At 42.7% G+C, this 72,089-nt stretch overlaps 1 protein-coding gene across 1 annotated transcript; it reads right to left on the bottom strand.

Annotated features, from left to right (window-relative positions):
• Nucleotides 1-10,396: 10,396 nt before the first annotated feature.
• Nucleotides 10,397-38,795, bottom strand: POPDC3 (popeye domain cAMP effector 3). The gene is made up of 4 exons (XM_090031306.1): nucleotides 38,726-38,795; nucleotides 37,670-38,033; nucleotides 11,938-12,046; nucleotides 10,397-11,475 (listed from the first exon to the last, which is right to left on the bottom strand). Exons 1-4 carry the CDS (start codon nucleotides 38,793-38,795, stop codon nucleotides 11,134-11,136), a joined length of 885 nt encoding a protein of 294 aa, XP_089887432.1. The 3' UTR covers nucleotides 10,397-11,133.
• Nucleotides 38,796-72,089: the final 33,294 nt, after the last annotated feature.

Consider the following 72,089-nt stretch of genomic DNA (forward strand, 5'->3'; position numbering starts at 1 on the left):
AGCTTTTGATCTGGTATCTCATGATCACCTCTTCGCAAAACTGGCCAATTGTGTCCTTGGGTCCACCATGATTCGCTGGCTGGGGAATTGGCTCTGTGGTCGGACCCAGAGGGTAGTAATTGATGGCAGTCACTCATCATGGTGCCCTGTGACCAGTGGGGTCCCTCAAGGCTCTGTCCTTGGACCCATATTGTTCAACATCTTCATCAATGATGTGGACATTGGAGTCAGGAGCGGACTGGCCAAGTTTGCTAATGACACCAAACTTTGGGGCAAAGCATCCACACCAGAGGACAGGCGGGTGATCCAGGCTGACCTGGACAGGCTCATCAAATGGGCAGATGAGAACCTGATGGTGTTTAACACTGAAAAATGCAAGGTTCTCCACCTTGCGAGGAAAAACCTGCAGCACCCTTATAGGCTCGGCAGTGCTACGCTGGCTAGCACTACGGAAGAAAGAGACTTGGGGGTCATCATTGACCACAAGATGAACACGAGCCTGCAATGCGATGCTGTGGCTAGTAAAGCGACCAAAAAGTTGGCTTGCATCCATAGATGCTTCTCGAGCAAATCCCGGGACGTCATTCTCCCCTTGTACTCGGCCTTGGTGAGGCCGCAGCTGGAGTACTACGTCCAGTTTTGGGCTCCACAATTCAAAAAGGGTGTGGAGAAGCTTGAGAGAGTCCAGAGAAAAGAGCCACGCGCATGATCAGAGGTCAGGAAAACAGACCTTACGACGACAGGCTGAGAGCCATGGGACTCTTTAGCCTGGAAAAGCGCAGGCTCAGGGGTAATGTGATGGCCACCTATAGGTTTATCAGGGACGTTCCCCCAGATGCTGGTGGCCATTTGTTCACCAGAGCGCCCCAAGGGATGACGAGGTTGAACGGTCATAAACTACTGTGAGACCGTTTCAGGATGAACATAAGGAAGAATTTCTTTACTGTCTGAGCCCCCAAGGTCTGGAACAGCCTGCCATCAGAGGTGGTTCAAGCACCTACATTGAACACCTTCAAGAGCAAACTGGATGCTTATCTTGCTGGGATCCTATGACCCCAGCTGACTTCTTGCCGTTTGGGCAGGGGGCTGGACTCAATGATCTTTTGAGGTCACTTCCAGCCCTAATGTCTATGAAATCTATGAAACAGCACACCTGGGAGCAATAAACTCCAGAGTTTATTCAGGCATGCTAGTTGCTCATGTAGATGCACCCACTGAGTATATAATGTGCATGTTTACGTAAACTCCAGTACTTGTTGCACTGGAGTTTATTGCTGGTGGGCTCCGCATTTACACAGACACCCAGCATTGCAGTACATTGTGCTGGGTCAAAGCAGCCCTGGCTAGCAGGGAACCTGAAGCGTCAGCCTGCCAGCCTAGGACTGCTCCAACCTGGCTCAACATGCTGAGGGGACTGGCTGAGGCTGCTCCATTGTAGGAGCTAGCCAGCAGGCAGCCACTGCATTGAAGCACCCTCATGCCTAGCCAGCTGACAGTGGCTGGGCTATGATGTCAGCATCTGCATTTGTGCTGCTGTGGAATAAAATCATCCGTAGCCAGATAGGACTTGTATTTACAAGTATTAGCCTGCTGTGGAGTTAATTAGTTTTTTGCAGCCTAACAGGGCTGCACATGTAGATGGGAAACATTTACTGTGGAACTAATTAGTTTACTCCACAGCAAACATCTTATGTAGATTTGCCCACTGAGTCTGAATCTGCATTTCTTGTGGACTCAAAACACTCACTTTGTAAACACATAAAACAACAGACCTAATTTTGATGTCATGCTCTGTATGTTTTAATTAACTACAATAAAATGACTGCCAATGTATACTGCAGTTTATTTTAAACTCTACCAGAAAAACTAGGATGAAATATTCCTGAAGTAATCTGAATGCTCTTTTAAAGTACTTAGCACAAAATCCTTTAAAATCTTTTCCTCAAATTTCAGTGAACATAGAAAAAATGACCACTGAATAGGTATTAATGTTCCTTTTTCTGTAAAAAAACAAATGCATCGAAGTGCTTAGAAATACATGCTAAAGTACCTACATACATTTTAAGAAAGTCATTATCACTTCTTATACCCAATACTATATTAATCTAAGGCTATAAAGCCCTATTTGAAATACAGTTCTAACATAAATTGCCCATGGCAAAATGCAAAGTGCCATTAGTTAACAAAACCATATAACAGCACATTTTATATTCTAAATCTGACATTGGTAATGGCACCTATATATATCGTAATGTTCTACTTACACTCTATAATGAATCCCCAAACTGTTTCAAATGAGAGTTTATATGCCAAGTGCATGCTCACTGTACTGAAAACCTGTAATTGAGTTAGGACAAGACAATGGAGACTTGGCAAAAACAAGTAATGGCTATGATGTATTATTCACTGGCAGCTCTTCCTAAAACATGGCACAGGAGAGTCCTACATATCTAGAAACTAAAATAAGGCCTTAGTAAAGTAAGTGTCTTAGTACAATATAATGTAAAATATATCAAAATCAGATAAAAAAATTAGGAGTCTCAAATCTGACCCTAATGCACATGTAGATGCACCCACTGATTATATAAAATTGGGCATGTCTACATAAACTCTGGTATTTATTGCACTGGAGTTTATTGCTGACATAATAGGTCAGACTTGAGTGTGGGGCTGCTATCTTTCTAAGTGGCTGAGTGTAGGCTTGCCCTAGTGCCATAAAGAGGGAGTTCTAGCAGGCACCTGCTTCTGTAGCTTTGCAGTTAAGACAATCAAGGAGTCCTGGTTTCTAGTCCCTGCTCTTAGACAAAGTTTGTGTTTTATTCAGACTGTAAAATGCAGAAAGAATCCTGACAGTGAAACCTGAGACTCTCTCCCCTTAGGTGAATGACTTAACCGCTAGACTACAGAGTTATTTTCCCTCTTGCTCTTTCCTGGCCTCCATGAAATCTTGAATTCCTTTTATGTGTGGTGACTTCGCTGCAACAAGAGGGGCTGAGACTACCCAAAAAGAATCTATGTTATAAGAACTTTGAAGTTTCAAATCTAAGCAAAGATAGAAAATGCCAGTTACCTGTGCAATCTTAACTCAGCCACTTTGCATATATGTATTATGATAGTCTTAGATTATGTCCCATACTATATTTTTTCCCATGGGAGTTCTGCCCTATGCAGTTACTATTTATCTATTGAGTGTTTATTTATACCCCAAACAGTGAATGTGTGGCTGGAGCTTCATTTGGTGAATCATGTACTGAATACAAACTAATGAATTTCTTCATGAGCATCTATAACGTACAAATCTACCCTGCTTTCTGACCACAGTCACTGAATGTTCAAAAAACATACATATGTTTATCTTCATAGACCCACTGTGAAACTTGGGGGTGGTGGTATTATTTCAACTAAGCTCTGGCGAACTGAGGCAAAGAGGTCAAGATCTCCAAAAACAAATCAGGCCTCATAGACACGTCAACTGAAGCCTAAGAGTTTAATTCAAGAATTATCCACTGTCCCTGGAGAAAAGCAAAGGATGCATTCAAATAGGGACTGTGAATAACTTTATCATGATTGCCTACTTATACAACCTCATCATTGCAATATTTGAGTGAGTGCCTCATACTCCTCCTTGCATTTGTTTCAGTAAAGCCACTGTGAGGGAGGAAAGTACCACTATCCCCGTTTTACTGCTGGGTTGCTGGTGAAGTAGAAAATTGAATAGATGTCATGTCCCAACACAGTGCTCTAACCACCAGAATATCCTCCCTCTATTCCCTTAAAGTTCTTTGAAATATTTTATTTCCCCAGTACTTGATAATTATGTTTATGTGCTGCTTTGTAGGTGAATTCTAGTAGCATATTAATTTTGACCTGGAGCAAAATACCCTTACTTGTACAAAGAGTCCCACTGAGGTCACACTGGGTATTAAGCCTCTGAGAGCAGCTGGAATCTCACATGACTTGCTTGTGCTGCTTTTCTCCTACACATTTTTTATCTACAAAGCTCCACCTACACCCTTCGATTCATTTACACATTAAGCACAATTAACTCCTTTGATTCATGTCAGGATGAGGCTCAATGTAAAATAAAGAATAAGACTTTGGAAGTTAAAATAACAGAGAAGATTGTGTATAGGAGGTGGGCATCTTGAGCACCTTCACGGTAGATTATTAATATCACAAAATTCCATTGTCATGACAGACATTTGGATTTTCAATCTGATTATTTATGGCAATCGGTACTGTACATATAAGACACTCTACAGCTTTTGCCACATATAAAAGATATATGGATCAACTAGAAACTGCAGACATAAACAACGTTTTAGAAAAAGAAAAGTTAGTATGAATTATACAAGCGGAGTCAAAAAGTATACGTACTTCAGGACTTAGCAATATAGGTAGTATACTTAATTCACACGTATATTAATACAACCTAAATAAATACCTTTCAATAGTAGCCTACTGAGTCAAGTTTGACACGGTACTCATTCCCTCATACCAAAAATTATTTTTGCAATATGCTATTATTTAAAAAAAATAAATTCAATTATTGCATCAGTAGAAAAGAAGTTAAGTTTTTTTTTTTACCTGTTTTCATTCCTTGACTTCAGTGCACAGTTTATTTTTATTTCTTTTCATTTCTGTATGTAACTATGAGTGGGTCAACAACAGATGGCTTGCAGGATTAGTTTACCAAAGTGGTACAACACTAGTTTAATTTTTCATATGTACTGAAAATGTATAATAGTATGCATTACATGAGGTCACTTACAAAAATGTCCTCTCAAACTTTTTTTTTTTAGGAAGGTGATACCAAACACACGATTGCATGATTGTAAGGGAACATAATTTCAAAGGATACATGTTTATCCAAGAATCTGCAGTCATCTGGTACACCGTCCTCCGCTATTTCTTTTTTTCCTCCAAATAGGCCTGTCAGGCACATGACCTATCATACTGTACTCAGTTCTCAATATTTCTTTGAACAAATAGAACTAAAGTATAGGGCTTATTCGGAAGTAAATGATTATTTGGAACGCAGGTCTTGAAGGAGGTTGTCTGGGTCTAGTTCTATTGTAAACCTTTCCCTTTCCTAAACTGATTAGAAAAATTGAACAATGCAGAATACTACATAGGGTACATTCTCTTAGATGTTCATGCTTACATCTGCATCAGGGTCCTGTTGAACTGAAAGTTGGGATAGATTCTGCTACTTATTCATATATTATTTGATTTCATTTGGACTTAAAGTGGCAGAATAAAGCCCATGATTCTTTACATGCTTCATCAACCATGCATTTTTCTATCAGGGGCCTGTAGCACCAAAAACAGACTTCCACAACCAGTGTTTCCTCACAGCAACAAAGCTGAATTCCCTAAGAAAACGTTGCCAAAGCTCCAAATTAACATATGCCTCTCTGGTAGCATCCTTTCTCTCCATATTGCTTCCCTCCTAAAGCACAGCTAATTTTGCTTGTGTAGTCGCATGCAATTTGAACCTCTCTGCAGGTCAGAAGGGGAATTCCAGCCTGACTTGTTTAAAACATTCTTAACGCATTAATCAATTGGATGATGCACAAATAAACAAGTACATGGTCACATTGCACCAGATTCTTCCACTCTTACTCATGTATAACTGGGCTCAATTTCAGGAGCCATTCCACCAGGTAGCATGGAACTATTCAGAAACCAAGTTGCCACTTAAAGTACATCTATGAAGTAGCAGTTTAACTATACAATGCTTCTTAACTCCACTGATGAGGTCATGTTGGCTTAAAACTGGTATAAGCCATAGGCCTGTGCGAAGCAGCTAATATTAGCTTTGGATTTGGAGGACAGTGATTTAATTTGGTGATTTAAATCACTGTCCTGAGTTGATTTGGCCAAATCCGCTTCAGAGATTTGATTGCTGCCGAATCTCCGAATCACTCAGGCCCATCCCTTTAAGGCTTTGGCCCTTTAAGAGAAAAAAAAAAAAAAAGCAAAACCCCAAACCCCCAGACTCAGTGGTTCCTGCCTGGCGAGGGCCAATCCCCGCTGCCCCGTGCCACATGGGGGCACGTCCATGAGCTCCCTGAAGCCCTGAGGCTTTTTGGGTTTGTTTGTTTTTTTTCCTTAAAGGGCTGGACCTGGGGTAGGTGGGGCAGCCATGGGGGGTGGTACTGGGAGAGTGGGAGGGTCAGGGAGCTCATGTAGAGCCCCCCACACAGCATGGGACAATGCTGGGCAGTGAGGATTGTCCCCCTGCCTGGCAGCACCCAGTGAGTGGGCTTTTTTTATTTTTTTGTTTTAAACGCACCAGGAGCTGGGGGCAGGGCAGCAATGTGGGGCTGAGACCTGGCTGGAATACCCCCATAGTCCCCTCCCCCCTCCTCCAGCCCTGCCTCCTACTTACCAGCTCTGAGACCAGCTCCAGCTCCCTGTTGCAGCAGACAGGGACTGCCCAAATCAAAGCTCTCTGAATTGATTTGGAGAGCTGACTCAATTCAGACCTTTTTAGTGGTCCCCCGATTCAATTCAGATTTGGTGATTAGGCCACCAAATTGGGCCGAATCTCCTCACCACCTGAAGCTTCACACAGCCCTAGTAAGCATGTATAATTAAGTAGGTTAGCACTGTTTGATTTCTTATTAAGATACTGGTGTAAATCAGATTACAATTAGGTTTGAATTCTTCCTCTCTCTCATTACAACCATGCATACAGACAGTATGACAGGGTAAGAGGTTTTATTATTTCACCCTATCCATTTTGGCATAAGTAAATGATGTACATCTTCACGAAAAATACTTTGCAAGTCACATGCCATCACAGCAAGAATATGTGGGTTTGCCATCATATTTTACATCTCCCTGTGTGTAGAACTGAGTTTTATGGATAAGATCTTTTGGTATTCAAACTTCCAAAAAAGAGATGAGAAATGGGACATTTTTCAAAAAGTGATACGAAGGCTGCAAAACTTGTCTAATAACAAAAGATTAAAGAAGCTCAGCCTAGTTAGTCCAAGAGTAGTTTAATGAATTGATCATTCTACAAGTACCTATATGGGGAAGATATTTTTGATGGCAAATGACTCTAGCAGAGAGCGAGCAGAGAAGGAAGCAGAACAAGGCATGGTGGTTGGGGGCAAATTAAAATTCAGTCTCAAAATAAGTCACAAGGTGCCAGAAAGTGATGAACTATTAGAGCAATTTAAGGAATCGTGCTACATCATTTAAAGTTTTAAAATAAAGTCAGCAAGTTCCTGTTTTGATATTGCAGAAATTATGGGATTGATTCAGAAGTGTATGGGCAAGTTTCTTTGACCCCTCTTATAAAAGGAGAGCATACTCTTATGGAGTCTATGATGATGGTATTTGTTGACAGAAATAGGTTTGCCACTGATTTCAGCAGGGCCAAGATTTCACTCCTACTTTTAAAAGTATCAATAGGTAAAAGCAATCTCTTGTATCAATATCCAAGAGCAATAAACCTGTACAACATTACAAAGCCCTGAAGCCTAGGTTTCAATTGCTGTTTGTAGTCTGTGTTTATAAAATAGCGAGTGTAAAAACCTTGCATTAGTTCAAGACTGATTATAGCGAGGGAAATTAAATCCTTGGCTTTAGTCTATCCTAAATGTAAGGTTTAACTATTTTGGAAATAACTATTTTTTGTTTAAAGTTTCTGATTTCTTTTTTAAGTCTTTAGAAAAGTAGGATATTAGGTTCAGCTAACCTAGATGGGTGAATCAGCAGAATGCAAGTGAGAAAGTTAAAATATTTGAACTGCAGCACTGCATAGCAATGCATGCTCTTACTCCAATCCATTAACAGAACTCAGCACTATGCAGCGTCAAATCCTACAAGTGGTTCTGTGTCTGCAGTGCATACCACATGTTTGCAGAAATAAAAGCATTTATTCTACAGACAGGTTATATAGAAGAGGGAGTATATAATGCAGCAGTTTTAATTAATATGAATTTAGGATTAGGTCATTAGGATGTGCACCAACAGGCAAGTCTACATGTTCATTAACGCACCATAATTTTGGCGCATTAAGTAATGACAGATACTAATTTAATGTGCCATAATTGGTGCTACAGCAGGACAGATTAATGTTTTTTCTTTTTGTGATGCTACTGAAAGTTAGACTAAATCTGCTGTGCATTAGCGAGCACTTTGCCTGCCACACTAACACACAGTAGAATGTTTTCTGCGCATTGTCTCACAGACATGTCCACTATGTATTTGTCTTATTACACTATTAAAAAAGGACAAATCTAAACTTGAAACAACCTAGTTTTATACAATACTGTATTTTTGCCTTGACTGAGTGAAGGTCACGGCAATTTTTTCTTCTAATCAATTTTAGAAACTGTTCTTTTTTTAAATCCCATTATGTGCAATATTATATAGCTCAGTGGTCTCCAACCTTTATGGGTAGGAGATCACTTTTTGAATTAAAAAGCAAACCAAGATCTACCCTGTGCTACCACCCCCACCCCACAGGTCAATCTGTGTGTGGGAGGGGGGGGGGCAGATCAAGGCAGAGAGAGAAAAAATTATTTGGGTGCCCCCCTCCAGCAGGTAAGTCTGTGGGGGAAGGGGCAGAGCAAATTGAAGCCCTAGCAGTGAGGGAGAGAGCGGGGCACAGGCAGGAGCATGCCTCCCAGGCCTCGCACCCCTTGCTACTGCATGTGCCCCACTCCCTCCCTCACCCCCCAGGCCTCTGCTTGTCCCCCACCCTCCAGCTCCTGCCTGTGCCCTGCTCCCACCCTCACTGCTGGGGCCTTGATCTGCTTTTCCTCCACAGCACTGAGGGAGGGAGTGGGGCAGGGGCAGGCGCTGCAGAGCCAAGGCAGGAGTGGAACAGAGCTGTGAGTGGCTTATGCGGGAAGTGGGGGCTTGCAGCCTGGGAAGGCACATGGAACAGGGCAGGGCCAGCTATGGCCAAGGCAGTGCCAGGCTCTTCCCGGCATGGCTTTTTGACCATGCAGCAGCGCTGGCAGTGGGGCTACAGACACCCAAAAAATTCACTGTATGACCCCCACCACCACCTCCCAGCCTGGCCCGAGAGCCGTGCAGCCATACAGCCACGCTAGAAGGAGCCTGTCACCACTGTGCCCTGCATACAGATCTGAGGGCATGCGCCCCACTATGCCCTCCAGGGCTGCGTGCTCCTCTCCCTACACAAGCTGCTCATGGCTCTGTCCTGCACCTGCCCTGGCTGTGCAGGGCCTGCCCCTGCTTCAACCCCCGCCTCCCCTCCCCCAGCGCTGCAGTCACACTGCTACCCACCCCTGCTGCAGCCGCCTGAAGCCTGCAGCCAGGCTGCCTTGCAGCCCTACCACTACCCTGCATGTGAGGGGGGCTAAGCCCTAACAGCCCCCCACTTTTGCCACCTGTGCTCCCTACCACCAGGTGAGTGGGACCCCAGCAGGGCCGGAGGAGGGTCAGAGCCCGGAAAGCTAATCCAGGTATGTGGGGGAGGGCTCTTGCCACTGCACACACTCCAGCAGAAGCCCAGGGGGCACATGTTCCTCTGACCTGTTCACGTGGCTCGGGGTGCAAAAGCCCGACATGCAGCAGCAGCCACCTCTGCCCCGCACACAGATCCAGAGGGCACATGGCCCCTGGGCCTCCACCAGGCTGCATGCAGCACAGGAGCACCCCCGCATACCTGGGCTCTGACCCCCCCACCCCGGCCAAGCCAAGGCCTCACTCACCACTGCCCCATTCCTTCCCTTACCGCAGAGAGTGGAGGGGGTTTGCCCCACTCATGCGGCCCAGCTCCGGGGGCAGGGAGCACGGATCAGCCTAGCCACGTGTCTTGCTGCCGTCCCACCCTGGCCGCTTCGCATGTGCCTCTTGCCGCTCCCAATTGCAGAGCCTCTGACAGTCATTCTCAGTCTGGGGGGACAGAGCTTTTCCTCCCAAACCCTAGAGCAATTTTTAAGTTCTAAACATTGAAAAAGCAGTCTATCTTTATTAGCTATCAACCTGTAAACCTGCCTCATAAAAAAAAAGAAAAGAAAAGAAATTAGTCTTCCTTTTCGGATTACAGACACGCATCAAAAAGGTTAGGTAGGAAAGACATTCATACACCTCTCCCCAAAAGGCACAATGACCTCAAAATGTATTGGAAAAGGTATAAAACTAGCTTCTTTCAACCAAATCTTGCTTGTGGAGCTGTATTCATTCAGACAGCACAAAACTTAGGCAGAGTGTATATTTTACATTAAAAAACTTTGTGGGAACAGAAAAGTAACTTTGAAAACTAAACCAATGTGCTTCAGAAGCAAAAATACCATAGTTTACTGCTTTATGGTGGTAGCCCCAGACATTTACTTGTTAGCCTTGTTATAACCACCTGAATGAAAAAGGTTACTGTAAAACATGATGTTCAATGGTTCAGTGGTTAATCGATTTATAATATTTATTGTACATGTTACAATTGGCACTTACATCTTTGAAGACTAGGTACTGCAGCATTAAATTCTATAAGAAGCACTACACAGCCTTTTCCCTACCATATACTCAGCAGCAATTACAAGGATTGCTTCTTCTCTTTTGGGTTCAGTAATTACATATTTGTTTTCATGTAATGTCTCTTTAGTATAGCCTGAGAGAAATCAACCATTTACGGGATGGTCTTGCCGTGTATTTCACATTCTGTTTTAAAAAGGAAAAAAAAAAAAAGTCAATTGGAGTTAAATAAGACAAGGTTCACACAGTGTAATTATGAATATAATAAACAAGTCAAGATGTATTAAGACAACTTGCTTGTTACTTTCCACAAAAATAAAAAGTGATTCCATAATCTGTTATGGCAAGTATGTCTGAATAAATATGAAAAAGATCACTGTGAAAATGTCTTTAAAAATATACAGTAGACAGAACAATTACAATAAAGCTTCATCCCATCATGATTCATTTTTCCCTTATAAGTAATAAGACTAACAAAATCAACTAAAAGAAAGTAATTATAAACACCCAGTTAAGTCAAGATGTACAAGCCAACCAGCTGGCTCTACAGGGGAGAGGTGGCATCCAAGCTATTACAACTACAGTAAATGGCACTTCTTAATCAAGTTTGGCTTTGCTAGGTATTGTTCAGCTTGATTTTTTCCAGCTTATAAACTTGCACTTCCCTTTCTATTCTTGGGAATAATTAAGAAAAAGTCTCTTTTTTTGGCCATAAGAGTTTGTAACATTATTTAACTTCTGTCTTGAAGAGCTGCTCAGGATTTGCTCTGTAGACTGTACTCTGGATGTTTCTGCTACCGAGACATGGTATAAGTTTGGTAAACGGATGTCGTATCGAAATCCTTTTCCTATGTGCACTCTGTCATTCAAGGCATATAGTTTATCAGCAATGTCACTCCCAATTAAAACTGAAAAGAGACGCGAGATGAAACGATGTTTAGCAAAGAGCAAATACAGTTTCTTTCTCCTCCAGGCCACATATCGACAGTCAGTCTCTGCTGTAAGTGTTACCTGTAAAACAGAAGATTAAAAATAGCTAAATTCTGGGGCAATGATCTCAACTATAAAACTGCAGTAAAGGCTTGGTCCTGTTGCTCTTAATTAAGTGAAACACTTGGGAGTTTCCTTTGGATATTCACAAAAGTCCAGCACCAGTAGGCCTTTCTCTGTTGATCAGAACATTCCAATTAGAATGCTCCAGCATTAATCACGTCTGCTTTGACACACTCTAATTACAACGCACTGGAGCATGTGTAAGAGTACCCCAAGATTTTGCAATTATACTATAAAACTAAATAAAAAGAACATACCAACAGAACATGCAACCAGTTCATGAACAAGGACATTCCTCCCAACCATACTCAAATGCTAGATATAATACAAAGAGACAGCCTTAATGACTAACAATGCACCAGTTTTCAGAAGTACAGTCCCCACACTACCCTTCCCTCCCCACCCACCCTGAAGTTTTACCTGGAAAATACCTTCTTCTGTGGGTCTTAGTGAATCCCATTCAGGAGAATCCAAAAATTGAAGGGGGAAAATGTAATGCAGAAATTCTCCATCAACTGTCACTCTGATCCTACCAAAATATAGTGGACGTTAATAGTGTATCTACAGCAGTAAAGAGTGCAATAGTGGCTTAGTTGTAATATTAAACAGCAGTCAGATGCGAGTATCATCGATATAGAGGTTTGAGATACTCTGGTTTGTTTCATTACTCAACTATTTGGTTTGTTTCAGTAAGTTTGTCTTAACAGGATCACACAGGATGAATATGCACACAAAACCAAGCCAGAACAGTTCAAATCCTATAATCCTTATTCCACAGGAGCTGGCTTATGGAGATACTGAATAAATGCTCTAGTGTCCTGAAGTGACTAGTATGCTTAGAGGAAACATCATTTGCCCTCTTTTTAGAGCTGTAGAATCCCTTTCAGGGTTTAATGGGTCTACATTTTAGAGGGGGTGAGGCAGAGACATGGCAGGGGCAGGAATGGAAGCACTGTGGCAAACACTATTCATGTAAAATGTATAGCTCATGTCATGCTGTACAGGTATTCCTCACTTAATGTCATCCCGGTTAACACTGTTTCATTATTACATCACAGATCTATTGGAGAACACTCACTTAAAGTCACACAATGTTCGGTTATAACATTGTTTGGCCAGTGCCTGCTAGTAAGTAACTACTGTGATGTAATTGGATTCACTTAACATCATTTTGCTTAAAGTCACACTTTTCAAGAATATAACTATGACATTAAGTGAGGAGTAACCGTACCAGGAGCCCTACAAGGGCTGTAGTTTGAGAACAGGAAATAGCATGGAAACATATGGCTTCTACATAAGTTACCAAAAGTTTGTAAATGTCCTTCGACTATGAAAATTTCCCTTTTTGTTTCCTTACATGTACAGCTTTTTAGAGGGCTATATGGGAAGGAAGCATCTCATGAAGGGGCGTAACCTGAACTTCCCGTGTGAAAGGATAGGTACATTTCCTTGAGCATAGCTACCATGGCAAGGACTGATTTGCTCAGCTGACGTAAAAGGGAGATTGTTTCTTGTGTCCTTCCCACTCCAATGCATCCTTGAGGCAGCCAGATGGTCTACAGTATGGCGATACTACATTAAAAATGATTTTAGCATTGGCCAGAATGCATGGGATATCACTTAACCTAATACATAAAGCACAGTTTATACTAATAGAATAAGTAAGTAAGAAAAGGCCTCAAGCATTAACAGGACAAGAGGTGGGTAATATACATTATATTGCACACACATAGATGTATACAATTGCACACACTTATCTGAAAAAAAACTTTTAAAAGAAAAGATGGAAGAAGTATAATATGATGGTTTGAAAAAAAATTAACAATCTTGATCTTTAAGCTATTACAGTTTTTGGGCTCAGTGTTGTTATGCTGGAGAGTTCCTGGATAAACTGAAATATTAGGTGTCAGCATATTTAAGCTATTATAGCTGTATGTTGCTTGTTCATATTTAATAAACGCAGTCATTTTAAAATATTAGGAAGGACAAAAATATTCCCCAAGATGGAAATTGATACAAACCTTCCTGATACAAGCAAAGAGAGTTTATCAATAGGTGTTTTGCCTTGCATGGCATAACAATGCTCCTTCTCCAGTGTAACCACCTCTGAATTGCAACACAGGACAATCTTCCTATAAATTCTTAAGGAGATTCCCAGAGGCTGAAAAAGGGCACTGTAGAGTTCCTGGAATTCTTTTTCAAAGGAAACACTCCGAACTTGATAGGTAACATAAATAAACTGTATGAAGCAGATCACAAACAGTATAAAGTTCCAGGAGAATATATCAGCAGCACACACATCCAACCAAGCCCAGACAGAAGAGCAGAGAAAACCCAATCCAAGTAAACTGTAGACATATAGTAGCCCAAAGAATCCACTTCCGCCCATGAAGCCAACAACAAACAGAATACTAGCTAGGTGGTAGATCGATCCTTCTGCCTCTTGCTTCCAGTTCACACAAGTAGGATGTGCATAGATCAAGCTTTCCCAAAAACTTGTATTTTCTCCCATGGTTGAGTTAACCAATTGATTAGTCCAAGTTTTCTCCAGCTTCCAATTCTTTCTTTATATAAAAATGGGTAGGAGGGTCCATTGTTTTTCCATCCCTGTAGCCACTGTTAAACTGATCACCATAACACCAAGCTCTCCTTTACTAAGGTGGCAACATTAAGTCTTTCAGCATTTAGGAAGTTGGCACGCTCAGAAATCCACAATGTTTCTCATTGGCTCAGGTGTCTTCCTGATTTTGGTTGGATCCATAACTTGATCTAATCTGTCCCAGGGAAGAAAACAGAGGACTAGTGATACAATCATTTTCACTAGGAAGCCAAATAAGCTTTGATGGTCATTTCTGGCCCTTAAATATCTTTTATAATCATCTTGTCTAGCCTTCAGTAGAAAGCAGTTCAAATATGCCTCTGACCTGCTTTAGCACAGCAGTCAACCTCTGGCCTGTGGAGCTGCATCATTTGGGCTGCGGGACTCCCCATACATCTGGAACTTTGGTAGGGCAGGAACAGCAGCAGTGGTAGTTGCCGTTTCCCTGCTGTCAAATTTCTGGACCCACAGGAAGCCCCACGACCCAGATAATGTGGCCCAGCACAGGGCCAGATCAGGTTCACAAACCAACCTGTGTGTGGGGCCTGGGATCTGGCCAGCAAGGCTGAAAGACAGGGCACCACTGCTCTAACATCAAGTGCATACTTTTTGGTTGAGTTATAGCATACCTTTGAAAGTTCATCCAAAAATCTACATTTAAAAACCCTAGCTAGTACAGAAATGAAACAAATTTCTAGATAAAAGTTATAATGGTTAATTAAGCCTCACTTTAACTGGAAGATGCTTCTAACTGAACTTTTTCTTTAAAGCATATTTCTTAACAATATGCTGTCAGGCATTCAATAATAATCCTTTTGAGGTACTGAAGAACTGGCATGAAAGATGAGATCAGATCAATTTAATGAATTACTCAATGTAATGAGATTACAAAGAAATGTAAGGCCTACCTAATCATATGCTAGTACAAAACCAACTTTTTATATTCAAGTTTATTCGTTTTTTAAAAATAATGCAGTATGCATAAAAAGATTAATTAAAAAGGGACAAAATTCTATACTATAAGTTTCACACAAAAAGAAATTACTCAGACATGAGGAAATAGCAAACATTTTTTATTAACTTAAATATTCTATTACATGGGGGTGAAATCAGATTCTTGCTCCCAAGTGAGTTCTAGTCATCTAGGTACCTACATCTCCTCCAAGGGCTGTAGTACTGAAGATACACTGGAGCATTTACAAATAAAAGAATAGTAGGGGTGCACTGATGGAGATTTTTTGGGATCAATACCAAGGGCCAATTTTTAACAAGACATGTCATCTGATAGCGATCTGATTGCTGATATACAGCCTGCCAGCTTGGAGAGCAGGGTCTGGCTGCTAAGTCTGTTGGGTGGGGGAAGGTGGGGCAGACCAAAGCCCCTGTGGTGAGGGAGGGAGTGAGGCTGGCACTGGGTCAGGGGCAGGCACTGCCCAGCCAGGGCAGGGTAGGGCATGGGATGGAGATGTGGCTCCTCTGGAGCTGGGGGTGGGGAGGGAAGTGCAGGGAGGCAGCTCCCACTGCTGCATGCACCCCAGGAGGGGTGGCAGATCTGTGCCAGGTGGGGCATATCTGTGTGCTGGGCAACAGCAGGCTGCTGCTGGAGCTGGGGGAAGCACTGGGCTCTTCCTGGTTGGGGTGGGGGCTGGGCCAGTCTGTGCTCAGGGTGGGTGGCAGCAGTGCTGCAATGGGAAGCTATGGTGAATTTTTGGGTGGCTATAGCTCCCCCTCCCAGCATGACTGCCACCCACCCTGTGCACAGCCCCCAGCACACTCCCCCTACCCCCCCATGCCCTCCTGGGGTGCATGCAGCAGTGGGAGCCACTCCCCAGCCGTGCCCCCCCATATCCTCCAGGCAAGCTGCTCATGGCTCCATCGCACACCATGTCCCAGCTGGGCAGCTCCTGCCCCAGGCCCCCTCCCCAACAGATTTACCAGCCAGATGCTGCTCTCCATGCTGCCGGGCTGAGTTCTTGGACACCTGCGTGCTACACTGCGGCTGTGCATGGATGTGGCATTTATTTGCGACATTATTGGCAACATCAGCCAAAAAAAGCCAACTGCCGATAACATCAACTTTCCTTTTGGTGGTGCCCATACGATATGGACCTATGTCACCTCTAAAGAGCAGCACTCTCTTTCCCTCCTTCCTAATTTGTAGAAGGAATAGCTTGATTAACGTATATTGGGGGGTTGTTTAGTTTTGCATATGTGGATGTGGGGACATTGTATGTGCATGAGAGAGTATTGAGAAAGAGAATGTACTGAGTAAATAGCTGAAATGAAAAGATAAGGTGGCTCAGGATAGGCCCAGCTCCTGTGAAAAAGGTCTCCTTCTTTCATGAACTTTCCCCTTTGACAGTTGCATTGTTTTAATTGAACATAGGTACCCTCAGCAGTCACAGATCCAGAGGGAGAAGCAGGATCTTGGACAGACAAGGACAAACCACGATGGGCTCAGCAGATCAAAACAAAGACCCTGTGGAGCCTTCAGCACAAAGCATCCCAATTCATATTGTGTTATTGCATCTTGTGTAGATACACCCAGCAAGTATTACTAATATTATCCATTATGTATATATCCTTTCACCATGCAGTCTCCCCTAGTTTTTTACATATACATATGTAGTTTTCTGTACAGTTTTTGTCTTTAGAAATATTAGAGTGCTTTCTTTCCCCTGGGAGACGTCCAGTAGGGTATATTTCATAACTGTAACATAATAGAGAAATTTGATTCTTAAAGTCCAGTTGAGAATGGATACTGTAAGTTGCTTTAATCATACATAGTATCTGCTATCAATTAAAATGTGCTTGCGACTCCTATTACTAAATATCAGTCCATCAGAAAAAAAAAAAAGATACAGTTTGGCTTGTATTTAAACCTTGTCAAATCACAAAAGTACTTTCTTTCACTTAAAGTTTCTAAGTAGAGGACCTATGGATTAGCACGCCCTCCCCGTTAATGGTGTAGATTGAACTAGAGCTGATGGAAATGGTATTTGAAGCAATGTTGATGGGCAGAAAAATGACTGTGTGGCCTGCTTTTCATGGTAGAGTTAAATCCCAACATACTGCCAGAGGTAAACGCTGTCACTGTCAGAATTAACATTATGCAAGAAATGTACGTGCAGCCAGATGACCTCATCCTAAGCCCATTGAGGGCAATGGCTGAAGACTCTCACTGTCTTCAGTGGGCTACAGTGAAGGAAGCAAGAGCAGGGTAAGAGACGGTGGAGCCTCCAGCTATATCTAAGGTCTTTTGTTCTTCCTACGAGGTGGAAAACAGTTTCTTATATCTCACATCTGCTTGTACAATACAGAGGCTGGGCCAGATCCAAGCCATTTTTGTGAATGCCTCCACTTAGGTACTGTAACACCTAAGGAGTTTCTTTGCCTAAGGAGTGTGATCTGAATTGACAGTGCTTGGCACTTGGTGGCCTGAGGTACTGAGGGCTGAATTGGAAGTATCCATAGCAAACTAGTAAGAAGCATTAGGCATAGAAGGCATAGAACTAGTAAGAAGCATTAGGCACCTAACCTCACTTTTGACTCAGACCCATACAATGGACTCCTCTGCCACCTCAAGCATTCAGAGTGCCTACGGCGGCGGTGCACTGATAGTAGCACCAAGTTCTGTGCAAAGTGCAGCAATTTTTCCTTTGAAACATATACCCTGACAGTAGCACTGACACTACTGCCACTGGCCATGTTCAAGAATGGTTGAGCATTAACATAGTTTCTATTGCATTCAATGGTATCATTGTCTATAAGGCAGGCCCTGTGACCACATAAGACATATCAAGCACCTCCCAGCTCCCAAATGGAGATTAGAGGTGCTAAGGTTTATGATCTGGATTGCTTCCGAGTACATACAGACACCTAAATTTAGTTTTCTAACAAACTTTTCAGACAAAAAATGGAGGCAGCTGATGATTTCAGCATCCTAAGGACTTGTCTACTTCATACCACCAGGCCTAGAATATCAATTTCATTCTTGTATTACACATGTAAATGGCCTCTACATACTGGAAATTTTCCCTGTTGGAAAAGTATGATCTAGTCTTTTATTAATGAATATTTTATCAAGGATGGTAAGTAGTGCTTCACACAGTCTAACATTTTTGACACAAATTAAACTGGGCACAGAGATAGTAAGCAATGAAGACACTTCTCTTGACTTTAGGAGTTCAGGTTATGGTCCCAAATCAGTTAAAGACTCCTAAAACATAGTTCAGGATGTTCCTTTTTCAGTACATGCATATCTGCACCCCTCTCTTCAGAAGTGGCCTACAATAACTGCTTTTCAAATATTAGAAGATCATGTGAAGGTAGGTTTGTACAAAACAAGACCCAAGGAACTTTAAACACCAAGTTTCAAGAGCATCTTGGAAAAAAAATAAACAACTCTCAAAAGGAACTTAAAAACTCTCTCAAAACCCAACAAAAGCCTGGAGTAATACCCTACACCAGGGGTGGGCAAAATGCAGCCCATGGGCCAGATGCAGCCTACCAGACCATTCTATCCAGCCCATGGGGCCCCTAAAAAAAATTTAGAAAGTTAATATTTATCTGCCCCTGGCTGCCTGTCAAGTGGCCCTCGATGGCTTGCTCAAACTCAGTAAGCAGCCCTCTGCCCAAAATAATTGCCCACCCCTGCACTACACTCTACTCCAGGAAAAGTTAAATGCTTCACCTTGTTTAAACACATTCAGAATTCTTTTTGTACATCTCCGTATTCCTGGGAGAGGCTACTCAATATCTAAACTGCAAGACAGCACCTGAATTTAAGAAACTATATTGGCTTTTCTCTGCATGTCTCTCTCTCTCTCGGAATGCAGTTTTTCAAAATAAGATTAGAGGCAATGTGAAGTAGAAAACAAGAATTCATCAGCATATAATCAGAAATGGAAACCATGGTCCTTAGTAAAAACAGCTGGGGAATGGGCATCTGAGAGAAAGTGAAATTATTTGACACTGAAGTGAGTAAATTCCTTGGGGCACTACATGCTTTTTCCAAGAGCCACTGAAATCAATACTGAAAATAAATTCTACTGATGTCAGAAGTACTACAGCAAAATTTATGGCCAGATCCAAAAACAGGGGTTGAAGTTAGTGGTGCCAAACATCCCAACCCAGTTTCAGACGGTGGAATTCCAGAAGTGTAGCTGGGTAGTTTTGTGGCTGAGCAGTGGTAGTGCATGGGGGGCAGCAATAGTGGCTTGGCTTGCACCTGTTGCCACTGTTGCTATTTTTGCTCTTCTTCCCCCCTCTTTCCCCTCCCCCATTATGCTACTATGGAATTCACAAACATCAAATGTGGTGTTTACATGGGGAGACTCTGATGCCTAGGGCTAGAATTTACAATATTAAGCATGTTGGGATTGGGGAGGGGAAGAAGGGAGAATGACACTGGGGAGGGGAAGAAGGGGTGCAGACAGAAGAGCAGCTGTAACTCATAACATTTTGCAGGAAGCATTCTGAGTTAATGATTCCCTGGACTAAACAGAAGTTCACTGTTGGGTCCAAACAGGAGGAGGGGTGGGAGTCCAGCTGCTGGCTGTCATCCTGCAGCCTGTCTTCCCTAGCAACAGTCCCTCCTCCCTCCCAACACCAGCACTGTTTTCAGAATGGGAGGGTGTGGAAAGAATAGGAGAAAGTTTGTTCTAGGAGTTCCTCAACTGGTGCTGGGGAGTGGGGCAGGTGGACTGAAGTGCATTCCCCCCACCCCACTCCACCCTCAAGTGCTAGCTGAGAAAAACCCAGACTGAACTCCCTCTGTTTCCTTTTCCCACTCCCATTTTGAAAACAGCTGAGAAACTGGGAGGCAGCGCAGACACAAGTTACTGAAGACATTATGTTTTGAAACATCTTCATCTAAACCCTCATGCAATGAGGGCTCATATTTTTGTGCGATCAAACCTTTTTAAAGTGCTTTGCAGCCATGCTCTTCTCTTTGATCATGTCTGTAGAGAATTTCCAGGGGCCAGATCACCTGAAAATTGTCACTTCTGTCTGCCTCTTAAGTTAACTTTAACTTGGAGCCAGCAAACAGGGCAAGCAGTTTGCAGGCAGTTTGCTGGGAGCAATAGGAAGAAGGGGAAGGGACAGAGAAGCCAGGCACCAGATCCTGCCCAGGGAAGGTAAGTGATCCAAGGCTGATTGTGCCTTTGGCTTGCTGGGCCATGTGTGTGTTTGGGAGGTGTGCTCTGAGAAGCTGGGAGTGTTGCTAGCCGAGGGACTGCTGATTGCTAAGTGATCGCTGCCTGTGCCTGACAGAAGCCCTAATGAGGGGGCGGAGCCAGTGCAGGCCCAGCAGGGTATAAAAGGAGACTCCCATAGCAACCAAGGAGCCAGTGAACGGGGCAGCAAACAGGGCAAGCAGTTCGCTGGTCTGTTTGCTCACCCACCCTTCCCCACCCCTCCCTTTGAGGAGAAAGCCTTCCAGCTTGGTGTGAGAAAGCAAGGAAAAAAGGAACCTTTTGGGGCCAAGAGCAGTAAACAGACCAGCTTCCAGGTGAGTTCGCTAGGGAAGGTGTGCTTTGAAGAAGGGCAGTAAGAGACCCAGAGAAATGGCCGAAGGACGTGACAATGCCAGAGCCAATGCCACTGCCTCTGTTTGCACCCATGAGGTTTCTGTGCAGGCAGGACCGCTCACCAAGGACGCTTCCACCCAGATCCAGGTTTGGTACTGTGGCTTGCAGGTTCTTTCCAGTGATGGCCAGGTGGGGCAGTGCCTGCACTGTGAGCAGTGCCTGCTGGTGGTGTGTGTCTCGGGGAACAGGCAAGACAGAAGGTGGTGAGGCCAGTGCTGGAGGAGACCTCTAGGACTGGAGGAAACACTGCCAGAGGTAGCACTACAGAAGGGAGAGGACATGGACTCCAGGAAGGTGGAAGCTGGAAGCCTGTGACCTCTGGCAGCAAGTAGAAGTCTCCATCTCTATGTGCAGCAGTTTGATAGAAAATATATATATGGAGCCCTGGCAACAAGGGGCAAGAAGCGTGTTCCTTTGGTGGAGGAGGATAGGCTAGGCCTCCCCATGGTGGGAAGGATCAAGATGAGCACCACCAAGAAGAAGGGACGATGGGTGGTGGTAGCTGGAGACTCTCTTCTATGGGTAGGCAGGGGGATCCATCTGCCGACCTGACCTGTGGTCTTGGGAAGCCTGCTGCTTGCCCAGAGCCCAGATCCAAGATATCATGGAGGTATTACAGAGACTCATTTGCTCCTCTGACTGCTACACCATGCTGCTCATCCATGTGGGCACTAATGACACTGCCAAGAGAGATCCCGAGCAGATCAAAAGTAATTCTGGTCAAGGGAAGGGGCCTAGGTAGGAGTCGGTGCATCCTACAGATAATGTCACCAGCAGGGCTTTGGCTGCTTTGACCACAGGATGATGTTCCAAGAAGAAGGACTACTAGAAAGAGATGGGATCCACCTGATGAAGAGAGGGAACAGTGTTTTTGCAGACAGACTTGCTAACCTAGTTAGAAGGGTTTTTAAAGTAGGTTTGCCAGGGGATGGAGACCAATGCCCTAAGGTAAATGGGGAAGTGGGAAACCTGGAGGAAGAGCAAGCAGGAGGGAGAAACAGGGGAGGTGTTCTTATTCTTCCTGAAAAATCAGGGCAATCAACTAGTTAGCTTAGGTGCCTCTACACAAATGTACAGAGCCTGGGAAACAAGCAGGAAGAATTGGAAGTCCTTGCACAATTGCTGAACTATGATGCAATTGGAATAATAGAGTTGATGGGAAAGCTCACATGACTGGAGCACTATCATGAATGGGTATAAACTGTTCAGGAAGGATAGGTAGGGGAGAAGAGGAGGAGGAGTTGCACTTTAAGTAAAAGAACCATATGATTGCTCAGAGCTCAGGTATGAAACTGGAAATAGGCCTGTCAAAAAACTCTAGGTTAGGATCAGAGGAGAGAACAAGAGTGATGTCATGGTTGGGGTCTATTATAGACCACCAGGCCAGAAGGAAGTGGTGGATGAGGTTTTCTTCAAACAGCTAATGGAAGTTTCCCAATCACAGGCCCTGGTTCTCATGGGGTGGGGGGCGGGGAAGATGAGGGGAGACTTTAAAATCACCCTAATATCTGCTGGAAGGGCAATACAGGAGTGAACAGACCATCCAGAAAGTTCTTGGAGAGTTTTGGGGACAACTTCCTTGTGCAAGTGCTGGAACATCCAAGTAGGGGCGGTGCTTTTTTTGACCTGCAGCTCACAAACAGGGAAGAACTGGTGGGAAATCTACTAATAGATAGCAATTTGGGCAGCAACCACGAGATGATAGAGTTCAAGATCCTGAGGAAAGGAAGCATGGAGAGCATCAGAGTAAGGACCCTAGACTTCAGAAAAGCAGACTCTGGCTTGTTCAGGGAACTCATGGGCAGGATCCCCAGGGAAGCCAGACTGAGGGGGAGAGGAGTCCAGGAGAGCTGGCTGTATTTTAAAGAAGCTTTACTGAAGGTGCAGGAACAAACCATGATACACAGGAAGACAAGAAAGAATGGCAGAAGACCAGCCTGGTTTACCAGAGAACTCTCCAGTAAATTAAAATCACAAAAAGGAAGCTTAAAAGAAGTGGAAACTTGGACAAACAACTAGGGAGGAATGTTAGCATACTGCTTGGGTATTCAGGGACAAAGTCAAGAAGGCCAAAATGCAATTGGAGTTACAGCTAGCAAGGGACATGAAAGGTAACAAGAAGGGTTTCTACAAGTCGGTCAGTAACAAGAGGCAGATCAGAGAAACTGTAGGTCCCTTACAGAATGGAGGAGGCAACCTTGTGACAGGGATGCAGAAAAGGCTTAAGTGCTTAATGCCTTTTTTTTTGCCTCAGTCTTTACAGGTCAGGCCAGCTCCCAGACTACTGCACCTGGCAGCACAGTTTGGGGAGGAGGTGAGCTGCCAACAGTGGTGAAAGAACAGATTAGAGATTATTTAGAAAAACTGGACATATACAAGTCCATGGGGCCAAATGGGTTGTACCTGCAGGTGTCAAGGGAGTTGGCTGAAATGACTGCAGAGCAACTGGCCGTCATCTTTGAAAACTCGTGGCTATCGGGAGAGGTCCCAGATGATTGAAAAAGGGCAAACAGTGCCCATATTTAAGAAAGAAAGAGGAGGATCCAGGGAGCTACAGACCAGTCAGCCTCACCTCAGTCCCTGGAAAAATCACGGAACAGGTCCTCAAGGAATCCATTTCTAAGCACTTTGATTTTATTAAAACTGTTGATAGTCTCCTACAACATCCTTGCAGGCAAGATAAAGTATAGGTTGGATGAGTGGCTTGTAAGGTGGATAGAAAACTGGCTGGATCATAGGGTTCAGAGGGTAGTAATCAGTGGCTTGATGTCTACTTGGTAGCTGGTATCAAGTGGAGTGCCCCTTGATGCTTATTTTAATAATTAAAAAAAAAAATTGTCATCAGTGACCTGAAAGATGGCATAAAGGGCATCCTCAGCAAGTCTGAAGATGACACCAATCTGGGGAGACTAGTAGATAGACTGAAGAGTAGGGCTAGAATTCAGAGTTACCTAGACAAACTTGAGGACTGGGCCAAAAGGAATCTCATAAGGTTCAACAAGGACAAGCGCAGAGTGCTGTATTTGAGACAGTAGAATCCCATGCACTGGTACAGGCTGGGGGCTGACTGGCTGGGCAGCAGCTCTACGGAAAAGGACCTGGGGGTTACAGTGGACAATAAGCTGAATATGAGCCAACAGTGTGCCCTTGTTGCCAAGAAGGCTAACAGGATACTGGGCTGCACTGGTAGGTGTGCTGCCAAACGGGCAAAGGAAGTGATTATTCTCCTCTATTCAGTTCTGGTAAGGCCACATCTGGAGTAGTGCTCAGTTTTGGGCACCCCGCTACGGAAAGGATGTAGACAAAACAGGAGAGAGTCCAGTGGAAGGCAACAAAAATGGTGATAGGGCTGGGGCACATGACCTTTGAGGAGAGGCAGAGGAAACTGGCTTATTGAGTCTGGAGAAGAGAAGACTGAGGGGATTTAATAGCAGCCTTCAAATTACCTGAAGAGTAGTTGCAAAGAGGATGGAGCTGAACTGTTCTCAGTGGTGGCAGATGATGAACAAGGAGCAATGGTCTCAAGTTGCAACACAGAAAGTTTAGGTTAGATATTAGGAAGACCTTTTCTCACTAGAAGGGTAAAACACTGGAACAGGTCACCTTGAGAGGTGGTAGAATCTCCATCCTTGGAGGTTAAGACCTGGTTAGACAGAACCTTGGCTGGGATGATCTAGTTGGGGATGGTCTTGCTTTGAGCAGGGGTTGGACTAGATGACCTCCTGAGGTCCCTTCCAACTTAATTTTCTATGATTTTATGATTAACTACCAGGAAATACCAAAAGAGAAGGTATGTTTGAAAATCTACTTTTCACAGATTTCGACTGTTTTTAGGTATCTATCAGCAGTACCATCAAGAAAAACACAGCATCCACTTCACGTTCCCTAGCTCTCAAAACAGACAGTACAAGAACATTAGCATGGCACACCACATTATCTGATAATCTCTGCTGAACTTCAGGGTTTAGTTCAAGCATCATTTGAGCGTGCTTTGGCTTACAGGTGCTACAGGCCACAAGCACAGAGAACTCTACCAGCAACTATTCGAAAGCTCCCTGTTCTTGACTTCCAGCCCTTCTGTGCCCAGTTCCTGTCTCTACTGCTGTAACTAGAGCCAAGCAAAGATAGAATGACAAATAGTAAGCAGAGAGATATCTCAAAAGGCTCTGTTCAAAGAAAAGAAAGCACCATGTGAACTGCTTTTACATGGACTGCTAAATTCTCTCTTACAGGAGCTCCAACTCAATCTTGTATGTTGCATGAAAGTACCTTAAATAACCAGCCAACAGCCATGGTGTCCCACACTTCTGTTTATATTATCTTGTTTTTTCATATGAAAGTACTTCAATATTAGATGTATGAAACTAAATTTCAGGGATCAAACTTATATGGTTGAGTATAGAAGAAAAGTAACTTTCAAGTTTGGATCATTATACTCATTTCCATTTCTTAAGAGTTTACCCAGGCCTCTGAAATTACACATTGTATTTAACTCTTCATGGAGTGTACTGCAAAAAATTCAAGCCTTACCATCTGATTGAACAAGATCTCCCTCTATGCCTTTATGGGGTCACCCTCTAAAGATAACAAAGGAATCTCAGGTATCTGGGGAAGAAAAGGATATAGCTACAATAAAATCCATCATTAAGGATGGTAGTCTTTCACCTTTTGCTTATTACATACGTGATACATTTCAATTATGTAATGAACAGGAGATATTCTACAAAAAAACCTTCTGCTTGGCTGAATAAGACATATGGGAATATGGGGAATAATTTATCACATACAAATTTGGCAAGGTATGTGTTCTATTCCAAGGACAAATTCTTTCTTTGTCCATAATACATACAGATATTTTAATAAATTATTATATCCAATAGATGTTAACATTAAAGTAAATGGGAAAAGGATTTACAGATATTGTTTACAGTTGAGAAATGGGATAACCGTCCTGAAATCACTTTGTGAAACTTCAGTTGAGGCTGTCTTAAATAGGTTTTACTGGACCCCAAAAAGGTTCTTTCAAACAGGCTTGGATGACTATTGCTGGAGATATGGAAACAAGGCTGGGTCTCTTAGTCATGTTTTATTCTTTTGTTTCAAAATTACTAGTTTTTGGCTTAGCATGTGTAGTGCTTTTTAAGATGCTTAAAATTAACATGGTACTATTGCCAAATTTATGCATATTGGGTATTGTTGCCTATGCCCATGAAAAAAAAGGCTAGTTATAATATTGACAGCCAGCAGCTGGATAAGCCAATACCCCCAGGTTCAACAGTATACTACTGCTGGGTCCAGGGGATCATTGCAACTAATGATGCTTCCTACAAAGCACCATGAGTTACAATGGGGAGTTACACTTCTGTCTCTGCCCAGAGAGTGGGATCTGCCATTTTTAACATGCTTTAAGTTAACCTTAGATGGATGTGTACTAACAAAGTGCTTTCTGTTAGAGCACTTTATCAAATGTCTGTACCAGATTCCACGGATGGTTAATTTAGAGCACGATTGCGGCCATCCCAGGTGGTGTTGCACAAGGCTGTGTTCTAGCTTTGGGCAGAGCTCCTGTGCTTTGCCAAAACAGTGGGCTGGCTCTACCGCACAGCAGTCACTAACCCAAGCCGGTGACAGCCTCCGATCCCAGCCCTGTGTACAGCCTTGTGGGAGGGGCAGGGGAACAATGGGGGTTTTTTTTGTCCTTGCAGCTGCCCTGGTAGGCTGGCAGGGGTGGGGACCCTGTGGTGGAAAGAGGATGGGCCTCTTCCAGCAGCTACCCTAGCTGGGCTGGGAACCCCCTCCCCACTCAGCTGGGGAGGGCAGCAGATTCCCCTTCCCACCCTCCCACCACCACAGCAGCAGTGTGCCACAGCCTGTTCAGGGCTGCTGAGTATAGGGAGAGACTCCAAAGCCCTTCCCTATAGCAGCCCTGGCTGGGCCGCTGCAGTTGTCAAGAGGCTGGGGGTCGGGGAAGGGAGCCCCACTACTTGGACCTGGCCTGCCCCACACACCAACCAGCAAACTGGGGGGCAGGGGGGACTCGCAGCAGGAGGCTCCATTTCCCTCCTTTTCCCCCCAGCTGCTGCTGACAGATGCTAACTGGCTGGGGGGGCAGGGCTGGAGAGGGGCTACTTTGGCAGCCTCCTCCTCAGAGGCATATGAGAGCACCCCTAGCACCAAACAGTTAACCTCTGTTCAGTTGGCTCCCACTAACTTATCATGCTTTGATAAGTTAGAGTGCTTCTGCCAGGGCATGTTATGAAAAGCTCTGGAGATCAGTCCTTCACTGAAAGTGTGTATGCTGTGGTGTGTGGGGGAAAGAGAAGGGGGAGGCAGCAGGGAGAGAAAGATCTCACAATAATCAGCTGCAGTTTAAATCTCAGTTTCCACCGAACTTACAGGAGAGGATGGTAGTCCACACTAGACCCCCAAATCCTGTGACTATAAACCAGTTTAAAAGGTTGGGCTTTCATCGCCTAAAAATAATTTGGTTCTTTAATACCACTAATAGGATCCTAAGATCAATGGACTACAGCAGCATTTCTCAACTCGTCATGACCCAGAGGTGGGTAAAAAGAATATATGAAAGGGTTGCAAACAAACTTTGAAAATGGATTCTCCTTTAAAAGGAGAAAAATGTGGGAATCCGTGACTTTTCCCTTGAAGGCTGGCAGAGCTCCAGCCTGCAAGGGGCTGCTTGGGGCCCCCCATTCCCCACACCCCCCCCCTCTGTCTCACACACAGAGGGGTAGGGGGCAGTAAGGCAGGAGCAACAGGCATTGGGTTGAGACTGGCCACTGATGTTCACAAATGGATCCTGGTACCAAAAAGGTTGAGAACCACTGGACTAGAAAAATAAACATATACATTTGTCCTTTAGCTTTGCTGTTTCACAAAGTGAGTTCAAAGTAAAGAGAAGAGAGTTCTCTGCTGCAAATGAAATACTTAAATTACTGAAATGATCTTACAAGCTCTAGGTACTAATGTTGTCAAAATATAGAATTGCTGAACTGGAACTCCCCTTCCCCCACCCCAAAACTGACAGAAGCACGTGGCTACTGCACTTTGTTCTGAGGTTTAGTGGTACTACAATGAGAATGCTAGTCGTCAGCTGCAGAACAGCTGCTTTTCTTAAAGAGTTACTGGAAACCTGGTCCCACTGCAGGATTGCATTACTACGCTTGATACTTCTCATTCATTGCCAACATGACATCTCATTATGTTATTTCTCTAGTACTGGGGCCTATCCTTACAATTAAATACAATGCTGACTTCTAGGATACAAACTGCTATACTTTGGGACTACAGTCAAAATATTATTTAAATACTTTCTACCATCAACATTTATTAAGTTATACATGTCAAGTAGACATAACGCAATTTATAACTGCAACATTTTGGAAGTATCCACAAACCAACACAAAACCTTAGTTCCCCATTCCTGCATTTCATTTTATGATAATACTGTTTGGCTTCTGCTCATGAAAAAAAGAAATTAAAGTCCTTCGGCAGAAGGATACGTTGTCAGGACACAAGACGACACATAGGATAGAGAGCTGCATAGAGCCACATCTAGATTCAGTGGCAGCTAACAAAACGAGTTCAGTTGCAGAGCCTGAATTTCCATTGATTTCAACAATCCTTCATTAATAAGAATTACCCAATCTTATGCCAAATTCAGTCTGCCCCAGTTTCTTTAGGATAAATGCTTTATGCTGTTTACTAAAATATGAGATGGAGAACTAGTATAAAAATCTGAACCAACCTTTCTTGCATACACCTTTCTTGCATGGACAATTTACCTGCAATGTACACAAGGGTTGAGGATTTAAGACAAAGTACTGAACTGCACCAAAAGCTCTCAAAAACATTCACCATCTTGTAGTAACACCCATTTGTTCAGGAAGTTTTTCATGCTTAGAGGCCAACATTCCCTGTGTTTATGCAGGAATAGGTTTGTGGGATGGGGCCCAAAGCAAACATATTATATACCAATCACATAGACTTCAATGGGAATTCTGAACAAAGAGGACTTGGAGGATCCAAGCCCTACACTACAGCTACCAGACTTCTATCTTTATCTTGAGAGGCACGTTCTAGTATACAATGGTTGTTGGCAATGTTACCATGAGGCTAAATTAAAAGTTAACCAAAAGTACTTAGTAGAGCATAGGGAACAGCAGGTGTGTGTGAAGAAATGGTAAAACCTTCAAGAGACAACTCACAAAATGGCTAACTCCTTTCAAGCACAGCTTTGACAGTTCAAGGCCTTCACAATAGACACTATACTTATGCTATTCACTTTGCCCCAGGCATAGAGAAATTCACAGTGCTACTGGCAAAGTGTCTGCCATTTAGCAACCCTCTAAAAATACTAGTATTACTTTATTTAGGTTTATAAATATATTAGAATGCAGTTTCACTGAGATACGTGCATTTTAAGAGTCAGATTGTTTATTGGTAGATGGAACAAAGGAGAAAGAACGTGCCAAATGCTTCTGGATTTGGCAGTATTGATTTAGCTGTTCTGTCTATATTGAGAAGGTATCCCTAAAAGATTGTTTATGAAAAAACATATTAGAAAACACCAACATGCTCAGATCTTTAAAGAATGGAGGGGGAAGACAGAGCTCCTCCTTCAGACTGTTTGCAATACAAAGTTCCTATAACAAAACTCCTACTTTTTCACCAGTCCAAGGAAGGGCCAGCATCATACCCAGCTTCATTTTGACACCTGCCTCTGGGTATAATTTATTATTAAAACAAAACTCACATAAAACAAAGCTATTCCCTTAAGTAGGGCAGATTGTACTAGCCAGCGACCTTTTTTTTTTTTTTTAATAAACTCTTGAGAGTCTGGCCAACAGAAGCTCTTCCCAATTCTGATGAAACAGTCCTCTATATCAGAGGTGAGCAATTATTTTGGGTGGAGGGCCGCTTACCCAGTTTTAGCAGGCTAACCCTGCCCCTTGACAGGTGCCCTGACCCTTGGTCACCATCTTGGGCCCAATGTCCCAGGGCCAGCACCAGTGGGGCCCAAAGCAGGGCACAGACTGGCAGGGGTCCGTGGAACTAGGCCGGGATGCACCAGCAGGGAGAGAGGGAAGCTGACCCGGCTCCACAGAGCCCCTACTGGCTGGGACCCTGTACTCCAGCCACCCTGCTCTGGGCCCCATGCTCCCACTGGCTGCCCACCCACTCACACCCAGTGCCCCCCAGCCCCATGGTACAGGTGGGGGGCAGCACACAGCCCTGACCCCCTGCTCACCGGCAGGGAAGCAGCTGGTGCCGAGCACAGGGAAAAGCAGTCCCTCGCCCGTCCCATGGCTGGCGCTCCCTGCTGCAAGTGCTGACAGCCCACACAGGGCTGTCTGAAGCAGGCACAGGCAGCCCCATGTGGGCTGCAAGTGGCTACAGCATGAGGCACTGGCCACAGGGCAAGCAAGGGGACGCTTTTCCCTGCACTCAGCACCAGCTTGTAATCTGGCCCTGCTGCCACCCTGGGCTACAAGCTGGCTCCGGGCTCGGCCGGCAGCAGCTGTGGCCCCCCCTTGCCATGCTGGGCAGTGTTGGCTGCTGCCGCCCACCCAGAGCTCGTGTGCTGGGCAACCCAGAGGCGGTGGCAGCAAACGCTGCCTGGCGTGGCAAGCGGGGGGACCGCAGCTGGTGTCGCCACACTCAGCCCCAACAGGTGAGCCCGAAGCCGGCACAGGGCCCAGGCTGGCAGCAGGGCCAGGTTACAAGGTGGTGCTGAGTGTGGGGGGTGGAGAAGAGGCACCTCCCCACCCCATGCCCAGCGCCCCACGCTGAAGCTGTTCACAGCCGGGCTAGGGCTGCCTATGCCTGCTCCGAACAGCCCCATGTGGACTGTGAGTGGCTGCAGCACGGGGCGCCAGCCATGGGGCAGGGAAGGGTCCGTTTTCCTCTGTGCCGGGAAGGAGTCCGGGGAAAAGCAGCCCCTCCCCTGCCCCGTGGCCAGCACCCCACACTGCAGCCGCTTGCAGCCCATGCGGGGCTGTCAGGAGCAAGCACAGGCAGCCCCAGGCCGGCTGTGAGTGGCTGTAATGTGGAGTGCCAGGCAAGGGGCCACCTTCCCCCTGCCTGCACTCAACTTTTTCCTGGGCAGGCTCCTCCCCTGCCCTCCCCCCCCCCTTCCCCCTTACCTGAGGTTCCAGCACCCGGCAGCCATGTGCTTCCAGCTGGGGGGTGGGGCCAGGCGGGCCCTGCTGTTGTGGGAGCCCACCAGGCTTCTCCTGGGTCCTACTGCCCTTGGTTCCTGGTTTTTTTTTTTTTTTTTTTTTACAGGAACCAAGGGCAAATGAATATTCATGTTCTAAATTTTTTAAGGGCCCTACAGGCTGGATAGAATAGCCTCGCTGGCTAGATCCGGTCCGCGGGCCACATTTTGCTCACCCCTGCTCTATATTATTACCTAATAAAGGTTTTGTTCATCAAATTAGCTATTCATGTCCTCCTCGGTTTCCCTTGCTATAGTTTTCATTAGGCCTATAGAAATCGAGCCTAGCACACCTTCCTTTAAAAGAGGAGTTTTATAGAACATTTGAAACTATCATACTCTCCTCAATAATTTTCCTTCATCAGTGATGCATCTAGGGCCAGATGCAAAGTAAAGACTTAAGGAATTCATAACCCCATGGTAAGTATCTAAAATCTCTGCACAATGCCTGGGTACAATAAAATGCCTCCAAATAGAATTCATGATGGCACACTAAAGTGGTCATGGGGGGGGGGGGGGGGGAGAAACAAAGAAAAACTCAAGCTAATCAATAGGAAATGCCAAAGAAAGGGCTATGCCAGAAACCAGGTTGCTGGGGGAAGCAAGCAGGAGGATGCATGATCTAGTAGGTGTGCTCATAAAATGCCTAATACACCCCAAAAATATTGACTTCAGCATAAAGCAGAGCAGTTACTTATATTTTAAAAGGACCATTTAAAGAACAGCTTACTGTTTCTAATTTTGACTTAGGTGTGGAATACTGAAACACAGAGAACAAACAGTACTCCCCGAAGTTGGATACATCAATAACCTCCTCAGTTGGAGGGGGTTCAAGTTTGAAACCTCTACTTTTTGGAAGACATTACAAACTGACAGGCTAGACTTAAGGTGGGTTTAGTGGGAAGCAGTCTCTATCCAGGAAAGCTGTCTTATTATGTAGAAAAGAACATGGGATTCATAGTGCCAGACAGAACAAGCAAGACGACATGTGACTAATCCAAAACATAAGGATTTTCTTGTTCCCAGTTCTGCCTCATGCATTTTGCATCACAATCACTGCATGAAATGCAGTGTAGTGAGTACAGACCAGATCATAAGACCTCCCTGTCTCCCAATTTCTGGAAGTTAATGCTGGACAAAACTGAGAACAGTGCAAGTAATGAAGCCATCCATCATAAAGCAGTCATGGGAACAGAATCCATAACTCAAGACTCCTTCTTCCCAGGGAAGTTCCCTAATGACTACAATACAAATTTCTTGTGCTCTCCCTGGTCCAGTGAAGTTTCTTTTCCTCCTCTGTAGAATAGTATAACTTAATCAGTAGGGACAGAGTGTGTATATCCACCAGACTAGTCTATAGATCAGTGGTTAAGACACTCCCTTAGGAAGTCAGAGATGTGGATCTGAAGCTCCTTTCTTAGCTAACAAAGAAATTGAACTGCTGAGGGAGTGCTCTGACCACTGAGCAGCAGATAAAGAGATGGGAATGGACACCACCAGCTTCTATGTTAAATGATACCAGCACATCTGTATTTTACAAGAAACCTATCTTACTGATGGTTGACTTGTATGCAGGGACCTTCCAGACTGGGCCCCTCAGGAAACTTAGACAAAAGAACGTCTAATTTATGGATTTCAACTGGGTTTAGGCTTGAGGCAGGTCCCAAACTCTTCATGTGTAGGGCAACTCTGGATCTAGGAATAGGTGCAACTCTTGGAACATATGGAACTCTGCAATCAACAAGCCATTATGGAGACTATGTATCTTCAGGGCAAAATGAATCAGTTTTCTGAATTGCAATTCTGGACTAGAATTCCTAAATCCTACCTGACTTTTATAAAGCTAGACTTAACCACAACTTACGTGCCTGTATTGGTTATATGTCCCTCAAATGGAATTCAGGCAACAAAGTTGAATAAAGGCAGTCCTCAACTTACAACATTTCAAGTTACAACGTTTCACACTTACATTGTTTTTAAATCGACACTGTTTCAACCCCACACCAGTGAACAAGTTCGCTGCGTTACTCATCCCCCTGGAGAACATCTGTCCAAACTTCCTTGGACATTTTATTTAAGAAAGCAGACAAGACTCCAGAAAAACCTGCAGCCAGGACTCCTGAGAAGACTCCAGCCGAGAACCCTTCAAGAAGTCCAACCAAGAGCCCTTCAAAATGTCCAGCAAAGTCAGCTCAGAGAAGTCCTTCCAAATCAATACGATTGCTATTTACAATATAAATACATTAATGTAGCTATATTACTCATCTATAACCGATCGAGTACAACATTCTGGGGTATTTTTGGTGAAAGTAGGGTATCACGTGTTGGTTCAGGAACCAATGCCCCATTTATAACATTGTTTCTTATGAGAAAACTGGTTCCGAGTTACAATATTTCAACTTAAGACATGGTTTTCAGGAACCAATCTTGTCATAAGGCTGAGGACTGCCTGTATTACAATTCTGAAAATCCCTGCTCAATTGCTCCCTAGCTTTTGGGGTGCCAAAATTCCATTTTACATTTAAGACAGTTGTTGTACAAAATATACAAGCAGTCATAGGAGCAGAGATCAGAACCTAGGCCCCTTACCCTGCGGAAGTGATTTCCTCGTTGAGCTAGAATGAGTCTCTCTTGCTTCCCGCCCCCCCCCCCCCCCCCGACACAGAATTACTTTATACAAGATGAAACAACTTTAACAAGAGGAGCAGAAGTGCATCCAACCCCATACCAGCCTATAACTAAGCAGGTAGGCCACTCATCCAGGAGGTAAGAGATGTGGGTTTTACATTCCCTCAGGGACAGTAAGGAATGAGACCTGGGTCTCCCAGCTCCTGGGTAATTGGCTGAAGAATTAGGGCTGCTGTGAAAAAAAACCAAACAAACAAAAACAGGACTTTACTTTCAGCTCAGCATGCCCATGTACTGAGCGCAGCACATGCCCAGAAGAAGCATTGCATTAGGTGGACCCAGCATTTGTACAGATTGCTTGCAGGGCTTTTTGGCCCTTTTATCCAATAGTTGATTGAACAGTTTCACTGAGATGCTTGTATTTTAAGAGTCCAATTGAATGACTGAATCAGGTATTAGATAAAAATGCCCAAAAGCCCCACTGAAGCATATGATCTATACAGACATTGGGGAATAGGGTCCAACCAACGTGCTTCCTCTTCTACTAAAGCACAGTTTTGGGGTTTCTTCCATATCTACCAGCGGCATAGGTGATTATATGATGGGGCACCAGCTAGAGGTGCAACAATGTATCGGTTGACTACTGGACTGCCACCAATAAGAGGAGAAATGACATTATCATCTATCAGCTTTTTTTGGTCGTTGTAGCTGACAATTACAGCTGCATGTCCGAAGCATCATGGTGAGCATAGTCTGGTCCCCAGGCTCTGCCACCGACCTGAGACTACAGATTCCAGTGATCAGCAAGACAGAGAGAAGGTGCCAGGGAGCAGTCATAGGATGCCACGCTAAGCAACAAAGGGACCGTTACTAGCTCTTCCTGCTGCTGCCGCTAGGGCAATGCTGTGCATGCAGCAGAGGCCTGCCTGACCTCCACAACTGCCATGGAGATGTTGGGCTCTGCACAGATGGGGTAAGGTGCCATGCATGGGACATTCCACTGGCAACCTTTGCAAACATGACTTCTTCCTGGCATCCGCAGGAGCTTGGCTGCATGGGGCCACCCACAGGCTCCGAGGCAGCAGCATGCTCTGGGGTTACAAATGCAGCCAGTGTCACTGCACAAGGGTCCGCCCTGCCATCCGGGATGGCGGCACAGGCTGCACAGGGATCAGGGCTGTGGGTAGGAGCCATGGGCAAGGGAAGGGAGGGGGGATGTTTGTGGAAATAAGGCAGTTACTGCCTTCCTCATCAAGTGCTGGAGCAGGCAGGAAGCATGTGCATGTGCATTAAATACAAAGCAAAACAAAAGGCTCATTTATGTCAGTAGTTTAAAATGCCCTGCACTATTACTAAATATCATTTATTGGATTGGCTTTGGCTGCTGTGGTTGGTTAGTCATTGGCCATTGGTATCAGGCAAGAAAATCTTTATCGGTACACCCCTAGCACCAGCATCTTTCATGTGTTTGGTTAAAACACAGCTGAAGCAGATTTCCCGTTTCTGAATAAAAAGGTAACAATTCAGATATATTATAGCTTGGCACTTTCATTTTGTTGGGTTTATTTGTATGCATCTTTGACCTTGTTGCATAATTAGCAGTAGCATCACTTCTGTTTGAATTCAATTAATTAATCTTTTACTAAGATAAAAAGGAAAAGGAGAGGGAGAGGGAAAAGAGTGAAGAATACTTAAGCTCCATTGAATGTTGTGTCCAATAAAAGCTACTAAAATTTCCTACTTTTATCTTTAATGTTTTAACAATTTATTGTAGTTTAAAAATTTAGATTATGCCATAATTGTATTTATCACTATAAGACGCACAAGACAATTCTTTGATGGTCTTCTCTCTAAGAGTATTTCCATCTCTAAATAATAAATATTCCTTAGGAAAACATTTTAAAGTTTCTAATTTCACTTTGGATGAGGACTACTGAAGCACAGAGAACAAACAGTACCTATGCAGTCCTCCGAGTTGTTGGCAAAAGTGGTCATCTGTCTTTAAGTCTTTTAGATGAAAGGGAACACTGCATGTTAAACGTACTGGTATGGACTAAGAAAATAATCATAACTTTATTTTTAAGAACGGTGGACAGCTAGTACTTTGGGGATGGTAGCAGAATCTATTGTATTCAAATGTGATTATTATTATTAAATAATCCAGGATATACTTGTTAACACGTTGCCCATTCATTTTCATTATATAATGAAGATAGTAACATGAAATAAGCTATATTCCTGTTCACAGTACAACTTTAACTATAATCAATAACACAGCATGCAGCCATAGTATATTTTTAAAAAGCTGCTTTACAGCTGTATTAGCAAACCATGCAGAGTACAGTGTGAAATTAATAAGTATGTAGACTGCATAACTGTATTAGCCTCCTTCGTAGTGTTACTCTCACATTGGCATCCTATTTCCAAACTAAAGATGAAAACCATGCACTATTGTTTTTTGCAACATAGTCCTTCTTTACATCTAGGTACAGTATATTCACAAATAAGAGGACTAATATAATTAGTTACCAAAACAAATGGGTAGTTGGGGATACTGATTTATTTACCCCATAATCCTATAAGTTTCACCTCCCTACCCCTGCTCCACTTGAAAGGGTAAGTAGTTTGTTTTGACTTGAGTACTGTTTTAAGAACAAACTAGAGTTGCGTTTTTTAATCAAGACACGGTTTTATGCAGCTTATAATGTTGTATGGACTAACAAATAAATGAACACACTCATACTGAAGTACACATATACACTTGCCCCTGTTTTTTTTCCTACCAGTACCAGAAGAAACTTATAATTTTGTATCCCAATATAGTTATGTACACTTCAGGCATACCCATGATGTGGTATTCAGGTTAGACTGCTTCCAGTACCTGTGCAATTTCCATGCTGAAACCACACTGGACACATATCCTATCATTATTTTGCATTGTTAGCTTCTGGAGACCCTGGAAACCATTATACTACACAGGAAAAGAGAGCCTGGTTCCCAAGTGCTTACAACCTAAATAAACAAACTCTTCCTCTCCCCTCCCAAAAGTTAATAGGAAAATTTATAATTCTTTTCTTGAGCTGCAGAAAAAGAAATACCCAATCTACTGGATCAGGTTTAACTTTGGAGACCTTTCCCTACAAGAAAATCTACCTTCTGCCAAATTAAAACTATCGCATTACATTCTTCTCTGTAACAAAGTCTATTCTCTTCATTTCAGACACTAAGTTTGACACTGCATCTCCAACTGCCACATTTGCTAAAGTACTTCCCTAAAGCGCATTTTCTAAGCCACTTCCAGATGTGACACCATACAGCATTGTGCCAGGCCCCGACAGCAACAGGTCCACCCGTATGAAAGCCCTTTGTTTTGCTTGCATCTCTGGAAACCTTCTCACTTGGAAATATGCCACCTAACTCCCATTACTCAATGGCAAGAAGCCAGAAGTCTGGAAGCGAGATTTATCAATGATACTTTTTATGAGACTTCCACGTGGTTCCAAGATTCAACATTGGGCAAGAACAGTTATTTGCCTACAAAGTGACTGGCAACCCAGATGGACACCGCGCTTTAAAAGAAGAGCTGATAGCCTAGAGAAAACTTGTAAAACACTTAGTTGGAGGCAGGGAGGGAAAGAGATGCTTGCTTTCACTTTGATTTTCCCCTTGTTTCAAGAAAGAAGGGAGGGGGGAAATCATGGAACAACAAGGCAACCGATTTGAGAATCCATTTACTCTTGTTGCTTATTTCTTGGGGGAGTTATTCTTTAGGGTGGAGAGAGAGAGAGGAGCAGAGCAGGCAGGTGAGGGTTATTGAAGCCAGGGGAGAAGGGCCTGGTCCATCAACGGGTTCTTGTGCAGAGGCCGCCGCTCTGCGGAGCCCCCGCGCCGAGCGCAGCCCGTGGAGCGGCCGCCCCGAAGCTCCAGGCGCGGAACGCTGCGCGCGCGCCCGCCCGCCCGCCCGCCGTGCCGTCACTGGGCCCCCAACGCCCGCGGGGCGGTCCCGGCCCCGGCCCCGGCGCCAGGCGGCGGCGGGCGCTGGCCGCCCTGGGGCCGCTGACCTTCCCGCGGGAGCGGGCTCGCCACGCCGCCGCCTACCTGCCGCCGGGCTGGGCGAGGGGCGCCTGCTGCTTCGCGACTCCGCTCCGACTGCAAGAGCGCTCACACGACGCCTCCCCCGCCTGGCAACCGAGAGGCAGCGCCGGGTCCCGCAGGCTCCGGGGCCGCCCCCGCCAAACTTTCCCGGCCGCCGGGCACCTGCTCCGCTGCGCCGCCGCCACTTCGGGAAAGCCTGGCCCGCCGCTCGCACGGAAATGGGCACGGAGCCGGCGGGCGGCTGCGGGCGGCGCCGCCCCGAGCGCGCAGGCGCTTCCTGCGGGGCCCGGCGCGGCCAGACGGCGGAGACACTGAGGGCGCGGGGAAAGAGACGGTTCGCGGGCGGCTGCCCAGCGCTGCTCGTCCCCTGTCCAAAGAGCTCACTTCAGACTCTTTGGATGTAGCAGCCGGGTCCAGCAGACTTGGATCCCTGAACCGCCCAAACTTCAAGTCAGCGTTAGCCTTGTTACAGAGGCAGCGCTGAGGGGCCTCACTTGAGTTGTGGCCCGCTGTCACCCCCCCCCCCTTCCTTCTAAGCTCATTCCCCAGGTGTTAACAACCTGGTGGCCCTTTTTTAATAGGCTTCATGTTCTGCTAGAGAAGCCAGGATTTCTGTTCCAGCTCCTGGGTGCTCCAGCTCCTGTTTCACAGCCCTGCAGACTGGTTTTAACTCGAGTTAAAAAACCTTACCTCAAAGGTGGAAATGTGACTTCTGGGGAAGAGAGACTCCAGAGTGGAAATAACTTCCAAGTGAACCGCTGGAGGCACCTGTGGGGATGCTCAGAAAGGCTAGATTGACTTCTGTGAATCTAAAAAAGCAGTTGTTCATTTCATTCTAATGACTACAGGACTAAAGAAGTGACAGATTTTACTTAATAATGTTGCTTTTTTTTAGTATGTGCCCTGATACAGCGAATAAAGGCACATTTCCAGTAAAGAGAGAGAGAAAGAGACAGACTGTTTCTGCTTCAGTCCCAAACTGGATAGCACAGCGCTAGGCCTCTAACATTATTAATTAAGATTTTAGTTTCTTTTTAACTGGAGAAAAATGTGCATTACGTTTTATGTGCTGATACACCACACCACCTGTATCTCCCCTTTCCCAAATCCTAGGTCTTCCCGTGAACATATCAACCCTCTTTTTCTACATGTGTCTCTCTAGGTAGAACAGTAGTTTCAAGCTTTTTAGACCTAAGGTACTCCTCTCTGGACTCCAGGCAGCCCTGAGAAAATGCCAGCTCTTAGCTTTCACTCATTTGTTGACTGCCAAGAAATAATAGAGCAATTTTTCTGTTGCCAAGACCTCAGAAAGACTGTAAGAGATCAGAAATAGTTTTAATGCTATGGATTCGTGTTTGAAATCTCTGCATTTATCGTGAGTGACATTTACACACCTAATAGTGCTAACGCTTCATGGCAACTCTGGCACCCTTGAAAGGATCTCAAGGCACTCTAGCATGCTGCAGCACTCTGGTTGAGAATCACAGGCTTAGCCAAAGAGCTCATTTCATAAACTCTTTTAATTTAGAAATGATATAAAATATCAATCCTCTTTTTCTGCATGTTTCTATCTAGGCACTAAAATATGTTCCTTAATAATGCAAGAGATACTAGGTGAGTATCTCTTGCCTTTTTAAAGCACAAAACCCTAACAAGAATTATATTTCCATTATGCTGCCACCTGAAGTTATATTCTCTGGAACTATTCATTTCTAAATAAACAAAAATCTAATTTCCTTTTTTTTCCCCCCAGATTAACCAGCATGTATATTCCCTTTGAAATGCACCGCAAACATTTTATCTTGCTGTATTACATGATTGTGGTGTCTCTATTTATACATATTCTTTAATGATCTCATTTCAGAACAAATGTCTCACATAAAATATAATTAAAAGTGTTATTCCTGAGTTGGACATATCTCTTTTAGTATGGTAACCATAAATTCATTCTTTCTTGCCTTTTTACGCTTTGGAGACATGTATTTTAGTAATTAAAGTAGACAGGCTTGTAATTCCAAGTTACTACCAAAGTAAGATAATAGAATACTAAATGCACAGGCACTGCAGATGCAAATGCGCAGTTAGCTATGACTATGAGTTATGCCATTGTAAATATCATGTCTGGGGAGTCTCAGTTCTTTCTACTGTGTAATATATATTGGCCAGCTGTGAGGATCAAGGCTTAATTTGGCAAGTTACAACATGGGGTCAGACTGCTATGCTTACATGAAGAAAGAAAGAGAAGGAACACATTCATCTATCATGAATATTAAATTGTAGAATCAGGTCTTATGTCAACAACATTTTGGTCCATTTTCCCTGGCTGCTTCATTTTATTAGATCTAAAATCCAAATTTGTCAGGGAAAAGGTCACGTGAACTTTTTAAGTAATTTTCCTAAAATCTGAAGAGCAAATTGCTGGAATGATGATTCAATGGCAGTCATACGTTACATAAATCCAAAACCAAGATGCTTGACTATAGTCCTTACTTTCTTGCCTGGAAAAAATGTGCATGTCTTGTAAGTCTACTGAGGCTTTTATAATTTCTTAATGACTTAGAAACATTCAGAGTGCCTTTTTAAATACCAACTTTTAGATTTCCTTTGTATTCGTCATTTTAGGAAGACCATTTATTTGGGAGATTTCTACATGATTAAGTAAGGTTGTGTGCAGGCTTATCTTGTTTGGTTCTTTTTATGTTTATGGAGCTGAAGGTCTCTAATCACTGGTTCAAATTCATCTCCATTTGCATTAAGGATTAATCATCCCATTATGTTTATTTTTCATTGGGCTGGTAGCAGATGGGATAGACAAAAGAAGAGAATTTCTGAAGTTTCTATTTTTGTCTAATTAAGGTCTCTATAAAAATTCAATCATTCATGTAATTAATATAACTGATATAGAGAACTGACCTTGGGAAAAGGAATAAATAAATAAATATATTGAAAGATGAAGTCTTATTTACTGCTGTGATTATTAATGGTTTTCTTGTTAATTAAGAATGATCATTATTGTTGATCACGCAAGGAAGTTTGGTGCATTTCATAAGATACTTTTTAAATTGCACTTTTAAAAGCAACTGCCAACGTGCTATAATTTATCCTACAAATATGGATCACCAAAGCCCCGGCAGACATTCACTTATATGTGCCATGGGATTTGATCCTCAGTCCTAACAACACTGTCTCCCACCATGCCACATGTGTATGGCAGGAAGTGAGATTTTGGGGTCAGGGATCAGATCACAATAGCACCCTACTTGCCAGTACAGGAAGAGTTTGGGATTATGATTCCAGGTTCCCCCTGCACTGGAAAGTTAACAGCCAGATACTCACAAGTCCAGAGCCTGTGCTTGTTCTACAATAGAGATCATGCCTAATTAACAAGAAAATCATTAATACATCCATAACTTAGCTGGTTGTCAGCCCCAATGGGGACCACACTAGGGCCAGTTCCAGACCCTAATGAGGTCTCCAGCCTGAGCTGAGAAGCAGCTGATAGTTGGCACAGCCACAGGTTCAATTTGAAGTGCTATCAAACCAGCCATAAAATTGTTCTACATTGTATGCAGAACAATTTTATGGCAGGTTTGCCATTTTATGGTGCCTTAAATTGGGTACACATATAACACCTTGTCATTTATGCCATGATTAACATGTTTATCATGGCATAAATGTAACTTGTAGCAGTAGCCCAAGGAACAGTTAGTTAAGAACAGTTACTATAACAATGCCTATTTTAATTCAGTCAGCTCCACAGGAAATATTCTGTAGCCATTCACCATTTTGGGATATTTTCAGACTACAAATACCCTTCTAAATTTAGCTCAGCTCAGTTGTAAATACACTCTCTGTGTTCTTAGCAGCTTACAATAGAGTACATGATGTGTATATTTAGTGTATTAGGGAAGAACACTTACAACTAACAAGTGGTTTCAAGTGATTTAAATAAGGCACAAAAATATGTAGAGAAGGGCACAGATTGCAGATCAGTAGTTTTCATAAATGGACTATGATTTTGTGTGCCTTAAGTTTGGGTTACCAAATTGAGGCACCTTAAAGGGGTTTGTTTTTCAGCGAGTACTAGGCATTTATCTGAAAATCTGTCCCTTTTGTGATATCGCAGGTTCAAAAAACTGAAAAATCACTTTTGAAAGTCTTGGCCTTTCAACTCCTTGGAAGACGATTTTTCTCAAGACTGATAAATATATATATGGCTATATATACAGCATATGTGAGAAAATAGTAGAATGGCAATATATTGCATAATAAGGCGAGGCTTACAGTGCCTAACATGCATTGAGTCAACTGGCTGAGTAAATAGACTCCTCTTGGATTAATTTCCTGTAAATCCTGTTTATTTTCTGTCCGCAGAAACACAGTTTTTAAAAAAGATCAAATGAAATAATAAATAAAAAACAAATTATGATCAGCATTATCTCATATATTAGTGATACAAAATATAAATGATACATTTAAGTTTAAAAATGTTGGACACTGAAAAGGGTGCAAAGGCAAGGCCTAATTGTTGGTTCCAAACTGCCTTAATTGCATTGTTCTGGCAGCACAAAGCAGCAATAATGCTGACTCAGGAGTCTACCCAGGAATTCAAGCAGGGTAGAGGGAATCCTCAAGTGGCATAGAGCCAGAGTTGTATTTTTATTATATTCTTTCCTTGCTAGCTGCTGGTATAGTGGTATTACTAGTTATGCTATTTCCATCTGCAAGAATAGCCCCTGGGAGAAAAAAGCCAATCAAGAGTATGTTAGATTTTGCTGGTACCAAAGGTAGATTTAACAGAATCCGCATGGACATATGAAATTGTCTCCTACAGTGAGGATAGCATCAATTCACAAGACAGTGTTCATTTACCACAATGATAGGCAAAGTGTAAGAGCAAAAACTTTAAAATGTCCATATCTACTACTCAGACTCCTTGCAGGGGTCAAGGAAATCTGATCATGCCATAAAATGTCAAAGCTATCTTCTTATGTATTTCTCAACAGCCTTTTCTGCAAATTAGAGAGCTGTAATTATTTTTAGTCTTTCAGTAGGGGGCTAAGAATTGCTCATTTAATAGATACCAATATCCTACTTTCTTCCCCTGTAGAAGTGTTAATGCTTTCCTTCAATTATAGGGACAAAAACTCAGTGATTGATTTCACTATTTAGAAGATAGTGTCATCTACTTCCTTATATCCACTAATTGGTTCTTTCCAATTCTGTTTTCCTTGGTTTAGCACAAACTAAATCACTCCTGTTTCTACTATCTCAGATACAAAATAATGGGCTTTCTTCCATCACTGCATACTGTAGGTGGCAGAAGTTATCAATACCTGTATTTATTTGGGAGAAGTTATTTTATATTTCCTTAGAATATCTTGAATGCTTAGTAAATCTCCACTGCATATTCCTTTTTCTTCTTTGCACAGTGCTCAGTCAATAAAATAGATTAAAAAAAAGCAGGGGAGAGTATTATAGTGACATTGATAAATTCTCTCTATATAAAGCTATCTATTTTTTCCTCTATGAATTCTATCCTTCAGTTTTTTAAGCAGTCTCAAGAGAGGGACATGAAAAGGCTATTAGAAAATTTGAATCCAAATTTTAAAAAGTCTCTACACATTCTTATATCAAAGGCTGACTTTTCCTACAGAAAAGAAAAAAAAATTATGTCATTGTGTATAACTCAAGAGAGAAGATTCAGGACTCTGCCCATGTAGTAAGCTATATTTTTTTGTTTGACTGATATCTATGAACAGGAAGAAAACATATAACAAGTCACATTACAATAATATGCAGCTAATATACCTAGGAGTCACTTTTACTCAAATTTCAGCAGCTTTGCCTCTTCTCTGCCAGGCTGTGACTATGTGCCAACAAACATGCATTTCAGTTTATATCAATGTGCACCTTCATTTTTAGTCAGCAGTACAATATGCAACTCTCCTGACTGCTACCAGAGAAAAATTCCTGATTAGGCTTCTCTAATGGACAGCTTGATTGTATATCCTCATAGAAAGTAAGCAGAGCTACTTAATTACTTTTTTATATAATTTTCTAAAGGCATCCCTTTGGGAGTTGAATCCAGTAATCTCACCAAGAAAAACTCTTGGAGTATTTTATGAAATCTCTCTACTAAGCTTAAGTGTGGAGAAAGATACTTTCTCTAAACCAGTGGTGGGCAAAATAGGGCCTGCGGGCCATATCCAGCCCACCAGCTAATTGGATCCAGCCCACAGGCAGGTACCCACCAATTAATTGTATCTGGCCGTGCAGGTGGCTGCCCATGCTGCATTCAGCATGGGGTGAAGTCCAGCCTAGGGCAGCACATACTATGTTCCCAGCCTCCCCCACTGGAGGGTGTCAGCCCCACCAGCAGATAGCTTCTGAGTAGGGTTGCTCCTGCCCAGGAAACTGCTGGGCTCCCCCAGCCTCTGGCAGCTCCTCTTCTTTTCCCTATTGCAGTGCTCTGGGCAGCAGATAGGGAAACGAAGCTGCAGCATTGAGGGGAGTGGCGTGGGCTCTGCCTGCAGCTCACTTTGGTCCGGTTTGTGCTGGGCAGGGGAGTGCATGGATGGAGGTGGGGGGCATGAAGGAGCTTGGGTGCTGCTCACAAAGCCCCATGGGGGAGGCACAGGACAGGCAGGAGGTGGGGGAGCAGCAGCAGAATCCAGTGCGCTTTTGGTGCAGCCCTGTCAGGCAGGCACATAACAGAAGCAGCAGCAATAGCAGCAGAAGCCAGCACTGGCCCAGCTGCAGCCCTGGGCAGGTGTGGGTCAGAAACCAAGAGAGCTGGTGATGTCAGGCTCAGCTTCCTGTCCCCCCACTCTCCTTTTGCAGGGGCTTCTGTTGCTGCCCACTGGTGGTAGCTGCTTCCCTGCCCTTTGCAGTGTGCTGTGAGCCAGACTGGCAGCTCCAATCCCCCTCTCCCCACCCTACCCCACCCCACATCCATGCCCACACACCTCCCCAACAGTGCCACGTACCCCACCCCTCAACCACACCCACATACACCCCACACCCACACATACATCCACACCCCCTTACACCCCCACACATTATCCCCACACACTATACCTACCCCATCACCCCCCCCACACACTTCTCTACACAATATACGAGCAACACCGCCCCCTGCCACCCTTCCCAAAAGGAGTACTTCCTGGGCCGGGGGAGAAACTTCCAGTGGCAAGTGTTAGGGGGCAGGACTCCTGGTCACAAGATGGCAACTAGGGGGGGCATATATCAAGGGACAGGGCTACCTTGCAGCCCTTGATGCCTCACCAAAACTCATTAAGTGGCCCTCCAGCCAAAATAATTGCCCACCCCTGCTTTAAACATTGCCAGATGGATGGAAGTGAAGACCAAACACCTCTGTAGTACAAATGTGCCTTACAGCTGCAGCACAGCATATCAGTAGAGCCTGGGAAACAATTAAAAAATCTCACCCCCTGCTTAGTGCTCTGGACTGGAGGGCCCTCTATAGCAGAACAGGTATACAGTAGTTAAATATTCACAAACTTTCATCTCCTGATCTACTTGCTTAGACTGTTGTCACAGATGCTAAAGTCAGTGTTTGTTTAATGCCTCAAATTCCTGGTCTGACTGTGGTTATTAGTATAACAGTCTCCCATAAATACAAAGTTCCCTGCAAATACAAATTTAACTGCATCCACCATTGGTGCTGTACCATTTACTGAAGACATGCCCAGATTTGTGACCAGGGCTGCAGACAGCAGGGGTATTGTTCTTGTTAATTCCAAGGTGCAAGAAGAGGAGTGTATCCATTTGAGTGTCTTCACTTTATTATGTTGCTAATGAATTATAAAAATGTATATAATCAAATAAATATTCTTAAAACTGCTTCCTAATGGATCACTTAGACAATGTGCCTATTCAGTTGTGTCAATGATTAATTATATTCTTTGCCTTTCTGGAATACAGATGCCTTTATAAAGCAATCTGAAGACAGTAAGACAACAGAATCATTTTTATGGTCATTCATTCAGTTGCGATTTGATAGAGTATCCCTTTCAGCATTTCTGGAGTATGTCTGAATACCAGCAAGTGGCTATGACACAAATGAATGTTGATGTCACCTTAACTAGAACTCGATGGAAGACATTCTATTCATCCAGTTTTAGACTTATCGTTGCATAGTCATTAAATACTAATATTATCTGGAGCTCTGTGATAAATGCACAATGTGCCATGACAGCTACAGGCAGCAGTGGATAGGAACCTTTTTATTACATTCTCATGCAGTGAGGTGAATTATTACAGAATAATAGACATTTCGTTAGTTGTCAGCTTCAAATAAGTGACTTTAAAAGTGGCCACTGTCACATAAAAAATAATTCCCAATTATTGATGGGTGTTTATGAAGTTCAGTAATTATCATTATTAAATGGCATCAGCTGCCATCTTTGTATAGGTGTCATTTTTTACAAGTCTAAAAGACAACCCTTTATTTGCATAATATGATTCAGACCATTCCTGAAAGGCTAAGGTTGCAGAAGGTAGGAAAAAGGCCTAGACAAGGCCTATGCAAAGACAAAGGTAATGTTCAGGAATTTAAAAAGTAAACAATGATTTTCGGTGCTTCCCAACTTGAGGCACATCATTAAAAGGGTCTCATCATTTTCAGAAAGGGATAAATACCAACACTTTCCTTGGCAGCAATAATCATATTATATGTGTGGGGGCTTAAATTAATACAACTAATTTATATAGGTAGATAATTCATTTACACAATTTTCTGTACATATGAGAGCTTCACATTATTTAAAATTCAGTCATTCAACCTATTTCTTTATACTAAATAAAAAGACTATTCCAGAGAAAGCTTCCATAGTGACCAGTAGGGCTGTGCAAAGCTTTGGTCCCTGATTCAATTCGGCAGAGATTCGGTCCAATTCAAGGGCCAAATATCTGAATCAAATCAGAGGACCCTTTAATCTCTCATGATCACCTCTTGGCCAAACTGCCCAGTTGTGGCCTTGGCTCCACCACGATCCGCTGGCTGGGAAATTGGCTTCGTGGTCGGACCCAGAGGGTTGTGATTGATGGCAGTCACTCATCATGGTGCCCTGTGACCAGTGGGGTCCCTCAAGGCTCTGTCCTGGGACCCATACTGTTCAACATCTTCATTAACGATGTGGACATTGGAGTCAGGAGTGGACTGGCCAAGTTCGCCGATGACACCAAACTTTGGGGCAAAGCATCCACGCCAGAAGATAGGTGGGTGATCCAGGCTGACCTGGACAAGCTCAGCAAATGGGCAGACGAGAAGCTCATGGTGTTTAACACCGATAAATGCAAGGTTCTCCACCTTGGGAGGAAAAACCTGCAGCACCCTTATAGGCTCGGCAGTGCTACGTTGGTTAGCATTACAGAAGAAAGAGACTTGGGGGTCATCATTGACCACAAGATGAACATGAGTCTGCAATGCGATGCTGCGGCTAGTAAAGCGACCAAAATGCTGGCGTGCATCCATAGATGCTTCTCGAGCAAATCCCGGGATGTCATTCTCCCCTTGTACTCGGCCTTGGTGAGGCCGCAGCTGGAGTACTGCATCCAGTTTTGGGCTCCACAATTCAAAAAGGATGTGGAGAAGCTTGAGAGAGTCCAGAGGAGAACCACGCACATGATCAGAGGTCAGGAAAACAGATCTTACGATGACAGGCTGAGAGTCATGGGACTCTTTAGCCTGGAAAAGCGCAGGCTCAGGGGTGATCTGATGGCCACCTATAAGTTTATCAGGGGTGACCACCAGGATCTGGGGGAACGTCTGTTCACCAGAGCGCCCCAAGGGATGACGGGGTCGAACGGTCACAAACTCCTGCAAGATCGTTTCAGGCTGGACATAAAGAAGAATTTCTTTACTGTCCGAGCCCCCAAGGTCTGGAACAGTCTGCCAGCGGAGGTGGTTCAAGCACCTACATTGAACACCTTCAAGAGTAAATTGGATGCTTATCTTGCTGGGATCCTATGACCCCAGCTGACTTCCTGCCCTTTGGGCAGGGGGCTGGACTCGATGATGTCCCGAGGTCCCTTCCAGCCCTAATGTCTATGAAGTCTATGAAATCTATGAATCCAAATTGAATACTGCCCGCTTCACACACCCCTAGTGACCAGATGGTTACAGTACTCCTTTTGAAGTTTTAGTAGTGGTCCCACAACTGGTGAGAAATACATGAATGATTAAACTAAATGTTTCATCTTGTACAAACATGTTAAAAGATTCCTTTACAGTAGACCCCTGATTTATGCAATTCTGACTTATGCGTGTCTCATGTTTATGCAATTTTTTATTAGGGTCTGGACTGGAAAATGCCCCTTGAGATGCACGCCATTCATGTACATATGTGAACACTCACAAGATTTGCGCATATATGTGAATGCCTCACAAGATTTGCAGGTGGAATCAAGCAGAGCTGGGCCGCCATTGTGCCACCATTGTGGTAGCAGCATCTTAAGATACATAATTGAGATGCTAGATGCGCCTCCTGAAGGCAAGTCCACTGAGAAAAGGGGAAAAAAAGCTATGACTATGGTATGTCTAGGGTATGCAACCCCTCACTATTCTACTATTTCCAATGGGGAAAGTCGTCCCAATTTAAGTTAATTTGAATTACACAAAATTACCTCAGAAGGCAATACTGGCATAAATCGGGGGACTACTGTATAGCAGCTGAAAACGATGAGACAATCTAGAAGCATTTAAGAATCTGCATTACCCAGTTCCTCAATTCCTTCAAATAGTGTAGAATTTAATGACAATGGATGTATATTACTTACAAGAAAAAGAAAACACAAAGTCTACAATAGGCCTATATTCTATCATGGTAGCCATGGAAAATATCTTTGATATGCTTCATTATAAATTATTACAATGAAAGCTTTAGAGTGACTTAAACAGAAATAGAGGTATCCCGTCTAAAGAATCCAAACATAACTAAGAATTTCATAGGCATAAGGGAGGACAGGGTAGCATCTAGACTACATGCAGATGTTATACTTAGATCAACCTAACTAACCTTTGGTGCTCATCTGTACACATATTTGGGGAGGTTAGATCTGGCAAAAAATGGCCATTCTGGTCTAACTTAGTTCATCTGAGGAGAGGAACTATGCTAATTCTGGAATGGAATAGCCTGATCTATCAAACATCTCTACATGTTTTGCATTCAACTGAAGTTTTGTATGACAAACAAATGTAAACAGAGCTGATCCACAGCTAACTGATGAGCATCTTTTCCTTCTTTACAATTAACTTCTGCTTTGGGAAAAAAATACATCTTAAAGAAACATTAATAATAAAACTATTTCCCTTGGAAAGTATTTTATGTTCTTCATTCTGGGTGTAAATGTGCCTTCATTTGCACAGGGGCCTCTCATAGGAGACTTATCTGAGTTGTTACTGTTATTCCTACTTGAAAATAATTTGACAGAAAATTTCCCTCATAACTTATTTCTTATTTTGCCACATTCTGCAGTGAATTTGTATAAAGCCATGTTTAGACAAGCAACCAGTCTTATGTTCATATTTATGTAGAAACTTTGACAAATTACTTGTATTTTCACTGAGTTGAGTGTGGAAAACAAAAGATATGCTGAATAGCTAGTCCCTGAGGCTGTGTAACAATGGCTGCCATTTTATTTCCTAAATACCTTTCTGTGATTTTCCAGACATCTCACATCTGAGAGTTTTTCTCCTACACTCTGGCCTCTTTACTCTGTCTTGCATCCTAACACATTCCATTCCAGAATGGCACTAGGCTTCATAAATGTAATGAATAAAACAGTCAGCAAATAAATGATTGAGTTAGTCATAGTTTCATTTGTATTTAGGGAATCATTTCCTTGTACTGTGGACACTGACATGAGGGTGTAAACAAAGAAAAATCAAATTTTAAAATTTGCAAGTATCACTATAATAGGGTTTTTAAAAAAAGATACTGAGTTGCCACTTTCCAGTCCATTGTTCTCATTGTGTTACTCAATATCACACATGCCTCTGATGAAGAATGTCACACATGCCTCTGATGAAGTATCTTAGAATAGTATTTACATAAGCATCTTTTCTCAGTACTAACAGAATAACTGGGGGTCCAGGGGTGGGGGGAAGGAATCAATTACATAAACTATAAAGAATTTTATAGTTTCATAGATGGTAGGGTCAGAAGGGACTCGAGCAGATCATCAAGTCCAACCCCCTGCCATGGGCAGGAAGAAATGCTGAGGTCAAACGACCCCGGCTACATGATTATCTAGCCTCCTTTTGAAAGACCTCCAGGGTAGGGGCGAGCACCACTTCCCTTGGAAGTTGGTTCCAGATCCTAACCACCCTGACTGTGAAGTATCGCCTCCTGATGTCTAGCCCGAACCTATCCTCAATCAACTTGTGGCCGTTATTCCTTGTTACTCCCAGTAGTGCTCGGGGGAACAGGGACTCTCTCGTTGCCTGCTGCTCCCCTTTGGCAAGTTTATAGATGGCCACCAGATCCCCTCTCAGCCTTCTCTTCTGGAGGCTGAACAGGTTCAGGTCCTGTAGCCCCTCCTCGTAGGGCCTGCCCTGCTGCCCCCTGATCATGCAAGTGGCCCTCCTCTGGATCCTCTCCATGTTGTCCACATCTCTCCTGAAGTGCGGCGCCCAGAACTGGACGCAGTACTCCAGGTGCAGCCTGACCAGTGTCACATAGAGGGGGAGTATCACCTTGTTGGACCTGCTTGAGATGCATCTGTGGATGCATGACAAGGTGCAGTTAGCCTTCCTGACCACGTCCTCACATTGGCAGCCCACGTTCATCTTAGAATCAATAGCGACTCCAAGATCCTTTTCTGCCTCTGTGCTGATGAGAAGGGAGTTCCCCAGCCTATATATATGCTGCTGGTTCTTCCTCCCCAAGTGCAATACCTGGCACTTATCAGTATTGAAACCCACCCTATTCTCATCTGCCCACTTCTGTAACCTGTCCAGATCTAGTTGTAGCCTGTCCCTCTCTTCTAGCGTGCCCACTTCTCCCCACATCTTAGTGTCATCTGCAAATTTGAACAGGGTGCTTTTCACCCCCTTGTCCAACTCGCTGATGAAGATGTTGAACAGTGCAGGCCCAAGGACTGAGCCCTGGGGAACCCCACTGCCCACATCCCTCCGAGTCAAAAATGAGTCATCCACTACCACTCTCTGGGTGTGGCCCTCCAGTCAATTTGTGACCCATCTGACTGTATAAGCATCGCCACCACAGTCTCCTAATTTTTTAATGAGACAGATACGCCCCTGTACTGAAGCATACTTGTGCCCCAGTCAGTCCTTCTGCAATACATGGAGCCCCAGAGCTGCTTTTACAGGGCTACAGAGTAGCCAGTGGAGGCATACTGAAGTTCCTCATGCCCCAGTCAGTCCTGTTACTGTGTACATCTGTGTGCTCTGGCCCACAAAACAATGCCACCACAGTACTTGTGTTTAGCTACACTACCCTGTGGTGCAATTTATTATATTTCGACCTGACAGGGCTGCATGTAGACTGTGATATTTTACAGTGGAGGTAATTAGTCAGCTCCACAGTAAATGTCTCATGTAGATGTGCCCATAGTGGTCAAAACAAGATCCTTCAGGGGAAATAGTAAGAAACTCAGTGTAGGAAGATATGGAAAAGTTGTCCCCTACATTTGGTCTCATCTTGAACTAAGGTTAAACCTTAGTTTATATCCTGAAGCATGATTGTTAATATTACTTGCTAAATTTGTGTTATCCAAATATATGAGAATTCCAGATGTTGTAGTGACGGGGCATTGGCAATGCCTTTGTTTTGTCTACTCAGCTTTCACCTATGACTTTCAGCAAAAGTTTCTGGTTGGAAAAAATAATAGTCCCTTTTCCTTGGGTAAAGAAATAGGTTACTTTTTCAGGGCAAAACTTTGTAGTCTTCACTTCTCATTTTAGCAGACAGGAGATAACCTGAAATGATCTTTTCTATCTTACCTTCTGAGCACTGGCTGCTCTTCTGAAGAAAACATGCAGAGGAAACTCTGTTAGAGGGGGTGCCTCATAAGCCTCACTTACAATTGGAGTATTTTCTGAAAAATATCCCTCCCATTGTTAAACTGGTGCAACTGTAGTGTCATTGATCCTTGGTAATATACAAATGGCCACATCCCTTTTTAAAATTCCACACTGATTACACCCTGTCAAATTTTTCCACCATCACTAATACCAATAAACTTGCTGAGACTACAGGAGCATATACCTTTGAAAATACATTCCACTTACGTATATCTAACACATCTTAACATAACATTAAACACAGTTTTGTCCTTAGGGCGAACACAAGTAGTCCTTGTTTTGAAGTGTGCCCAGCCTTAGGTTATGAGGAGCAAACTTAGGTCACCATGAATTGTCCCTGCCCATGCTAATTACTAAACTGTGTTTCACATTACGTAAGTTAACAAACATATTTTAACCATAAATTAACTAACATCTTTCAGCCTAATGCTTTTACTAGTGCAGCTATTTCTCTGTTCCTACCCAGTTTGCTGATGTTAACAATAATGAGAAATTTTTGATAGCTTCCCTAGAGTAGAGACAAACCTATCAAGTTTTCTGGGGCTTCCTGTCATTCTCTCATGTGTTTTTCTGTAGGAGCATACAATATGATTCTTTGTCTTTAACATCTCATTTGCATCTGTTCCTTATTCTCATTTACTCCTCTTATTCCACTTGCTTGAAACTATCATACCCCTCTCTTGACATAATGGGTTGCTGTGAAAGAGTGTGATGTCACAAACAGAGGATTATTAACTTCAGAATTATGACAAGTAAAGGCAGATGAACTCTTAAAGCAAAAAATCTTGTTTCCTTGAACTAGTACTGGTACTAAAATAAAATAAAAGCAAGGAATGAATTCTGAAAATATGGGGCATGTGGGGCTTATAAACAGGTAGAATTATTTATAAATAGGCTGTTTAATCATAAGGAAGCAATTATTCTTTATAATAATTGTTCAATATAGCTGCCATTACTTCTCCAAATAGAATCTGTCATAAAACTAAAGCAAAGAATTTCTTCTAGTTTCTTGTAGGTGTTTCTCTTGTACAAGAGTTTTCATACTAATTCATCCTAAGCACTTTGAATTAGCACTAGAATAATTATAAGGAGAGAAGTTCCCAAATGATTTGGGTATCACAATACTGATCCTTGTAGCATCTAACTTGTAGATACCTTGCCTCGTAATGGAATCCACAGCTCTGTTAGGCACAGCTCTGTTAGGCACTTAGGCTTTCTCTTCAATGTACGGGGAGAGACAGAGTCCAATTCACAAAAGCTGAATGGAAAGCTGCAAAAGCTTGCCAATGGAAAATACTGAGGAAACAAATGCATCTTTAGCTTTCTGCTAGTTGGTGCCGAATTGTCTTTTTGCAGAACAAGCCTTATGGAGGCAGGTGTTGGATGAGTGCAAGAGAGATTTACCCTAGATTTGTGATGAAAAACCTGTTCCTCTGGCAGGTATAGGAAATATTCAGGTATAGAAATATACAGGTATAGGATATATCAACATGGTGAAATAGATGGATTCAGATAACATTTGAGTTTAGGGATATAAACCGTTCAGCCATTTTGATAACTGCACTTAGACTCTAAGGGGAGGATTACTAAAGGACATTAATTGTGAATTTCTTAAAGTATTCACAAATGCAATCAATCTAAGAGTGAGTTTTAAAAAAGTATGCTCCAAAAGCAAAGGATAATGTCTCAACAGATCGTTTACTTACCAGAAATGCAAAGGAACTCCAAAGCCACTGCCAATTCCAGGCTTAGTTCCAATGAAAAGCAAAGAGGTTTGCATTACAAAGCTCCAGCTGCTACAGAACTTCTTTTTGAAGCAAATTAGCATCTAAGATTCCTTCATTGTTTTCCAACAAAAAACATTTGAGATGAATGAAACACCATATGATCAGGGCTGTATTTCTATTTTTAGTTACAGGACACTTTCTGATTGGGACCGAAAGGAAAGTTTGAGCCGATGTCTGAATTCTATCAATATCCACAGAAAGAGTGTAATGTTAAATTATATAAGTAGTGAGTAAGCTCTAGCTGAAAAACGCATGATATGCAGGAGACCCAGCACTGAGAATCATCTCTTTGACAGACTGGGAATTAAGAGAAATAACTGACCTTTTCCTTGAATGGTTTCTACTGGCTAACTCAAGATCCTTCCATATAAAAGTTTTTACAAAAAAATATCCCAAGCAATAGTAATTATATTTTGTAATCAGTTCCTAGTTACTTAAATATCACTGTATTGGAATTTACTAGCAATTACAGATTAGCTTACCTAACATAGGATAGGCCTTTTTCTGATTTATCTTTGGGTTTTCTGTTGCATGGATCCCTACAGTATACAAACATTTACCACATAAACTATTCCAGTAAAGTGAATTCCATAGTAGATGTTATGAAATCCGTTCTCTTTTCTCTAGTTACAGGAAACCACTTTTGGGACATGTACCCATCACCTCTCTCTCTTCCTCTTCCACCCTCCTGCCCTACCATTCTGATTATGATAGGAAGGTTTTCACAAAGAGAAACCTCTTACAACAAGGTCTACTATTCTGACTCTCTCTAAAATCTTGTTCTAGTTCTTCACAAAAAAATTTTGGAGCAGGTCCATAGGTAGAGTAAACTGTAGCTTCAGTGAAGCCTTTGGAGTTGGGCTTTCCAGAAGAGTTATAGGATGAAAATATATAATTCAACTTATGTACAAATTCAGAAATTATCAGTTAATGAATAACATAAGGACTCTGGTGAGAATTTTTATCATTACAGAATTTTTCAAAAGAAAATGAAATGTATCTTTTAGAATTTTAATCAACTCTGACTTGGCTTGAAAATCAGTGTGTCCCTTTGTTTCACTACACTCAACTACAGACTACGTGAAAGACAGACCCAGAGGAAATCATTTACAGTCTCTAAAAGTAAGTGCATTGAGTTTGGAGAGTGTTCTTTCATGGGATGGAGGTACCATAACCTTTTGAGACATCATTTTCTTTTGTAAGTAAAATTCAAGATAACTCCCATTACAGTATGTTGAAATTTTGACTAGAATTATAAAGGGTACTTTTTCTTTTACCTAGAGCATATTGCACAGGGAAGCTTAGTTTTGATTGGGAAAGGAATAGGTTGCAATAGCTAAAAATTCACCAGTTTTAAAATATTAAATAGTATTGGTCATATCTATAAAAAATCCATTAATAACAAAACTGACAATAACTATTAATCAAAATATTTTTGTTGGCAAAGTACCTGATAGAAAAGAAGGTACTTGGCTTATTTCTTTAGAGACATTCCCATGAGATTCATTATAATAGTGAGATAAGTGAGTAAGAATTAACTAAAAATAGGATGGTATAAACTGAATGATCTAAGTCAGGAGAAATCTGTTTTTCATTGCCATTATTTATTTCATTGTATTCTGCCGGAGCAGTTTGTTTTCAGGACTGATCTCCCACTGGAATAAGAGGCTGAAAATAGATGAGGGGAAAATCAGTAGAAGAATTCCCAGTTCCTTTAATGGGTCAAGAACTTAATCCCCAGAAATCAAACCAGGCAAGAAGGTGGGAGCAGAGGGGTGCGGAAGAGAAACACCAGCCACCTATGAGGTACGCAAGTCATTACACCAGGTTGTTGGAAGGTAATCCTAAACCATTTTTCACATAAGAGACAAGTCATAAAGGGGGAGAAAATGCCCTGCCAAATCTGAATTTAGACAGTTGAAAAAGTAATTCTGCCATCTTGGAAGATAAAGGGAGAATGGGTAAGGAATCCTTTCAGTCCTGTAGCACTGCTATCACACTCATACTGTTTGGTAAATGGTCACAGATGGAGTGTAGCTTTCAATTGCTACACAAAGGTATTGACAAGAGTCCTTCAGAGTGGACTGGATTAATGATGTGGAACAATAATAGCTGCATTGATCTTAAATACGTTTTTAGTAACACTGGATGCATCCACACACCTGCTTTTTAGCCTATTTTAATGCATAATAAATCATCACAAAAATATGAGCTTTCACGAATGCACTTTAAAATGGACTAATGCGCCTTTTTCTAGTACCTCACAACAGAGGTACTAAATTTAATGCACTTTATTAAAAGCACATTAATGAATGTGTAGATGTGCCCACTGTGATGGGAATAAACTGGAGGGTCAGAGGAAGAAGCATTCATTAAGGAAACATCATTGAAGCAAAGGAGGAGCCGGATCTGAAGTCCCATATTTGGGCCAACAAATAATAAGTTCAAGTAGAGCAAAAGTTTTGCTGAGGTTTAAAGATGCTGCCTGTAACAAAACTTGGCGTGGTAAGATTTCTGAACAAGACAGAATCCTTGACAGACCCATATATGCAAACAAGTAGTACATATAACAACAACAATAATAATACTTAGCATATGCACAGATTTCAAGATCTGAAGACACTTTACAGAAAATAATACATTTTATTTCTATTTTACAGTAAAGCATTTCATACATTTTGGAACAGATTGAAAGTATGAACCTGCATTCATTTCTAGTGGTGGATTTTTTGGGAGACTTCCACTACTAGAAATCTTTCTAGGAAATCTTTCTAGGAAAGGGAGCAATCCAGCCTGTTGCCACCCCCTTTGCCCTACTTCTGCACACTCCACAGACTGTGATGATGTTTGTCTGGGGAGGGTGTGGGAGCAGCAGCTAGCTGTTTCGCTCCTCCTGGGCTAGGGAAGTGCAGGGAGCATTGCCTTACTGCTCCCTTCCTCACCAGGAGGGGAGGGAGAAACAGGACAATGCCCTATGGCTGTTCCTCAGACCAGGGTGTCCAAACAGGAGATTCTAAATAAAGCTCCAGATTATACATTTTAAAATATTGCTTTTCTTAGAAGTATACAACTTCAGTTATTCTGCTATAGCTTAAAGCTGGTTCATATAATCCTCTCAGCCAATGGAACTTTAGCAGAAATAGGGACAAGTAACTTGAATAAGTGAAAACTATTCCTCATTTGTCACACTCTCTTCTTCCATTTGACTTTCTTCCCTCCCCTACCTTCATGAATACTTCTAGTCATGATTTTGGAGACCTGGAAATTCTCAAAGCTGAGTTTTATTTAAAAGGCAACTGCAAATGCAACTGATATTTTTTTTCTATTTGCGTCCAGGGAGGTTTTTTTTGTATTTTTGGTAAGTTTTACTGTTTTACTCCAGGCACAACCATGAGACTAATCTGAATTCTATCCTTTTTTTTCTTCAATATCACCAGAATAGTTTTCCAGGTTTCAGTAGTCAAATGGGTTGATGCCCATTGAAGCCTCATAATATCATCATAATTCACCCTGTAAACAGTGAGTTTATTTGATTAAGACAGTGATTCTCAACCAGGGGCTCAGAGGAGATAAACAGATGAGGGTAGCATCAATCTCCAGGTGTGAGGAGAAAAAGCAAGCAAGGGCAGGCTCAGCCTCTCCCTGCCTGGAGGCTCCTTAGCCTGCACATCCTGGCCCCTCTCCAGTGATGTAAGTACTGTAATAAAAACTCTAGTTTTTAAATAGGGTGTCTCTCAATTTGCAGGAGTTATGAAGGGGTGCCTTGCATCTGACAAAGGGTGCTCTGAGTCTAAATATTTGAGGTTGATAACCACTAGATTAAGGTCTTGCCAAGTACCCATTCTAAATACTACCTTGTGATAATAAGTTTCATAGCTTAGTTATGTGTTGTATGAAACCATTTTCTTCCACCTGTTCTAAATTTGATATCTTCCCACCTTTGCTGAGTGTTCCCTTCTTATATTATAAGCACTACCTGTTTTATTTTCTCTATACCAATTGTTCATGAATCCCCATCAATCTTCCCTATTCCTGAGGAAGGGTGTTTGTGCCCAAAAGCTTGCAAAGAACTTTTTTCCATCTCTTCAGTTAGTCTAATAAAAGATATCACATCTGCCAAAAAAAACCTTGCCTGCTTATGTCCTTAGACCAACACGGCAACAACCAACAACCCTGTCAATTCTCCCCCACTCTTTTTCTTCTCTGATCAAGACATTCCTAATCATATCAATCTCTCCTCATATGCACACACCATTCTTTATTGCCTGTCTTTGAAGCTTTCTGTTTGTACTATATTGTTTTAAAAATTTGAATTGAATTGAATGTTCAACATTTTGAAAAAACTGTTGCGTTTCAGGGGAGGATTTACCATAGACTTATACAATGGCATAATACTTTCAGTATTCCCACTTATTCCCTAAGTAGCCGAACACTGCTTTCTTTTTTCATTGTCATGTGCTGAGCAGATGCTTTCACTGAGTTGTCTACAATGATGCCCAGATTTTTTTTCCTGCACAGTTACAATTAGTTTAGAAACCAACATACTATGTGGTTCATTTTCTTCTTCCAGTGTGAATCCTTTCCTTTGCTAACACAGACTTTCAGTTGCAAAATTGCCTAGATTTGTTATGATAGGTAAGAAATTTAAGCTGACTGAGTTGTAATTCCACTATCAACTTACAGCTTGTTTAAGTTTTGTGGGGTTTTTTGTCTTGCTTGAGAGGCAACATTTTGAATTACTTTGCATTAAGTTATTTTTCTAGTAAGTACTGATTTAAAAGCTCATTGACTTCAACAGAAAGCCTTGAACTGATTTCAACAGACTGTGGACTCAGCATTAAAAGTTTTGTTGGCCTGTCATTCAACTTCCAACATCAAAACCTTTACTAAAACAATAGTACAAATTTCTAGGAATGTTTCAGTCAACTGGATTGTGTTCAACTTAAGCTGTATTTGCTCTTTATATTTGAAATGAAAAAAGGGAATTGGAAAGTCAGAAAAATGTATTATCCTTGCATTTGCAAAGGATGTAATGGTGATAGGGTGCATCTACATGTGTAATCAGCACATAGCAATAAAGTCTGGTGTGGTTTGTACCAGAGTTTATTGCTCCTGGGTGCAGCACTTACACATGCACCCAGGATTGCTGCACAGTGAGCCAGGGTGGAGCAGCCCCAGCTTGCAGAGGACTTGGGGGGTCAGCCTGCCAACCCAGAGCTGCTCTGCCTCAGTTCAGTGTGCTGTGGAGGGGCTGGCTGGGGCACAAGGGTGCTAGTGTGGGGCTAGCCAGCACGGATAGGACCCGTGCACACCAGCTAGCCCATCACTGTCTGCACATGCGTTTCAGCACACTAAATAACTCTGCCATAGGGTAGTACTTGTCCGGGACAGTTCTATCCTACAGTGGAGTTAATGATTTTACTGTGCCCTAATAGGGTGTGTAGACTGTGATGCTTTACTGTGCTAATTAGTCATCTCTACAGTAATGCATGCATGTAGATGCACAATACCAACACAATATTTATAGGAGGAAGATCAAAACAGATTCCTGGAACAATAGATTTGAAACAATTATAACAAAACAGAAGACTAAATACTCCTTAAACCATGACAGTAGCATGTATTGTGAAGCTACCATTTGCAGCTGTCCTAGAGAAGGTAAAACAATATAGCCGTAGTGTGTGCCTTGGGAAGGTGCAGTGAAAGGGCAAGGATTTCCTGGCAGATAGAAAAGATTTTGAGGACAATGTGTTGTTGTCCTTTTGCTGCAGCTGTGGGTTTCCTTAATGCCTTTTTATTTCCAGTCTGTTCCCCAGATTCTGTTGTAGGTATGCATACCTTGTTAACACATCCACCTGTCCTTCAGGGTACTTGTGTAAGGAATGGTGAGAAGTGCAACAGAGAAGTGACGAAGAAATGTCAGACAGCTAGTTTCTCTTATGGAGGCTAAATTGCCTCAAGTAACATTATAGATGCTAACCTGCTGTTAGTTCCACACATTTTATTAGCTATATATGCTTTAAGTGTGAAAAGAAAAGTTATGCAAAATAATTTTGCTGCCAGCTGCAAGGAATAAGATAATGAAGGAGTATACACATGAGATGACAGTAAAGTAGTCTGTAGGGACAGCCTGCCCTGATGAAATAATGAAAAATCAGTAATGGAAGCTAAATCACTGCTAGTTCCAATTAGAGGAGCTAATTAAATGGGCCAGGATGAAGTTCAAGCAAGCAAAATGTGGTGGGTGTCTGTCTGGTTATGCTGAATGCTAAGCATGAGCATGAACATCTGAAGAGTAGACCTGTCAGATCTGTGACAGTCCTTAGCTGGGAAAGTGTTTGCTTAAGGAGATGACTGATGGAATTTGTAGCCAAGAGATGAAAATATGATAAAAGTAGAGTTAAGAACAGATGGTGAAACAGGAGTTGTTACAGAAGGACCAAGCATACCAATGGACAAAATCCACCCTTCTGCAAGGGACCCTTCTATGCATCCCTTGAGTCTCAGAAATAGGACTCAAGTGGAACATAGTCCTTTTATGTAGCAATGACTGACATGCAGTGTGAGGTGCTACCCTTGCACAAATTGGCACTATTGATATCTGAATTATGAATTGCTGTGAAACAAAACAAGGGAAAAATTGAGCAAAGCTCTAAGGAGAGGATGGGTGTGCAACAGGTTCCTTTCACTTGTGTATATATAATAAACCCTGTATGCTAAAGCTCTAGATAATTTAAAGTGTTGGCAAGGTTAAAACAACAAGAAAACCAAGGAATAAAAAATGAGAAGTAACTTAATAGGAAAAATGAGGGCAATTTGTGGACTAAAATAACTTAAAAATGGAACGCAATTGCTTCTCTTAATATAGAGGGAAGAAAACTGGGGTGCAGAGTGAGCAATGGAATAAGGCTAATGAGAGAGAGTCTCAAAATGAGACTAGGAAAATCCATGTGACCTGCCAGCATAGATGAAAAAACAGGGCTGTAAGTAATGCTTTTGGGAAGGAAATTTGGTTGAAAAGACCTACATTAAGCGAGGATACACAGACCATATCCTCTCCGGTGTTTTGGACTAGACAGATCTATAATGCAGACTTACATCCTGCATTCTATGATCCCAGAAATTCAAAGTTTTGCTGCTCATTGCTGGGTGCATGAGAAGGAGAAATCTTTGGAAAAGCATCAGTCCTCCTTTGTCTTTTGATATTACCATGACCGAAAAAAAGAAAATGTAACTCTATAAATTATCAGAGCCACTCACACAAAAATCAAGCAATGAAACAGCACTACAAAGTGGCTTCTGCAGATCCACTGATAAGGTATTTTCCCCCTTCAATTAGTGTTTCTGTCACGGTGAGGTTTTTTTGTTTTTTGGCTTCTACCCCTCCCTCTGCCCCATATATACAAGGTTTATAACAGATTTCCTGCTAGAAATGCAAACAAACACACAAAAACCTTGCACATACTCCCAAGACTAAAGAATAAGAATAATTACACCAAAGTGAGAGAGATATCTGGTTGATTTGCACTTGATACCTATTTTCACTTGGCATAATGGAGAAAACCCACAATTCTCAAAAATACAGTAGTGAATTCAGAAATGAAAATAGCCCTTATTGAAGGCTGTGTGTGTAGGCACCAAACCAGAGGGCACTACATGTGTGAATAAAGGAGGAGCAAGATTACTACTGAACTTTGACAGAATGCAAGCATGACAGTATGCAGCTTTCAGCTGAAGACAGATGGGTGGAATCCTATTTCTCATGTTTAAAATATGTGGCCTGGGCTCCAAAGCAGTCTATTTTATTCAGCAGAAAAGACCCATGTCAAAAATAAGCTTTGCTTTGGCATTTGTACAGATAAAACAATCCTTTTGTGATTTGGGGTGTGAGTCACTACAGGAGCTGGATGATAACAGAAGTATTAACTATAGTAGTGTTATATCTGCCAGCTGCAAGTGGGTTTCCTGATTTGGCAACTCAGACTAGTGCCAAAAGCAGTTATCCAAACAATTGTCCTTTTGTCAAAAATTGGAACCATGTAGCCAAAATCTTGGGGGTTTCTTAAGCAACCATACCTGGCCTCTCAAGAGTTCGCACCACACTTGCGGGTACTTGAATAGATTTACTTGGTTTTTCCTGGATTGCAAAGGTGCCTGAAGAAAAAAGATATATCATACGTCTGCATGAATACATAGATGTGCATGCCTGTGAGGTACATAGACCTTCACCTTTGCCGTCATGCGAAACTGCTTATAGCCAGAGCTGGGCCTCAGCACCAGTCACATTTGGAGAGATGGAGGGATTTCACATATGGAGATACAGGAGAGGAAGAGGAAATGTTTCTTTAGCAAGTCAATTTATCACTAGGACTAGGGACAGACATTCAAAAAGCCTGACCCTGAATTGATTCAATCTTTGCAGGTTAGTGTAACCTGGCTAAGCTGAATCAGTTTGTAACTTCACAGACATCTCTTCTGGACTGAAAAAATGCAGGCACATGCCTGCAGTGGCTTAGGCTAGAAGCCGGGGAACACTAGAGCAACCCTCTCTCCCTTCCACAGTGTTAAGCTACAGGGGGCGGGGTGTGGCCAGGCCCTGGCAGGATGCTGATTAGGGAGAGGTCTCCCCCCCACCCCCGACCAGAGAGGGATGCTTTACTGTGCTAATTAGTCATCTCTACAGTAATGCATGCATGTAGATGCACCAGTACCAACACAATATTTATAGGAGGAAGATCAAAACAGATTCCTGGGACGATAGATTTGAAACAATTATAACAAAACAGAAGACTATATAATCCTTAAAACATGACAGTAGCATGTATTGTGAAGCTACCATTTGCAGTTCTGTCCTAGATAACAGGGCATTTAGTTACACAGCAAGGAGTTACACAGATAGCTGCTAGCATTTATCAGCCCATCAATAAAACAAAGTCTCTCTCATTAGTTCAAGCTCTTCTTAAACTACTTTTTCCAAGGAAGGAATGGAAGGACAATACCAGCTGCCTATTGATTAGCTCCAAAAAGCCCTAAGCTGACACTATCCTGCCTGCTTTTGTCTCCCGCAGAACAGACCATTGCCAGCATGTGGTCTGCTAGCTAATGCTGAGAGGTATCTGTGTAAGGCAGAGGGGAGTGGGGAATCCCTGGCTGAGCAGGGAGTGGTGGGATGGGGAGAGCAGGAGGAAGCCAAGCAGATGCTGCTGTACTTGCAGTCTCTGCTGCAGCCAAGGAGCAGAGGGGAGGGGCCAGCCCTGCTGGGCTAGAGCAGAGAGCAGAGCCCCACCCAGGGCTACAAAGCATCTGGGATGCTGGGGGATTCTGATTTAACTTAAACCATGAAGCTGTTTGGGACATTGCATAAACTGGTTTAACTCATATCAGCTAAGTCTGATATTACATTCATCCAGGTTTATCTCAAACCAGTTTCAGTCATTTTCAAATTGGTTTATGTATACTGAATGTCTGTTCTGTTAAAGGTTTAAACCAGTTTCTGATCGCTTAAACTAGCTGATGTCTGTCCTTAGCCTCACTGGGTGAATCTGATCAGATGTCTGGAATGTTGGAAGGAGTCTTGAGGAAACTGGTTTTATTTTAGGGATTCTCAAACTTTTCAGTAGGCTAAATACAGTAGTGGTCTGAGATGCCTACACGGCACTGCTTAAATTAGGTGTCTTGCTCCAGCAGTGGAATCTAGAACTGTAGGTTAGGGACTCACTCTCTCTTGGCAGTGCCTAGGGAGAGTGAGGTACTTCATAAAGGGCCAAGCAAGGAACTATCCAGAGCCAGCCAATAAAAAATACATAGGCATGCATCTGAATGTCCACTCTTCTCCAGAGTTTAGGTATGTGAATTGGTTGCAGGCTGGTTTCTCCACCCACATGGGATCCAGAGGTGTCTATAAATATTTCACTGCTTTCTTTTTAAAATACAGCTTGGAAGGAGGAGGAAAGCAGCATCCCATCTTTATTTAATAGCCTAGCAGTTAGAGTACCTGTTGAGGAAGTGGAGAACTGTGGCTTTGGGGAAAAGAAGGGTTTGAGGGGTCCTGATCCAGAAGGAAATAAAACCCAGGAGTGTCCTAACCACCAGGTGATAGGTCAAGTTGCTGACATCCTGCTGTCCACCAAATAACCAGCTTTGGCCCATACTCACAAGACTATGACTGTATTTTGTCCAAGTCTTGTTGAATGTAAAATACCAAAACAGTCTTGGGAGCAGGGACCAGAGCCCAAGACAAGAGAACTGTCACTTGCAAATCAAGAGAAATGAGTCTTCCACTTTTTGGTACTGGCAAGATCTCACCTGGAGTGCTGAGTCTAGTTTTGCGATGCACACTACAAGAAAGACATAGAAAGAATGGAAAGTGTCCGGTACAGAGCAACAACAGTGCTTGATGCTGTGCCTGGGACACAAGATTTATGAGGAAAGGCAGAAAGAACTAGACTTATTTAATCTGAAGAAGAGATGATTAAGAGGGAATTTGATGATCAGCTGAAGGGTGATTATAAAGAGGTTAGAGACAGTCTTTTCTCTGTGGCTGTAGGGGACAGTTGTAGGAGTGATGGCATCAAACTGCAGTAGAGGAAATTTAGTTTAGAGTTTAGGAGGGCCATTTTGACTATGAGGATGGTCAAACATTGGGACAGGTATGTAGAAATTTTGGAAAACTTCCAAGGATATAGATTCTAGAATAAGTTAGGCAGACACTTGGCTGGGATGGTTTAGTCAGGGATCATCCTGCCTTGAGCAGGAGACTGGACTAACCTCATATGTTCCCTTCCAGCCCTATCTTCTTATGATTCTAAGGACTTAGTTACCACAACCCCCTGATTTACAGGTGCCTGGCCCTAGAGTACAATCCCAAATTGAAAGCAAGGCACCTAAAACTGTGCAGAAATGAGTAGCTAGGTGCCTCATAATGATTTCAACATTAGTTATCCACCAATTCTAGCATGGGCAACTGGTGTCTCCTGAGTTGGGGGGGCACCAGCAGCCGATCACTGATGGAGGGGTGGGTGGAATCTAGTGACTGATCGCTGATCCCAGAGGTGCCGGTGACAAAACTGGGAAGCGCCACTGGTCCTTCGTTCAGCATCCATACTCTCCAGCCAGTGCCAATCTCAAGCGGGGCACCAGCTGGCGCTTATCTTGGTGCCCCCACTTCCCGGCAGGTGAGGGCTAATCTCAGGGCACGTCGCCTATGCTTCTAAGGCTGTGATTTTCAAAGATGCTACAGGAAGCATGAGGAGATAAGTGAGGTGTGAGAAGGAAAGGAGATAAGGGCAGGCTTAGATTCTCCCTGCCTGGCTGCTCCCTTGCCCACATGGCTTGGCCCCTCTGCAAGGAGGTAAGTACTGTAATAAATACTGTTGTATTTGAAATGGGGTGCCACTCAATTCACAACAGTTATGGAGGGTACCTTGAGTCTAAAAAGGTTGAGAACTGTTTGAAGGTTTTGTCCATTGGGAGGAACAATACATTGCTAGACAGAAAGGAGAGTAAGAGGCAGGATGGTTGAGACAACCTCTGTTCTACCCTGCGCTGGTGTAACACTTCCTCCTCCAGTTCCCAGATGTTCCCTTAAACAGGAATATCAGGTGGGAGACGCATTGTTCTGTTCAGTAAGAAACCAAGTGCAGAACCAGGAGCTACTGAAATCAGCAGAATTTCTCTATAAAATTAATTCTCCCTTCCCATTGGTTAATATTTTCTCTCTCTCTCTCATATATCAGGGCTGTTCTGTGTTGCCTGTCCATTCAGATACCAGTCCTGCAGTGAACAATGCACTGGCAGAATTCTAAGTCTACACAGAGCCATATTACTGCCAGTGGGGCTCTGCATAGACACAGCTGTCTACCTCCACACTGCAAGGATTTAGAGGCAGAGACTATAACTTGCTGGGATCTCGGGCATCTGTAGGAATGTAATCTAATGACTGTAAAACAGTGCATGGCAGTGGCAGCTATAGCCATAATAAACACTACTCATGGTGATGAATAGCTACCCTTATCTACAAGGAAACTTTACATTTTATCACCTGGAAAGAAGTTGATAAAAGCTTTTTAAAGTTTCCCGGTAAATAGCAAAATTATACTAGATAGAAAATTTAATCTTGCTTGTGTATGTGTGTATATAATTTATAAAGTGTGTTAATTATTTGGTTATTGTTTTTTTCAAATTGATTAACATATAAATTAAAATAACCTATAGACTTATTTAGTGTATTCTGAAGAATTATCCTTTCCCAGTGTTGTTACGGAAGGAAAGTAAAATTGTCCTAAAATCATTCAATTCTGATGGAGTGTTTATGTGCTTTTCAGCAGGCCAGACCATTAAGCCATTTGTATCCTGCTTTGGGCATACAGTAGTAAATCAGGCAAAGAAAGGAAGCAATCAGAACAATCTGCTTAAAACAAAATTGCTTGACATCCTTGATACTTTACAATCACGCATCAGCTAGCACAATAGGTCTTTTGGGAGTTTGGGATAAGCTACAACCAGTAGGCTATAATTAATAATAGTGCCTGACCTTTAAGGTATTGTAGTTTTGGCTTTTCCTTTTCTTGGTTTTGGGAGTATGAGGTCTCTGTGTGTCTGGTGAAAAAGGCGGTGAAGTTCTAATTCTCTTATCCCCTTTTGCTGTGATTTAATGTTTAGTCAGTGATTTGTGTTTTATGTGCATCTATGGCCACATCTTTTTGCAAATGCCTTATTCAAATTTAAAACTTTCCCAAGTGTGCCCATCCCTTCTGATAGACCAAATAGGATTATGCTTCTCTCGCTGCAGTCAAATCTATGACACAAACTTTAATTTGATAACTAAGATAAACCTCAATGCATCTTGGTATTAAAATCAAGTTACTTTACAGTATATTTTTCAGAATGTCTCTTCATGTGATGTGCGCCACAGAACAACGACATAATTGCTCTGTTCTTTCTCTGTCCCAGCAAAACTGACCGTACTTGGCAAAAAGATAGGCTGCCTGTCCTCCTTGAAAGGAAAGAGAATCAACATAAACAAATAATACCAATGAGATATATTCAAAAGAATTTCTAAATCATTAGCCAAACCAACCTTGCTAACCTTACAAACGTCCCACAACCTACTCTTTTTAGCAAATGCTGTCAAGGCTTAGGGAAACTGGAAGGCTCTAGTATACAGGAAGAATGGGCAGCTGGCCTACGGCAACAAACTGTTTAATTACTACGTTGCTGTGTGAGTGACTGTCATCTGTGAAAAGAGGATGTTTTTCAGTTTGTCCTTGGCAGCCAAAGCTCTAGAAGACAGTGCTAGAAGCTAATCGCATTATGAATTTAAAAAACCCCAAAAGCCCACAGCACAATTTTCAAAGTTGTGGTTAGAAGTGTAAAGAAACAGAAAGGATTATGAAGTTTGGATATGGATCTAAACATCTTCAAAGGTCAAGGTTTGTCTCCTCAATTATTAAGGTTTATATAAAGTATGCCTTACTTGAATAACCATTAAAATCAAAAGGAAGTCTGTATCTGTAGAAAGTCTATATCTTTGCTTACTGTATATCTGTGATTTATGAATGCTTATTTGTGATAATGGTAAAGTTCTTCAAGTTTGCAGTTCCCAGTTCCCTGGAGATAAGACTTTTTATTAAACAGGGTGAACAAGATTACCTTTTTACATCGGGTGAAGCTAGGCACATATCACCAGCTATAAGGCCACAATTTTGCACCACGTGTATTGTTGTGCTCAAAATCATTACCTTCTTTAAAAGATTTCACAAAAAAAAGTGTCTATATGAAATATATTTAAAAATTGTGAGACTATTTGATTTCGCTATAATTCAGCAAAATGATACGTATCAACATGAAACATATAAGATGTGTAGTCAAAATATTAGGTACATTAATTTATTGTTAAACAGATTAACTTGGCCTTTATTTCTGAGTATATGTATATAGATTTAAATGTGTCCAGTACCAAAGCAGATTTTTTTTTTGCTGAGGAGGCAGCTATCTGCTACATACTAGCACTTGAAAAAACATTGTATTCTGCTAAAAGAATTATATTCTTAAAATTGAAATATTCTCAAAATGTTCTCTGTACTGCTCATCTTCTTGTCACAACTCCAAAAGCTTCTAGATAGTAAAATAACTGAACTTTATTCATTTTCTTCACCAGGAAGGAAAAAGAAAACCAGCCCACACTACTGCACTTTGTCACTTGCTGTCAAAATGACATGTTGATGCCTCTTGCCAGGAAGTAGCCTAGCAGCATAATGAAGCAGACAAAGCAGTTCATCTGTTCAGTATTCCCATCAGAAGTTCTGAAAAATTGCATCAATTTGTATTAAACAGAAAGATAAATTCCTAAGTTACTTAACATGCTCAGAGTTGTTTAATGACCACAGGGTGCCAAAGCCATCAATACATTTTTGGGTACTTATTAAAGTCCTGTGACACTTTAATTCACAGGACTTATGAGCATATTGGATTTTAGAGAGCTACATAAAAGTAGCTTGGTACCATTAAAATGTAGTATGTTATGATAAAGCCATTCATCTATTTTGTACTGAGAAGACAGGGTAGGCATACTTCTTTATAAAGTAAGAAAAACAGGTGTATGCTCATGGAAACAGTCACACCAGTAAATACAACAAACTACAACCCTACATCTTATTGCCTTTGTGTTGGGTTTAGAAAATATTTTATGGAACTCAGAATGTGACTGATTGTAGCATTACTGTAAGCAGTCTCCCTCTTATAGTATAATTGCATCTGATAGAAATCAGGAATGCCTTTTGGGGATCTTGGAGAGGGAAAGGGATGGTTAGTTTAGCATCTTTATGGTGAAGAGCCATTTTGCAATCTCTTATTGAAGGTTAAATAATTATTAGACCCCAACTCCATGCAGCGCCCAATGACTAGGGAGACAACGATCCTCTCACTCATGGGTCCTGTTACTTATTAGCCAGAGCAAGCAGGGAGCAAACGCTACTTGCACGCATTGCTCGCAACAGCTTTATTCAGAATGGAGACAGCTTCGGGCAAAGGTCCTAAAAAACCCGACAAACCAGGACCTGCACTAAACAATAGTTTTTTCCCACATTTATACACTTTGGTTTATGGTTATTAACATGTATTCCACTTCCATCCTTCCTTCTATTCCACCCACTTCTCCCATCTTAAGCTCCACCTCTGTTTACTGTTTGCTTCATCAGTATGGGACTGCCTATGCATTTTATTCATTTACAGGTCTTTTTGCTATAAGCGCATGTCCAAGACCTTGACTTTACTTCTTCGGTCAATGGGGGGACTTTGACTAAAACCTGGAAGCTTCTGGAGGCTTCTTCGCCAATCACCATTCACCTTTTTGCATATGTTCATCTCCGATTCTGTTACCAGTTATGTGTTGTTTTTCACATTCCAGTCTGTTTTCCTGTCCCATGTTGCATCATCTTCCACATTCCTAAAGCTTCACCTCATTCACAGCACACAGACTCACTTGAAAATGGTTGATACAGTTAAGATGGTTACTTAGCATAAGCAAACGGCTGGCTTAGATATCATTCTGCCTTGTGGTCAACAGCTTTTGCTAGCCACAGATTAAAGCCTTCATTCAGCTGCAAATCCAAGATCCAAATACAGTCACCCTAACAATAATATGTATTCAAGATAGCTTTCCATCACTCGCCTTCTAATGCATTTTCCTTCTTACATATTCTGACAATAATGCAAACATGGAGCACTGTCCACTTCAGATCTTATTTTGCTTTTCAAATCACTAAAACATTTTAGTTCAGACTATACAATGATCCTAAGCAAGGGTAGCATTAAGGCATGCAGAATGTATAATTGAACCAGTTGAGCCGGTGAGAGTCCAGAACGGCATTAATACATGTGCAATTGCTAAAGTCTGTCAATTTTCATGCTGCTGTTAGTATAGTTTAGTGAAGAGTCAAGTCCCAAGAAGTAAAACACACCTCTGACCTTAGAGGTTTTAGTATTTCAGTTAGAGCTTTTGGGAGGCTACAGAACTGGAAAGATTTAAAGGATCTTTCCATTTTTACCCATTATTTAAAAAATTGCACCCAAGATGGTCTTGTTTTTGATGAGCACACAGCTTTATCTTCTTGGCCATGGAAAACCCAAGAGGCAGTTAAAATGGTACAAACAGGCAGGAGGTAGAGAACCCATGCAGAGTGGGGACAGGGCCTGTTTCCAACCAATGTTTGAGTCAGTTTCTCAATGGAGCCACACCTGTGGAAGGCTATAAGAAAGGTAATGAACTGCTATTTTGTAATTCAGCGGCTTCAGCATTGTTCCTGTTTGCAGATGAAGGGGGTGAAGAAGGTGGGCTTCTGTAAGCAAGTTATTCTGTATCGAAAGGCTTGTTATTCTTCCTCAGCCTGACAAAAGGTTTTTAAACTCAAAAGCTTGCTTAAAATATTTTCCCCCAACTATTTAAAGTTGGTCTAATAAAAGATGTCAGATTCACCCAAAGAGCCTTGTCTGCTTATGCCTGAACCTAACAATCCGAAGAATTTGGGCTATCCCAATAACCAGAAAATAAAACGAAGAGGAAATTATGCTTAAGTAACAGTATAGGTTGTCTGTTAAATGATTTCAAAGCAGAAGAGCTTGGCAGGGGTTGGGGCAGTTGTCTATCAGGTTGTTTTTCAACATCAAATAAAAAACCCACCCGAACAGCTCAGAGAAGCCTGTCAGGCAGTCTAAAATCAGTGCTTGTGCAATGAGCTGGGCTCCCCCTGTGCCTGAAAATAAATGACCTAACGATGAACATTTCAAAGCTGCAGCTTGCAACAGCAAATCAAGAAGCATCACTGCTCTGATTTACACTTTCTTGCAGATAGGAGGTAAGGTGGATTCAAGTCCAAAGCTATCACAGGATAAATGCCAGTTGTTGGTGTCATGGCGCAGGGCCCTAGGAGCGGCCGTGATCTCTCCAATGCCCCCTACCGTGCCAAGCTGGCGATCAAGCACCCTCGTTCTTGCCCGCCACGTCTTTGATGATATTATGTTTTATAAGGGATGCTGCCGTTTGTCCCCTTGGACACAGTGCGCTTGTTTATCCTGGCCCCTGTTCTGTATGGAGTGCCTTGGTGCACCCCAGCCTTATGGGCTATGTGTGGCTCCTACCACCCCTTATACCACACCCCAAACCTCTAAGATGTACCAGATGTTGTTGGGTCAACTATTGCCCGCGGCCTTACGGATGTCCTCCGGGCCCACGCCCTCTCTGGGGCCTCTCCCGCACAGCACTGTCCCACTGGGGCCTTGCTCGTGCTCACGCCCGCACTGGGGCCTCCCACAATTGGGCTCAGGCAGCCTCGGCCTTACTTGACCCCTAGATCCCTTTTCTGGGTCCTGCGCCCCACTGGGGCTTCCCGCAATTGGGCTCAGGCGGCCTCGACCTTACCTGGCCCCTAGATCCCTCTTCTGGGTCCTGCGCCCCACTGGGGCTTCCCACAATTGGGCTCAGGCAGCCTCGGCCTTACCTGGCCCCTAGTCCACCAAACTCCCCTCTCAGGGTTGGGGTCGGTGCACCCCCTGACTGCTGTGCCCTCTCTGGCACCAGGAACCCCCACGTTACTGGGGACCTCCTATGAGGCCTCCTCCAACCCCTACAGCCTCACCTGGTCCTCCAGTTGTATAAAACTACAAACAGAAAACTCAAGCCCCTGGGCTACAACATAAACTCTAAGCAACCTGGCTAACTCTCATTCAACTCCCTACCAGGGCTTCCTCCACCTGGTAACCTTGACCAGAAGCTGCTCAGGCCATCAGGCTTCCCTACTCTGCTTGTTCCCGCAGAGCTCCCTCTTCCTCAGCTGCCAGAGGGGAACTGCTTCCCAGGCCTCAGCCTGGATCACCTTTATATAGGCCAGGCCCTGCCCCCTTCTGGTCAGCTGACCAACTGCAGTTGCCCCGGCAACCGGCACCTGTATCTCTTCATGGGCGCAGGGCACCAGAGTGCCCCTGTGACACTGACCAACTGCAGTTGCCCCAGCAACCGGCACCTGTATCTCTTCATAGGAGCAGGGCACCAGAGTGCCCCTGCGACAGTTGGTCATGTCCTTGCTTTCAGAATCTACTTTATATGGAATTTCCTTTATCCTTGTCTATCTACATGCGACCTTCACTTTTAGTTCTTGCATCTTCCTATTTTTATTGTTGGGAAAAGAGAAACAATTGTTTGAAATTGATGTTGCTGTTTTTTGTTGCAATTAAAAAGTTTTTTAAAAAGTCCAATTTAGAATGTTTTAAGCCTAATTTTCTGTAATTTAGTCCTGTAGTTTTTAAAACATTTCTGACTTGTCTTACACAGAAACCACTTCTAGTAAAATATGTTCTCATATGGAAAATGGCAATTTTAGGATGTCTGTGCAATCAGTTATTAAGAATATTAAAAAGATAAAAAGTACAGAAAGGGACTGTTTCAAAAAAGATTTTTTTTTTCATAAGTTTACAAAAGAAATAAACAAAACAATGGTTTATATCTGTGCTCATTAAATTAACTTCAATTTTAGCAAACATCTTTTTGGCAGTATTTGAATACATTGTCAGG

This window comes from Crocodylus siamensis, chromosome 1, assembly GCF_052110815.1.
Source record: "Crocodylus siamensis isolate JL-2025a chromosome 1, ASM5211081v1, whole genome shotgun sequence".
Lineage (NCBI taxonomy): Eukaryota > Metazoa > Chordata > Crocodylia > Crocodylidae > Crocodylus > Crocodylus siamensis.

Coding starts and splice junctions, on each gene's coding strand:
- POPDC3 (XM_090031306.1), bottom strand. CDS start 38,795: ATGTTCACGGGAAGACCTAGGATTTGGGAAAGGGGAGATACAGGTGGT. Junction 38,034..38,725: donor GGTGTATCAGCACATAAAAC/GTAATGCACATT, acceptor CTCTTTGGACAG/GGGACGAGCAGCGCTGGGCA. Junction 11,476..11,937: donor CAGAAGAAGGTATTTTCCAG/GTAAAACTTCAG, acceptor TCTGTTTTACAG/GTAACACTTACAGCAGAGAC.